This window comes from Fringilla coelebs, assembly GCF_963513975.1.
Source record: "Fringilla coelebs genome assembly, chromosome: 12".
Lineage (NCBI taxonomy): Eukaryota > Metazoa > Chordata > Aves > Passeriformes > Fringillidae > Fringilla > Fringilla coelebs.
The window spans coordinates 15,716,774-15,780,831 of record NC_140038.1 but is presented as its reverse complement, the minus strand read 5'-3'; the positions used below and the strand labels follow the sequence as shown (position 1 = coordinate 15,780,831).

The window sequence follows — 64,058 nt, the reverse complement described above, 5'->3', positions numbered from 1 at the left end:
TCCCTGGAGGATGTCTGTTACTGTATGATTCACTTTTTTGGAATGAAGCCTCTCCTCCCACACTGCTTCCTCCTTCTTTCACCTTTAGGAAGGTAAGGACTTGTTTTTATCTCTTTAGCCTTTTATTTTTCCCATCTCAGGTTTTCTTTGGAAAGCCTTGGCATAGATTCTCAGAGTCAGATTCCTGCTCTGATCCCTGAAGGTTGTCTAGCATCATCTGCTAGAGCATTGTCCCGGCTTGACAACCCCAAAACCTTTCCTCTTCCTGGCCTTAAAATTGCATTTGCTCCAGTTCCATGCCTGGCATCCATCCTGCAGTTGTTGAAAGTGTATTATTTCTTCAGCCCAGCCTGCTGCTAGTTCCCAGAGCCAGTCCCTAGATCCCATTTGGAGCACCCAAACCCTGTTTTGCATGGGGCTCCTGGGACTCAGAGTAGGTTGAAAAACATCTCTTTGAAGCCCGTGTTGTTGGAGGAGAAGAGGATCCTGTGAGGGCTCTTAGAGCTGCTTGTGCTGGTGTTTCTTGGAGGGCAGAAATCAGATTTGATTTTCTTGGGCTTTTCTTGGCCTGGTCTTTGCCACTGCCCAAAGGAGGGGTTTCAGTGTCCAGGGAAAGTGAGAGTGTGGGCTCAGGCAAGTAGAGAAGTGGCCAGTATTAGCTGGGGGTGCCGGAATACCCCAGCTGTAGCAAAGGCTGGGGGTGTGTGGGCTTGGCCTTAGATTCTTTTCAATGAAGTGATCATCTCAACATGTAAATTGATGTCAGTTTGATGCCATAAAGCACTTTAAATGGAACTGGTCTTGCCCCTTTTAATTATGGTTATTTGGAGACAATCAGTTTTGTCATTGCTTCCCCCTCTCTATCCCCAGCAAAATCAGAGCTTCAAGTAGGTGCGTTCCTGGTTTGGTTTGGCTTTTCCCCGAGAGGGGAGGAAGGGTCAAGCTTTTTGTATTGTTTTTAGACCAAAGTGGGTGTGAATCTGTCTACTCTACAGTCCCACTGCAGATAGGTTAAGTGGCAGGACAAGAGAACTGGCTTCTGTTTGCTCAGGTACATCCCCCAGGAGAGCCCATGTCAGCTTCACCATCACCTTCCTCACGGCAGGTAGGGAAGCAGCCCCCCCAGTGTTTTTCCCTCCATCTCCTTTTCCTTGGAGAAACTCAGAGTGAAGGAGATGTGAGGGGATGCATCCAAATAAGTGAGGCCCTTTCCATGCACCGAGGTATTTACTGTCCAGGCCACTGTTCACCTCCCAGTGCCCTCCTTGGGACAGGAGCTGTCATCCCCACTGAGGGCAGGCTCTTCCCTCTGGAGGTGTGGCAGCACAGTAATGCCAGCAGCTTGTGTGGATTTGCATCCAGAGAGTTCAATCATTTTTGCACCTTCCTTGAGTCACTAGGAGACATCACAGCTGTTGCTGAAACACCCAGTTCCAGTCCTTCCACATGCCACCTAGTCAGAAGAGGTTCTTAAGGTGCCAAATCCCAAGGAAGCTGTCTAGGATATCTATGGCATGGAGCAAGGGAGGACTGGGCAGGGGACACAGGAGAGTATCTGCTAAAATCCCACAAAACATTCCTTGTTAGCCAGAACTCTGGAAATTATTGTGCCTGCTGGCCAGGTTTGGGAATTTATCATGATTTAAGGCACCCCTTTAAATAAAAAACCTCCCCTGCTGCTCTTAACTCTTGCTTCATTTGTCAGAAGGGGCAGCAATCCACAATTCTTCATCGGTGGTACAGCTAATTTTTAAATATAGGCGAGCTGAACTGGCCAAATGTCCTACACCTTGTGCTCTTCAGTCATGAGAAGTGTAACACCACCTCCCTTCACACCTGCATTTCCAGGGCTCTGTGCCCTTTCTTTCCACATGCATTTCACTGACACTGATGCTTTGCCCAAATATAGCTCAGCTTCCATTGCTAGGGGGGAGGGGGGGAACAGGATAACACTCACTGCTTTGCATACAGCTATGAGCTTTGTATGTATTTAAGCTGTCTATAGGTATCCATCCTTTCCATGCTGTAAAGTAATGCTTCTATTTTCTTTATCGCTATTAAACACTGACTCAAGAAAAAATGAAATAAAAATCTGTGTCCGGTTCAGTTCGCCTATGGTTAAAGTTTAGCCTGGTGTTTATTTTGTACTAATATGGAATGCACTTGAGTAATTCCCAGAACATTGAGGTGTATTGTAATAACTGATATACCTCTGTTTTTGGTTTGTTTCTTATTAAAAAAAAAAAAAAAAAGAAAAGAAAAAAAAAAAGCTTTGCCTTTTCATGTTGAACCCATAAAGAAAAAAGGTTGGGAAAAAAGGATTTTTAAAGAAGAGGGTAAAACCTAATTGCTGTATGTTAATTTGTAATTATGTAAAAAGTGAGCAAGTTTGTCTGTAAAATTCTTCCGTTTTTCTGTAACTTGCCAGAATCCACTTGGTTTTGTAACAAGCTTTTATTTATCTTCCTTTTTAGTTATCAGTATCAACCTCTTGTAAAGTCATTCTTCCTCTAAATAAATTTGATTTTTATTCTGAGTATTTTGCCTGATTTATTCCCACACCTCTGGTATTTTTGCCGGTGACTTGTTTGCACCAAGGCTGAATGAAGAGCCCTAACCTCAGCCTGTAATCAAATGTTTGCATTGCCTTTGTCCTCCTCATTCCACTTTGAACCCACTGGACTCTTTAAACTTATTTTCCTCCTCTTAAAAGATATGCATTTTACTGAAGGCCTGATGGCCATGTGATATTCCTTGGGTTTTCCTTCCCCACACACACAGGGCTTTTCATCCCTGTACAAGAAGGGGAAGTGGCACGGAGTTCCTGTAAGCCCCCAGCACAGCTCAGTGTCTTTAACAAATCCTAGACACAGAGGGTCTTGGTTCTTTTGGCTTAGAGAACCAGAGATGCTGCATCTCATCACAGGACAGGGTCCACGATGCCGTGTGGTTTTGGTGTTCCCTCCACTCCTGCAAAAAAAGACTCGTCAGAAATGCTGTGCCCAGCATCCAGGTGTCCCCTGGGGAGGTGTTGTAAGGAAGAAAAGTCTTCCCTGTGAGGGTGATGAGGCACTGGAACAGTTGCCCAGAGAAGCTGTGGGTGCCCCATCCCTGGAAGTGTTCAAGGCCAGGTCAGACATGCCTTGGAGCAACCTGGTCTAGTGGAAAATTCCTTGCCTGTGGCAGGGGTGGTGGAAAAAGGATCTTTAAGTTCCCTTCCAACCCAAACTATTCTGTGATTCCATGATAAGGTACATGGTGTTCCCAGTGCCTGCAGGCATCAGTCCAGGCAGGAGAGGGTGCCAGAAGTACAGAGCCGTGAGGATGAGGAGTCATGGAGGACCTCAGTGGCTGGGGTTTCCCCACAACCATTTTCTGCTGGATCATGGAAGTGATCACTGCTGACCCTGTCCTGCCAGTCCTGCACAGGACGCCAGCATCCTCTCCCCAGGCAGGAGAAGCAGGACACCTGCACCCTTCACCCCCATGTATTGATTTTGAGGCTGAGGAATTGTTTCATTTCCATTTGTAACTCCACTTGTCTTCAGGGGTATGATCGGGAAGGGGAAAGTATCGCTTGAGGAGAATGAGAAATGAATTCATAGAATCAGAATAACCTGAGTTGGAAGGGACCCACAAAGAACATCAAGTCCAGCTCCTGACCAGGCACAAGACAGCCCCAGGTATCAAATATTGATCAAAGCTCTGGGCTGCCAGCTGCTCGGGGTGTTGTGCTGCTCCTCAGCAGGCGTCAGGGAACGCCACCCCCGTTAGGCAGCAGTGCACTCGCTCCCTGCCTGGTATTTTTCCCCTCCTCTCAGCTGTGTTGCACATGCTGTTCTGAAAGCCAGAGTCAGGTCAGTGTACCTGAACCTACACCCTGTCACGCAGCACTTGCTCCAAGACAGCAACCCCTGGGTGTGAGACAGGAGATGAAAGGGCTCGTTTATCTCCACGGCTGCTCAGCAGTCCTGGTTTTATTTGCATTCCCAGGCGTCCCAGCTCACCTATTTACTGAAGTTGAATAAAAGCCTTCGCCCAAACTGTCGGCTCCTGGGTATGGCTTTTAAAAGGCACGTTTTCCCGTGGCCCCTCTTGGCTCTGCAGCCTGGATGCCTGACAAAAGCCCCCCTTGGGGCACCCCCAGCCTTTGCATTGCTGCAGTCGAACAACAGCTGCTGCAGCTGCTGGGAATGGGAGACGCTGCTCTGACGGAACAGGCATTGGTCACGGGAGATGGGACAGCACGTTTACTGATCACAAACCACATGGAGAAAATCAAATCCTTTCTGAATCCTTCCTGCCAGGGAAAGGCTGGGTTGCAGAGCTCCCCAGGCACCATGCACAGTGCATTCCAAACCCCCCTGTTTCCACTGGCCAGGGAGAAATCTGGGCAGGCAATACAAATTGCCTTTGGCAGAGGAGGGAGCAAAGGGCCCTGCTGCCCCAGGACACCTTCGTATATTAATTTGACTGTCCTTAACCAGCTTTCCACAATTTCATATGCTCAAAATTTCCATGCTCTGAGCCATTACAGCTAAGACAATGAAATGGATATTCTCTCCAGACCACAGGGATCAATCAATTTAGATAGTCCCAAGAAAGAGTCATGAGTTTCTGAGCATCCCAGCTTTCTTGCCCAGCCTTTCCTTGGCACCCAAAGTTAGAGCAAAATATCTCTGTGGCTTTGTTGGATGTGGTTGGATTTTCACTGGCACATTGACCTAAAAGAGATCTTACAGGATCCAGAATGAGATGAGCCTCTAAAAGGAGCATTGACAGGCACAAGAAAGTCTCTTTGGAAATATGGTTTAGTGATACCCTAAACATTTGTATTATCTGCATTTCCCCTTCCCTGCCCTTGCTGGGTTCAGTCCTGGCACTGCCTTTAGGGAGAGAAACCGGAGGTCTGGGAGGACACAGGTGCAAGTTGGGCTGGGGCTTGCAGACAGGCCACTCATTCATGAAGGGTTTATTAAGAGAAGGAAAGGCAAAACCCTAATTAGTGCAGTGAGTGAGTGAGATGCCTTGTGATCAGATACAAGGTGAATGGTAATGACTTACCTTTGCCATTGAAGGCACCTGGGGCTTGTTAATTTGCTACAGGAATGTTAAATATGGTAAATGTCTTGATTTTTAGGAGGTTGAACCGTGTAAAAATTAAGTAGAAAGTAATATTTTATATTAGCAACTGATATGAGCACCGCCAGCTCTCTCAGGGATGGGCAGACAGTGGGTATCTTTTGTGGCACCCCTAAAGCTGCCTTCACACTCTTGAATCACCCCCAAACCAGGCTTTTCTCTCCTGCCTCTGTTCCAAGGATGCCCAAGGGTTCCCAAGGATGCCCGAGGGTTCCCAAGGATGCCCAAGGGTGCGGGTTCAGGACGGGCTCCCCAGCCCCACTCTCCCTGCACTCTGGAGCTTCTCTGTATGCCAGTACAGAGGGCACTTGTTTCCAGTCCCATCCCTTGCACAGATGTAGCTCAGCTGACAATTCCCAATCCCCCCTGCCCTCTCACCACAGCCTGGCGTTTCTCCCTCCGGCGTCTCCAGATGCTCTTTCTTTCCCCTCTCCTTTCACCAACGGGCTGCTTCTCACCAGCCACATCTTCCCAGTGAGCCTAATTAGACAGGAGCCTAATTAGAGCCGAGCAGGAGCGGTGAGTCATTAGCAAAGCCCTGTGGGAAGGCCGGGAGCAGCCGTGATCCCGGCGGGGCGGCAGCGTGGGCAGAGGGGCCGGAGGCAGCGGGAGCTCCGCTGGGTGCTGGGAAGCAGCCATGGGGAAGCAGCTCCTGTTTGTGTGTGCGTGTGTAATTCCTCCAGACATGACCCAGAAATGGAGTGAAGGCTGTTTACCCTCCTCCCTGCACCTGCCAGGGAGCTGAGCCGGCCCCAGTGCTGCTGGGCTGGCCTCAGGGCAAGGGGATGGCCGTCCATCCCACCCAGCCAGGGAAGACAGAAACCAAAAGGGCTTTTCCTGGTGGCCCTTAGGTTTTTTCTCCTTGTTTGGTTTCTACTCATCCCTTTTAACAACCAGCTATGCCCCACGATGGAGCGCAGCCAGCATCCTGGGGACTGGCTGCCTGCTGGGGCTGGAGGGAGAAGGAGCCTTGCTGTGGTGGAGCAGAAGAGTGATGGCAGCAGAAAAAGGCAGAATTAAAATGTTTGCTTGGGATAAACCCACAGGACTGGGGATAGGTATGATGCCAGGAGTGAGAGACAGGTCTTTCTATCAGTCATTAAATCACATTCTGGCTGTAAGTGCTGCTTCACAAGCACAGGTTGTGCCATCCTGGCCTGGACATGGACTGTGGTCCCCAGCCTCTGCTGGGAAAGGAGAGCTTCCCAGGAGAGCAGAACTGAAAACCCACAAAACACTTGATTCCTGAGCTCTGTAGTCCTCAGAGACTGTCAGGAAGAATGAAAGGACAGGTTGAATAGCCAGGATCTTCTTGAGCCCTTCCCCCAAATTCATTTGGGGGGGAACACACAAACACAGAGGGGCCCCTGTCTGTGAGCCGCAGCCCTCAGGGGTGCAGCCTGTGCTGGGGAGAGGGAAGTGAGATGTCCAGGCACTGACAGCATGAAAGCCAGGCTTTTTCCACCTAATTGGATCTGTTATTCAGCTGAGAAACACTGAATGGATTGGGTGGGCTCCGAGCTCGCAATTCCAGCGAGGAAGTCGGGACGTTGTGGCAAAGTAGGTCACAGTGCTGCAAACCAGGGTGAAGGCTCTGCACAACAGCCCAGGATGTTAAATAAGGAGGTGGTGAAATGGAAAGAAAAGAGAGACTGTGAGGAAGGAAGAATAAATGAGCTCAGCCTGGGCTATTCATTCCCACCGGGAGTGCCTGCTGCTGGCTCCCACCTTGGGGCCCCCAGCACTGCTGCCGTGCCTGGAGGGCACAGGGATCCTGCTCTGCACTGGAGCAAGAGGGATTGGACCCCTTTTAAATTCCCAGTTGGTTGTGGGGAGCTGCAGGCAAGGGTTTCTCCTGCTCTTGCAAGCTTAACTCAAACACTGCTTACAGAGCAGAATTTCCACACATGGCATTTTCTGAGCCTGGACCATCTTCAGAGATTAAAACCTGTTTGGTTTACCCCAAGGGAAAGGGTGCAGGGGAAACAGGAAAACAATTCCACGTGGGATATATTGCAAGGACAATGTGCAATGCTGGGGCATTGATTAATGTGCAGGAGAAGGTGACAAGCCACAGACACGAGGAGTTAGTGCTCTGTATGGACATGGATACATTTGAAAACATGTTGGATAGCTGGGAAAAAGTGCTCCTCTTCTCCAATTATGTGTTTAAATACCAGAGTCAGCCTCTGGATGGATGTGGGGCTCCCTCAGACACCAGAGCTATTAAATCACCAGCTACTCTGCTTTTAATTGACTCTCATGACAAAGGGAGTGGGCTCAGATGATAATTCCCTGCAGGGCTTCATTGCAAAGCAGTATTATTTCAAGGGCAGCTGGGGTCAGGCTGGGAAAATGCATATTTAAAACCCAATAAGGCACTATGAGTTTCATTTAAAGAAGACACAGGAGTATCAGCCTTTTACATCCAGGGACGTCCTGCATGCTCAGGCCCTGGGGAAGGAGCTCTGGTCATGCCAGCTGCTTGCCCGGTTCCACCTCCCACCCTGCCCTCTCCTCCCAAGTGTTTTTTGGAGTGAGAAGCACCCTGTTACTGAGCTGGGAGCTCAGGTGGAGAGAGCTCATGGCAGGCTCCAGCCAGGGCCAGAGTGGGTGGAAGGAGCTGTATGCTGCCCCAGTCCTCCCATAGGATTGGGCCCTGCAAAACAAAGGAGCTGTGGGATGAGCCCCCCTGCTCCTGCAGGGATCTCCATGCCGGGCTCCTGGCACCCCATGGGGAAGATGTCTGAGCTCCTGACACCCCACAGCGAGGGCTGGCTACAGAGTGTGGGCTTGTTTCCCGGGAGCCTGGGAACACACAACTCCAGCACCACCACCAGACAGGACTCTTTCCTAAGTGCTCACTCCCAGACAAAGCTGAGCCTGACCTGCTGAGATGGCAAAAAAGCCCTTTTAAAAAGGAAAACAAATCACATTTACATTTCTACCCCTGCACCTCCCATTTAAATGCCAGCCCGGCTCTGGCTGTAGCTTTTTTCTGTTACATCACTTCTATCTCCTGCTCCCCTCTTATTCTGTTGCTGCTAACCAAGAAACCTTTGTATTTCTCATTACTTCTAATTCCATAGCAACAGGTCGCTGCTGTCACAGCAGCTGCTGATTGCTTTTGAATTGTCTCTCAGGCAAGCTCCAGAATAAATACAAAAGAGCAGGTCTCTGCATGGCTCATATCAAAGCAAGCCTATTGCAAAGCCTCCCCAGCTGCTATTTAAAGTCCCAGAGTCGCATATGAAACCGGAATCAACAAAACTATAGGGGATTTCATTCACCTCTCCCCCTCCTCTTTTCCCCCTCTCCTGCTCATCAAACAGTAATTTCTACCCTGAATTGGTTTCCCAAAGGGGTCTTTAATGAGCTTTTTCTATGCAGGCTTACACTCATATCTACCCAGCTCACGTCAGCTAATGCTGCTGCCCACCCAGCTCCTGCAGGCAAGGGGACAGGTTCCCTGTCTCCTTTGCAGCTCAGAAATTCAGGCTCCAAATCCCTTTGAGACCCTGTATAACACCCATAGGAAGTTTTGCTTCCCAAGCCCAACAGCCCCTGCTACAAGAGGAGGAGGCCAATACAAATTTGCCTGGTGCCGATTTGCTGCTCTGAGCAATGCTCCCACAATCCCAGCCCTGAGCACAGCTGGACCTGCTAGTCTTGTAGGGAGGGAAAACCCTCCCAGAGTGTTCCTAGAGCAGGGCTGGATCTCGCTGTGCCTCTGTGTGCTCCTCTGGGATGGGGAGAGATGCACATGAAGAGGAGCGTGGAAAGGAGCTCCAGCTGGAAAGCGCATCTCTCCTGTCTAAAGGCCCCTTTCTTGGGAGCTGCAGCAGCCAAGAGAAGGCAAATAAGGAAAACAGAAGCATGAATTCTTCTTGTCTTCCTTAGAAATTACTGGCTTTCCCTGCAGGAGTATGGCTGTGTCTGTGCTGGGCCCCTCAACCTATTTGGCAGGTGTTATTAGCACTGCAGACTTGCAAGTTCTCCTGAAACCGTGGTATGGACGGGCTGAGTGAGAGCAGCTGTAGAACAGAGAGCCACATGATGTCCTCGGGACATGAGGAGCCCTGGATTTAATTCCCAGATCTACCATTAACCTTGGACAAGACGCTTGACATTGTGCCTCAGTTTCCCAAGGACTGAAGCAATAATAATTACAGCTGGGCTGGTGCTTTAGAGGCTGTTTGTGAACCACCCCATGGAGTGCCAACCCTGTTATTAGTCCCCGGCCCTGTTATTAGACCTAAATCCAACTTCTGAATGAAGACTCCTGTGAAAAACACACAAACAGTTTCCCAGATCATCATTTTTATTAAAGTTCACAAACAGCTGAAGGAAAAAAAAAAAAAAAAGCCTAGAAGATGTAAATAAACGTCATGCAGCTCATCGCAGACTGGCGGTGCGGAACGTGTGTTCTTCCCGGCAGCGACGGCACCCGCTGCTCCGAAAAGACCTCTGCTGTTTGAAGCTGTGTCAAGGCTTTTCATGGCATTGCATCATTCAGCTGGCCAGGCTACAGCCCAGCCTCATCCAGGGGCGAGAGGAGAGCCTGGAGAATCTGGAGATCTGCTGTGCAGGGAAGCAGGATGCTGGGGCAGCGCAGGACCAGTCCTTGGCAGTGGCCGGTCAGGAGCTGCATCCCGGTACTGACAGCCTGAAATCCACGTGCCTTCCTCCACAGCAAAATGAGGAATGGCTCGAGCTGACAGCTCTTGGATGCATAATCCCAAACACAGTTGGCAGCCAGTGTGCGTGGATAACCTGGGGCAGCCTCAGCCCAACGGCAGGCAGGCAGCACGCCGTCAGAAATGCTCACATCTCTCCAAGGGGAAGCCGGGGTGTGGGGTGCAGCAGGAAGGAGGGGGATCCCTCTCCAGCCCACCCTGCAATGCTACCCTAATCCTCTTGCTCTCCCTCTGAAGCCTTGCTGGAGCCAAGGTGCCCCTTCCCAAGCCAGGTTCCCCACTGCACCCCTTCTTCTGCTCCTTTGCCAATGAGTCTCACCCACGCGCAGGGAAGCTCAGCACACCAGCTCTGAGCACGCAGTGGGCTTTATCTGGGGAATATCTCAGCCTTGGCACACTAACAGAGCCCTGTGCTCTTCCCAGCAGCTGTGTGTGGGGAGCTACCCGGCCTCTGACCAAATCACAGCAGTGAGGAAAGGGGGGGGAATTTAAAAGGCCCAAAGTACAAACCAAAAGGCATCTGCCCTGTTTTGTCAAGTACAAACCAAAAGGCATCTGTCCTGTGTTGTCACAGTACATGGTGATGCTGGCAGCCACCCCAAGCTCCCATGTTTTAATATTTTAATATTTCATAGAGCCATTGCCTCTATGAAATGGCCACAGGATGCAGAGAGACAAATGCTCTCACCTTGTTCCCTTTAACAAACACTTCCAAGTCACCCAAGCAGCAAGCACTGCCAACGGCGAGTTCACTGCCTTAGAGAAAAACATATTAATATCTCTTAAGCCCCCCAACTGAGTAACAAAAAGGGCTACCCAGCCACCCAGTTTGCTGATGGATGCAGCCTCCATCTCCCCATCTCCATTGGTCCATGGGAGCCCACAAGCCATCCCTGTGCCCCCTGTGCCCAGCCTGGCAAGGCAGCGCTCTCGGCTCCATCCCTGCACAGTGGCCAGTGACCAGTGGTGGGGCTGGGTAGCCCTTGGTGACCCCCTGGTGTGATGCAGGCAGTGGGGCCTCAGCTGTGCCTCCCATCCTGGTGTCAGGAAGGGAAGTGGAAGTTGCCTCGGAGCCCTGTGCGGGAGGACAGGAGGCTCTCGGTCACTGTGCTGGCTCCAGCCGCAAGAGAGGGGACACGGACGTGACTCTGGCATCTGGGGAAGGAAAGAGAAAGCTCATTAACTGGAGTGATGCTCAGCTCAGCCCACTCACTGGGGTCACCCCGACTCCCTGAGGTGGAAAGCAGCTGGTTTCTTTAGGAGCTGGGGTGTCCTTGGCGTGTGCAGGACAGGAGAGGGGGCTTCCACTGGACAGGGCTCAGAGCCAGGTAGCAAACTTCAGTGGGCATGAGAATGGAATGAAAAATTGAGAGAAAAGTTTTCACTCTCTTTTTTTTTAGGGCAAGGAGGAGAGCCCAAAAACTGGAACAGACAAAACAAAAAGACCCTTTTTCTCTTTTTCCACAGGTTTCTCCAAAAACATCCCTATTGCTGACATTTCCAAGGGTTGATTAATACAGTCTGGGGCCAAGCTCAGACTGCACATGTTTCCATCTGCCCAGGGTTAGGAAAAGCCTGATTTTCATCGACTTTCCTCCCCAGGCCAGCCACTCCCTTCCAACACTGCCTGATAAACTGGCTTCAGAGACAACCAGCCACTTGGAAAGAGCAGCAGTGGCAGAAAAACTGCAATCCCTGTTTATCCGGCCTCCCTATTATACACATGCAAATGGGTTTCCCTAGGAGCCACAGGGAGAAACCAGCTGTGACTCTGTTCCAGGAATTCCAGCAGGTTGCAAGCAACCACCCACCCCAGCAGCATGCAGGTGAGCAGCAGCCTCTAGGAGCCAGGAGATATCCTGAGTTTTTTTGGGCTGCTCTTTGCTGGTACACAGGGCTTGGCATGGGAAGGTGCCTTTCTGTGAGCAGGACTCTGGATGGAGCTGGGAATGATGCACGCTGCAAGGTGAAAGCATGTGGAAGGGAGTCACACAAGGCAGCTGTAAAAGTGTCTTTGCAAAAAAAAAAGGCTTGTTATCTAAGCTGTAATACAATAACCAGGAAAAGCCACGGAACTGACCCAATTCCTAGTGTGAGCGTGGTACTGGAATACAGCTCAGGGCCTGGCACACGGCCTAAATCTTTGCAGGAGCTCTGGGGCCAAAGTTCAGATTTCAGGTGCCAGAACAGCCTCAAAAGCCTTCAGTCACTCGGTGCCCAGCCAAAGGCAGGCACCAGCTGCTGGTGCCACCCTCAGCCCTCAGGGGAGCGAAGCACACACCAAAGGGCTCCAGTGGAAGCCACAAAATCAACTCTGAGCTTCTGGATGTGCCCCAGGAATCGGTGCCAGAGCAGTGCCCACCCACCAGCCTCTGCTCCCTGCAGTGAAGACTGTGAGGAGGCTCCTGTAGGAGCTAAAAAGCACCTGATTAGGAACCTGTGGGCAGGGAACCCCTGTCTCCTTGATGCTACAGAGTTTGGGTTGTCCCGTTTGTTTGGAGATGGGACAGGAGGCAGCACAGAGGGATGCAGTGACTCCTCTTTCAAATTCACCTTCCCCTGGCTGGACCATGAAAACTGAAGTGACCATCCCACCACCCATCTGTGACTCTTTCCTGTGAAAATCAGTGTGATGCAGGAGAGATACTCCGGAGAAGCCACTTTAATGTGGAGACAGGCAGCTTGGAGAACCTGCTCCTGGCGCTGCCTGGAGTCACCTCTAAGGGGTTGAGTTGTCCCCATCAACTGTCTCTGCACAGGACTGTGACAAACCACCCACCACCCTCCCCCAGTCTGGGCTGTGCTTGTCCTTATCAACATAGAGTCTTGATTAGCCCAGTGCTCATTTGTCATGTTTTGCCTCCCCTATGGCTCCACCACCTCGGGTGGGAGGGGATGAGGCTTTCACATTTCGTACTGCTAATCACACTTGATCCCTGGAATTAACTGTGGGTAATAAGCACTAAATTAATGTCACACGGCCTCCCTGGCAGCAGTGCTGGGACCTCTGCTGAATCGTGTGCCTGCTCTGTCTGCGAAGGGCGAAGGCCATGCCCTCCAGGAAGCATTTCCAGCTGATCAGTTTTATGCTTCATAGGAAAAGCAGGCTGGGTGCTTTATGACCAACATTCGTCAAGGACAGACTATTTGGTTTTCACGGACCAGTTTATGGGCAGGAGGTGTTTCTTTCCCATGAGTACAAAGTATTGTCTCCTGTCCTGTGATTGCCCAGGCCTTTTTGCACCAGCCCACCTTGCTCTGCTCTGAGGGGTGGTTGGTTGACTTTTTCCAGGTGAGGACAGGCAGTTCCATAGGAAACGGGGCAGGTGCTGGCCAGCCTGCATTCTGGGCATCCCTACTTGAAGAAGGATCTCTTAAGGACCAAATCAGGTGTTTGAGCAGAGACCTTCCACAGTGGGAGCTGCAAACCAGAAAACCCCTCGGCCAGACCTGCAACAGGACAATGGGGAGAACCATAGGATCCCACAGCCAGTTACCCCAGTTCCTAAGCCCAGTTTTTGCACAGCCAAGGCAGGCACATGGGATGTGGCTGCTGCAGTCTGGGCAGCATGTGCACATCAGGGACATTCACTCACTAAATGAAATAAAGCTTACTGAAAAAAAAAAAAACCCACTCTAGAAAAATCACGTGGACAGACATTCTTTCTGGCAAGAGCTTGCATGTATTTTAAATAGTTCTTTTAACCGAAGACTGGAGGCAGAGCCAAAAAAGCACATAAAACCCTCACACAGTGACTTTTCACCAGTTTTATTTGCAGTTTCTAGTTTTCTGTGCTTGTGTCAGGCTCCCAATTACAGGGGGGAAAGAAGTATCAATACAACCCCCACAAAGCTATTTATTAGGTCTGAACAACCCAAAAACAGTAGGGAGGAAAAAAGGTAGGAGAGGAAAATAACATCACTGTAACTTGGAAGACTTTTTTATTTAGTGGCTGAAGAATCAACTCCCATCTCAAACTACCCCCTATCCCTACTCCCAGCCATGTGGCTGGTGTTGAGCTTTAATATTCAGACGCATCTGCTACCAGAGAAAATTAACTGTCAGCTCTAGGATGGCTCTTAGAGGGAGGCCCCATTGACCTGAGCTGAAAATGATGGAGTCCTCACAGTCTTTGCTGCAATATTTAATAGCCGAGTGACAGTTAATTAGATTACTGAGCCACTGTGACAGATGCTAGGCAACGCCTGAGGAGGAGAATTTGGAAAGGCCATTATCTTACAGTGCTGGGCACACTTTAAGGTCTCATTTTAACCCTTTCCACTCTTGCCCTGCCCTCATGGTGGTCCAACTCATGTTAAAACCAGGTGTTTCACAAAGGCCAGCGTAATGCCCTGGGTGATTTTTTTCCCACCTGAGAAAAGCAGGTGGTCACGTTGGGTGAGGTGCCAGGAACTCCTCCTTGGTTTCCATCTGGCATCAAAAAAGACGATCACTGGGAGGTGCCAGCAATTTCACCCGCTGGGCGATTCCCAGGCGCACCAACCACAGCAAGTGGAAAGCAGGGAAGTGAGAGGGTGTTAGAGGGTTTGGGCAGCATTCCTTCTTCCCTGTATTAAGTGAAGTGGATTTTGATGAGTCTGTGGAAGAATTTCCCTCCTTGCAGTCCCCGCTTTCCAAATAAAACTGTAAGTGAAGCTTGTCAATCCCACACCCATAGTGAGGGTTTCCCAGCTCCTTCAGCTGGCTGGGATGTAGGCTGCAACCACCAGAGCAGGGCTGTGTGTGCTGCTGGCACTGAGAAACCTGCACACTGAGCTAGCAGACATGTTACTGACTTCCTGGGAAGGTGATGCTATCTAAGTGCTGCCTGTATCACTATCTGCTTTCACAATGCAAGTTGAGAAGAGTCTTCGGGCTTTGCCAGGCCAGCTGCGTCTCAACACAGGTTGGTGAGGACATGCAAAGCTCTGTGGAGCCACACTGACAACCAGAACAGCAACCAAATACCCCACTGGGGAGGAGAGAGGAGGAACCAGAAACCCTGTCCCAGGGGCACTGGAGGATCACCCCTGAGCAAGAGAAAATCAGACTGCCAGAATGAGACACAACATCATGGGTTTCCACCAACTTTCTTATTCTCACACAACCCAAAACACTGATAAACACATTCTTCTTCTGGTTACAAAACCCCTTCCCTCCCACTCAGGTCTGACACAGAAGTCTCAGAAGTTCTGATTTAACAAGCAACTGTTTGGATGATAAATAAACACCAAGACCATCAAATGCACCATGGCTTCTGTGCTTTTGCTTCTGCTGCCCACTGAAATGTAAATAGAGAGCATAAAAAGAGAACCAGGATTTGCTGGCATTCCAAGGGTCACTTGCCTACATATTAATCGGTTCTAAATACATCACCCAGAAAAATCAGCAAAAATATCAAACTACTGAGACATTCCAAAGCACTTGTTGCCCTGCAATCTCCCAGGAGTCACATACAAGTGTTTTTAAGAACCTTAGCTCCCTCAATTGCATGGGAACAGGACGTATTCCATGGGGAGAGCAGGTGTGGACTCATCTGCCCATCCACCCCCCCCAGAGAAGGGTGAGGCTGGTACATCCAGCTACCTTGGAGCAGAAGGAGAGGAGCCCCAACCATCTGTGTATATGTATCTCTTAAGATACTGTGAGGATCATCTGGAAATAAGAGAAACCTTGGAACTATCTAGACTTACACTAGAGCACTGCAGAGCTGGTTATTCTTTCCTGGCTCTGCATCCCACTTTTAAAAGTTCCTTTCCCATAAATTACTTCATGAGCACCTGTGGCTTCAGGGTGGTGTGTGGAGATACAACTGAGGCAAGACAGTAATTTTTAATTTAAGAGGAGACCCTTACCTTCATTGACCTCCTGGAAACAAGCCCCCAGGCCCTGCCCCTCATCACGAGGGCAAGTGCTTCCAGGTGCTGACAAAAGCTGTGGGGATGAGCGAGTAAGGCACCGTGGTGATACAGTTCCACGTGTCTGACATGGGGTCATAGCAGTCCAGCGTTTTGCACCTCTGAGTGCCAAAGTAGCCTCCTACCACATAGAGTTTGTTCCCCGAGGCCAGGGCGTGGCAGGACATGCGCTTGGCCGTCATGTCCCCGATGCGCGTCCACTGGTCCGTCTCGCAGTCGAAGCGGTAGGCAGAGGCCGCCGTGAACTCCGTGTCTCCTCCCATGATGAAAATCTGGCTGCCCAGGACAGCGGCCGCCGTGTAGCGCCAGGGCTGCGGGCACTCGGCTTTGATCATCCATCGGTTCTCGGCTGGATCGTAGCACTGCACTTTGGACACCATGTCTCGGTGGATGCTGGTCCCACCGAAGACAAAGAGCTTCAGCCTGGCGCTCACCACTGCGGCGTTGCTCACTCCGTCTCTCAGCGGAGCCACCATCATCCACTTGTTGGATATGGGGTCATATTTCTCTACTTGCTTCAAAGAAACAGAAGGAGAAGCGGGGAAGACTCCAGCTACGGCAGTGTGTCCACCGACCACATACAGGCAGTTTTCCAATTCGGCTGAGCCGTGCCCGAAGCGAGCAATTAACATTGGGGCAGCTTTGGACCATTCCTCATGCACGGTGTCATAAACCCAAACATCTTTGGAGACGCCGTTCTCTGAGCCCCTGCCTCCAGTGATGTACACTTTGCAGCCAATGGCACAGGCACTAAACTCCTTCCGTGGACTCGGCAGGTCTGCTTTGGGAATAATTTCCTTTGCTTTGTGATCCACTTGGTAGATCTTATCGCACATGAAGGTCTGTCCTCCCAAGATCAGCAAGGTGTGCCCAGCTTTGCGAGGCCTGGCACAGAGGCTGGTGACCACCCCATCGTTCTGGAGGATCTTCTTCTTGCACTGAATAGCTTCATCCAGGACAAGCTTGTTCCTTTCATCCACCATGATCAAGTCCTCGCAAGCCAAGGCTTCCTTGAGGCATTCTGAAGGAAGCAAAGCCAGACGAACATTCCTCAGAAGTTCTGGGAGATAAGCCTTCCGCTCATCCAGGTCATATTTCACCCACTGCATGACAGCCTTAAAGACCTTTTCTTCATCCTCGATTTCCAGCTCATCACTGGAGATGAGGTCCAGCAAAGTGTCCTTGGAAAGGTTGTTGAAGTCCTCACTCTTGTGAACGGTCTCAAAGTTGACCAGGCACATCCTCCAGGAGAGCTCATAGAGCCGCCGGCACTGATGAGCATCCGAGAGCAGCATCATGCCCAGGCAGTTGGAAGGGTAGAGGTTCTTCTCCAGGAACTCGGCCGCTGCATCTCGGACATCGTGGAACTGCAGCATGTCCCCAGCCTCCAGGAGGGACTCGGCATTCTCCTCGTTGATAATGATCCGAGAGGAGTAAGCGAAGTCCAGCAGCAGCTCCAGCACCTCTGGGTGGAGGCTGTCATGGAAGTTCACCTCGTCATCCAGGCTCTCCCGGAGGCCGTTGCTGAACATGGCCTCGAAGTACCTGCTGGAGGCAGCCAGCACTGCCCGATGGCACGGGAAGGACCTGTTCCCTGCCCAAAGGGTGACATCGGTGAACATGCAGTGCTTGCGCAGGGTGTTCAGGTGGGACAGCACGCAGTCCGGGTGGGAGGCCTTGTGGAAAAGCAAGATGTTCATGGAGCCGGTGCTGGTGCGGGATTTACGGTTCTCGTGCACGCTGACGGACATGGTGGTACAGCTCCTGCCTGCAGGGAGACAAACGGGGAAACCATCATTGCCTTGTCCTGACTGATATAAGGCATGGAGAACACATACATTAGTTATCCTGGGACACTGCCAGTGGATCTCAAAGCACCGCGTGACATCCCTGTGGCTCCTGCACTCTCGCATCCTCCAAAAAATCTAACTCAGGCTGAGCAGGGCAAGAAAGCAGAGTGGGGTGAAGGGGGAAATTCTGCTTTGGTTTCAACAAAGGAGCAACAAAGTGAGGCAATCAAACCCCAAACTTGGTGTAGATTGTTTCAACAGCCCCCAGAGGGTATTGGCAAACCGCAGAAGAGTTATTTTTCCTTAGAAAACAGCATAGAGAGAGCAGACTATCCAGGATAAAGGGCATTGGTCTGTTCTTGGCTCAGCAGAAATTAAGTTTGGCATCTGATTTTCATGTAGATTACTGCAGGTTTAGGAAAAGCAACTGCTACAGGTTTTATGTACAAAATATTTAATTACCAGCAGAAGCCAAAAGTTTGAACTGATTTTACCAAACCCATTTGTTGCACTTTTTGATTATAAAACTCACCAGACACCTCATGCGACTTAAACATTTTTCAGGACAGATTCTATTCAGAATAAGACAAAAGAAAGACATAAATTATGTTTTTTACCAGACAGGCAGAATCAAACACAAGGCTTTTATTAGCTACTATTTCATTTAAGTGCTACCTGATACCAATCCTTGCCTGTAGAAGAAAACCTCTTTGGACTAATCAAATTAATACTACCTAATGATAAAATCCAAGTCATTTACTCCAAAATACTTTAGCCAGCTGTATTTTGCTTCCCATGTAACTAAAGCAGACAGACAGATACACATGCACAGTCATCTCTTGCAGGAGAAAGTTAATACAGAACTCATCCCGAGGTTTGAAAAATGAACCTGGAAAAATCAAAATGGGGTCAACCTTCACTCCAGTCACTGAATTGTTTAGACAAGACAGTTGGGGAAGGCTTTTTAGATGGGTTCTTTTTCCTAATGTAGGTTGGATGTTTTTTTTTTTTTTAAACTTGCTCTTCACAGGCTGGGATTTCTCAAGGGTCTCTCCAGCCTGCAAACACAAGATCTGCAGATGAGCCCAGTTCTCCCCAGCCAGCACTGGGGTCTTGGAGGAAACCACAAAATGCTGAGAGAATGGCTGCTGTGCTCCCAGGCTGCTGGCAGGTCACAGCCTTGACCTGGCAGTGACCTGGAGCTGCTCAACCCTCCCACACTCCATGGGTGGATGACCTCAGGAGGAGGCAGATGGCCAGATAAGTCGCCTGACTCAGGCTCTGCTCATGAGCTTCCTGCCCCTGCTTCTCCAGCACCTCCAGAAGAGTCTGAATTAGACAAACAGTTGTGGGCATGTTGCTCCTTCCCCACCAGCTGTCAAGAGTTATTGAGGTTGGTCTTCTCAAGGCCTCACTCATTCCTCAGGGCTGTGTCACAGGCAGGGAAAAGTCTCTGCACTTCTCCATGCAGAACCAACAGCTTGCCCAAGCAGCCACAAGTCCTGCTCAGCCTCGGAGTGAGGGCAGGAACACTGATGTGGGTAGTTGGGTGGGATATGTCCATATCCATGGCCCAAACTCTGGCAGCCTGGGATAGAGGCTGACAAGCTCATTTCACTCGTGACTGGAGGCTGTGCAGAAGCAAGGCTCCAAAACAGGAAGGAAAATGCCATTATGGAACAGCACTTTGAAGTGCATCTGAAGGAAATGTTTCCAACATCTACACCAAGCACAGGAACAACACTAATTTAAGGGGTTATTTGGATTCCCATGTCAATGCTGAAGCGAGGAATACAAATGAAACATTTATGAGTCTGCTAAAAGCTATTGATTTAGGTTCCTATTCCTACAACCTCAGAAACCACCCTGCCACTGCTATGGCTTTCTTTTCTCACAGCTCAGGTCAACTATTCAGTGTTAACCTTTGATTTGCTTATGCACAAAAAAAGAAGCAATTTATATAGGACAGCTATGGAAACAAACACAGAGACTGCAGGAAGGCAGCAATGATTTTTCTGACACTAAGATTAAAAGCACCTACTCAGAGTGGAAGGAGCAGGTAATTTAGAAATTGAAATGTCTATATAAAAGCTGCAGCAAAGCCATTTTTTATATATACATACACAAAAGAACACATACATATATCACACATGTGCACACACACATACTTCAAACCTCAGGCTTCCAGCATCAAATATCTATCCCAGGGAACTTGGAGGCAAATAATATTTCTATCTTATATGTATTGAAAAATATCCAGGGAATAAATTTGCAGTCCAGTTCCCAGCACTGCTCTTTCTATCATGTTCACTACAGGTACCAACTGACCCCCAGCACAGCTGGAATTCTGAAAACTGAAGAGATCACAGTCACAGCCCCTTTACTTGGCCTCTCCTAGAGTGGGGTTTATGACACTGGATGTCACTGGTCACAGACAAGCAGGGCTAGACAGACCATTAAACTGAAACTAAAGCAGCCCCTGAACTCTGGGGTGCAGCCATCTCACCAGAAAGCCTTGCTTGTGATTTTCAGCAACACCCAAACAGCTTTTTCTGAGGGCTTCTTGGATCCTGCCATAGCTGGCCATAAGCAGAAAAGTGGCAGACACTAATCTTCCTCCTAACAACTCCCCTCACTGCACGCCTCAGTCTACCAGAGACCTTGGCATCATCTTACCCATATCAGACAAACAGAAACTGCAGGCAGCAGCTACTTCATCTGGCAAATTTCTTCCAAAATGTAGCAGCTGACAAACCTCAGAAGCCTGTAGGAAAAGTGTCTTCTACAATTTCACAATGTGCACAGAAGTGCTTTGATTTAAGCCCTGTTTAACTGCAGCCATGGACAGGCTGGACCTGTGACACGTGCACTTCTCTGGAGGAGATGCATGCAGAGCACAATTTGGTCCCTACCACACTCCTTGCTCCCTTACCCAACTACTGAGCTAAAGAGAAAAAGCAGAACCACTCTGAATGAGGAGTACTTTACATAACGCAACCTGTCGGTGGCCCTTGCCAAGCTCCCACCTGCTCTGTGAGAGCCCAGGGGTTATCAGAGCTCCCAGCTGCATCCTCCATCATGCAGGAAGCTGTTGTGGAACAGCCATGTCAATGGGAACAGCAGAAGGCATGACCTGAACAAACCGGGGCTTGAATTTCTCCACGCTGAATTAATTTCTTTTCCTTCGAAAAGCAGTTATTGAAAAAATAAATATCTACTGCATAACCTTTAAAGGGATCTTACTGCACACAGAGGCAGATAATAATCCTTCTTCCATATGGATGAGGGCAGAGGGGCATCAGCTTTTTGACAGCTATCCAATGCTGTCTGCTGGCTGAAGTATTCCCCTGGCTGTCTGCAGCCTTTGTGCAGCCAGGATGGGAAAGACAGGTTTTTTCCAGCAGAGCAAGATAAGGTTGCTTTGAAAATCCTTCCACTCATCCAGACAGGGCAGACAGCAATCCTGAAAGAGGGAAGGAGTTGGCTCAAGAAAAAAAGACCCCTCCAATCTCAGCTCATGAAGAAAACGCCCCAGCAGTCTCTCTGGACAGGACAAAGCTTGCAAAGAGAACAAGGGAAAAACAAAAGCAGAGAGCTGGCCAAACTCCCCACATGAAGAACCACAGCTCTCCTGTCCCAGTGCCTTTTGATTCCTACAAACCACACCCCAGGAGAGGACTTTCCATCCCAGGCTGATGGGTCACCCTTCCAGAGCCCTGCTGGAATGGTCCTTCAGGAGAACCTCAGGAGAAACTCTACCACCTCTTGATAAACCGAAGTGCTTCTTAGACAGATACTCTGAAGCTGTATCAGGTGCTGTCCCCAATGACAAAAGAACTGCATATGAGAGAACAGCTCAGAAAAGCTATTGATACGTGAACTATAATTAGCCAGGCTTGGGGCTCCCCCTCCATCTCAAACCAATGGGCTCTCCACAAATCTCCAATTTCATTCACTACCTGCAGGGAATCACCAGCTGAGACCCTGCTTTCTTTCAAGAGGACAAGATTTGAGAGTGATTAATATGCTCCCCAGTGGGACTTCAGGGGATCAAGAATCATTTCTACTCAGAAGAGCAAAACTACAGGGTTCATAAATGTTCTCCCAAGATCATAAAGGCTGGCTAAACACCAACACAGACCCCAAGTCCCATGATCCAAAACTGGCACTTTCTCGCCCATGAGAGAAGCAGCAAGCAGAACACGTTTCTTTTTGCCCCACTCAACCATGAACTATTCAAAACTGTAAATAAGTAAATAAATAAGCAGTAAGGTTCCTTGCTGGCTCTGCTCAGAAGACCTGGATGAAGTTGGTCTAACTGCAGCAGAAGCCATATGGACCCTCTATGCATGGGCTGTACTACAACATACAGACACTCCTTCCAAATCAGAGCAGACCCACCTGGAATGGCCAGTGACAGCAGGCGTAAGTTTCATCTTTATTTTCTCTCCATTTCACCCTATCAACTCTGTTGGGTGAAACTCTGTCTTGAACTCAAAGTTTAACTTCTCCCTGTAAATGGTGGGATCAATTCTCTTTTAATTAGTAATGTGCCTGCTCTCTCATCCCAAATATCTGTACCTTTCCAAAGTTCTCATGACTCCACCACTTGGTGCTTAGGCCAGCAGCATTATCCCAGGCCAAAATTACTGCTATTGAACCAATTTCTCCCTTTTTACTGTAGCAAAATAGAAATACAAAAGTCACCTACTGTGCTGTCTTCACAGGGAAGAGCTCCTTGCAAAACTGCTTAGGAAAAGAGCAGTGAGGCAACATGCTGTCAAACACAGAGCCAGATACAGCTGTGTTTCAGATGCAATTTCCCAGCACTGGAGACCATCAAAAGGTTTGAGAAAGGTGATCTGTTACATGCAGGCATTCATGTACTCAGAGGCAGCTTGAGCTTCAAAAGCAGAAAAAAACCAACAGAAAACAGGAAAGGATGGTGGGGGAGAAACATAAAAAAACAAGAAAGGGGAAGGAACAAATGTGAAGATGTTTTCTGATGATTTTCCTGTCCTTGCATAACACAGCAGACCGTCAGGTACACAGCTTGGAGCTGCTTGAAATGCTCAACACTAATAACGCTCTTCTGTCAAGAGTGCTTGAGATGAAAGGAATTAAAATTGCACCTGGCATTTAGTGCAGCACCATACTTGAGTGTGGAGCCTGGGCTGCTGCCAGGTGGGCAGCACGGGACCTTCACTACATCATCTCCCAGGCATGCCCTCTGCTCTGTCCACACTGTGTGCCTGCATGCAGACTTTGCTCTTTCAGGTTGTGCTCATCTCCAGCCATTCCAGTGAATTTAGTGGTTTGCCTGTGTCAGCCAAATTTGTTCCTGTTCTCTTCAGGATGACTAACACAGCAAAGATGCAACTGGGATTTTACAGGCTGGAATTCAGACAACGTAACTGCTGTGAATCAGAGGGTATCACTCTGGATTGGCCCCTCCTGACAAACTCTGGATGTTTCACCAGATTTGCAAATAGGCAAACAAAGGAAAGGCAGCTGACTCCATCCCCCCAGTGCAGAATTTCTGATCCTGTCCCAACCTTTGAGAATGGGAGGCATCCTTATCATTTCTTCTCATTTTCTCACTTCCTAGTCTAGCCTGTACATCCTAGACAGAAAACAGAGAGACCATGTGAAAGGCTCCTTCTGTTGGCTCAGACAGAAACTGGGAGGTTTTCCAAGCCCAATTCTGTAGGCTCCAGGAATCAGATTGTCTGGAGAAGATCCGGGTACATATCTGAACATTTTGAAACTCAGTCTGAGTTTCATATCCCACTCATATTCTCATATCCCATCCCAGCCATACCCACCATTCCTCCCTTTAAACCCATGCCCCACTCTGAGCCTACAGCCACCACAAGAATCTACTAAATGCCACTTACTTGACAGAAAATCAGAACATTATTGCCAAGCTGAACCAATTAGTGAGATTCTTGTGTTGTCTCACAAAAGCAGTGGTAAAAGGAGCTGTAGTGCCTCAAATCTATGACATGCACTCATCTGAGTCAAAAGCAACCATGCACCAACCACAGTAAAAATACATGTAGGAAATCTTCTTTGCATGCAATCCATGCAGTTCTATTTGCAAATCAGGTATTGGACTTGCTACTCTGCAGTTGAGATACTCCAAAATGAGATACCTGTGACAATCAAATAAAGTTTATGTTCACCACTAAACACACTGGCTTTGCTGTTCCTGGGAATACCACGCCCTCCTACAACCACTACCCAAACTGGGATAAATAATGCTTTTAGCCACAGTCCAGGCTCCAGACAATAGCTTTTCACTGCTATGCCTTAACCCCAGCGGATCTTTTCAGAGCCTGTGATTCATTTCAGAGGCTGTGGTGGGGTTTTGTCCTTCCCGCTGCCCTCCAGCTCTGCTTGTGAATACACCCCATTCTGCCAGATCAATCACAGGCGCTTTGCAAAATGAATGGGGGGCTGCAGAGGAGGCAAGGAGTTCACAATCCCCTCTTCCAAATTATCCCCCAAAAGGCTCCAGAATGGGAACAGTCTACTTGACTGCAGTACCTACCCCAGCCCCATCTGGGCAGGGTAAAGTCCTTTTCAAGCAAGCCAAACTTGCTAATGTGCTGCAAAGGCAAAAGGCCTTTGGTACTTCAAACACAGAGGAACCACATGCCACTTCCCAGGGAGAGTTTAGGAGATGAGATGTGGTATACATCAAATTAATGCCAGAATAACCACAGCAGCTGCTGACTCCAGAGATCTTATTCAGATCCTCCCACTCTCCCAGCTCTGAGGCTGGCAGAGCTGAGTGCTCTGGTGGCCAGGCTGACCAAAAGCCCTGTCACAGATGCTCACACCAAACAGGTCTGTCTGCCTGCCTGCTGTCAGGGCAGGATTTCAATTTTGGGCCTGGCCAGTTAAGCTGGGGTTTTGTTTTGCCTTCCCCACTCCCCTGCCAGGCAGGAGATCATGGTACAACTGCCAGGTTTGGTTTGCTCATTTGCAATTCTGGCTGGAGTTCAGAGCCATGGAGATGGGAGGCCCTCACGCCTCCTGAGCACCTCATGCTGCTTGCTGGGCACAGGGGACCTCCATTCCCAACTGGACTGTAAAGCACTGACAGATACTGAAGGGTCTGGGGCTGCAAGACAGGCTGTTGCTTATTGCCCTCTGGCTTTGGAGAGAAGGAACAAAAAACCTCTGATTTTCCCATTTTGGTGCTCACACAGCATCAAACCACGCACTCAGCTAGCAAGTTCTGTGGCATCCCTGCAGCAGCCCAGGCTGCCCTGGGCATCCTGCACACACTGCAGGCAAAGCAGAGTGATTGCCAGTGTGGTACAGTAATAAATTTACCTCACCACAATATGACAGGCCATCATATAAAACTGGTAGTCTTTGCAAAGACTAATGGTCAGCAAGCAGAGAGGAGTTATGGGACATGCAGCATTCCCAGGCTCAAGCAATGGGGGAAAAGACAGAACTGTCTGTTCTGGCTGGAGTGACACTAATAGTCACTGCGGGGATATAAAACTGATAAGCAAAGACAGAGTGATGTGATGGTGGGTAAAGGTCAGGCCAGGGGGCTTGGGGTAGCTTGTTACAGCTAAATGCTTCCCAGCCAGCATCCCTGCAGTCACTGTTTACAGCAATGCCAGCTACTCACTGCAGTTCAACTACACCTGTGAAAGAGGGGTAAATCTGGCCCTCAAGTGCTGACAGGGCTCCAGACCTGCCCCTTGCACAGTCCCTGAGCACAGCGTGGCTGCCACCAACACCCTGGGCCAGCTCTGCCTGTCCTGCCCCACCTACTCGGGGCCAAGCCAAGGCACTGCTCAACACTCTTTTGTAATGCTGCCACTTCCATCCGCACCTCCAACTCTGCCTGTCCTCTCCCACCTCCACAGATGGCCACATCCTGCCCTTCCTGTTTCACTCATCCACCTCCTAAACATTGCCTAAAACATCCCCTGACTGCTAAGAAGGACCTGAACTTCTGCAGGCTTTGGGAATCACCACCACAGGGACAAAAATGCTATCATAATTCACATGTGCCTATGTACACCCAGATATGCATGCGCACATTCCTTATCTCCACAGCAGACCATGTCCAGCACTCCCTTCAGAGCCAGAAGAGCCATCTTATGGATCAGACTTATGCTCATTTTCACACACTTGGAATATATGTTATGCAATACCTTGTCATCTGTCCCCAAGCTGCCGCCTTCACAAATTTATTTTGCCTCGTTCCTTCAGTCAAACCATTTTCAACTGGCCTGAACTCCTCTGCAAAAGCACATCTGAGACACCAACCTCCCTGCTTGAGTTACTTGAGCCTGCCCCAAACACAGCACGAGAGGATACCACACTCTGCACACATGCTGAGGCAGGAGGACTTCAGATAACAATCCTCAAATACTTTAGAAAATGAACAAGAAGGGAATGGGAAATTTAAGTTCTTCAGTGCTGAAGCTGCTCACAGTCTCCCATCTCCACATTATGAAGCAATTCTGCAGCAATTTTCACTCTGCTTTTAATTCTGAGAATCTTGTGCCACCCCATACCTTCCTGTTGCAGAGCAGACTTCCACCTATGCCTCCTCCCCAAGTGCTTTACTTGGGCTTATCACAAAGATAAGCCAGAGCAGATGGCTGGGGTTAAAGACACAAAAGAGACAAAATATGCTTTCAGATAAAATTTGATTTGCAGCAGAAAACAGGACCAGGAAAACAGAGAGGCCCCAGAAAGGATCCTATAGCATTAAGGAGTCACTCTTTGAGAGATGCAGAGAGAGCAGAACATACAGGAGAGCTCAGGAAAAGAGACAAGAAAGTAGAAAGAGGAAAGCTCAGAACTCTGGATGGAGACTGTCACCAGGGCAGCTGAGCCAACAGCAGCAGCTGGCCACCAGCAGAACACATGGGCTGTGTTACACATCTCGGGTTGCTCCTAAGGTAACTTCAATAAAAACAAGTGTCACAAGATGCAGGAAGGAAGAAGGAAAAACAAGGGAAGTTGTCAAAGTATAAAGGTTGCAGAGCTGCTTGTTTTTTCCTTGTGGTTCTGGATCTGTCCTGGAGAGGAAGAGGTATGTTTGGAGGAAGGCTGCAAAACCCCACAGCACCCTGGCTGAGGAAATCACTCCAGCAGATCACAAGAGAACCCAGGCAGAGATTGCCAGGAAAGGAAAACAGAGCAGTCATGACACTTGGACTCTCCACTGGAATAGTATGAAATATTCAGCTGCCTGCTTATGCAAGGCTGAGGGCAGATTTTCCAAGCACAGGTCCGGCTGGTCTAAGCCCCCCACCCGAACAATCACAAGTAGAGAGATTAAGAAAATAAAGACAAAAAAAATTTAGACAACCCAACTACCAAACAGGCTCTTAACTTTTTTAAATGCGAAGGGGCCTGTGAGGACAGGAGGAGGAGGAGGAAGAACTATTTTTCTCCTCTGTCAGCTCAGCTCAGTCACTCACACAAACCTGCTCACTTCTCTAGACAGGCTTGTTCAAACTGATTTAATACTGATTTCATCAGAGGCCGTGGAAGTTGTGTCCCTCGGAGCACAGTTCCGAGATATATCTATATATAGGGACGAAAGATGAGAAAAAAAAAAAAAAAGCAAAGCAAAAAGCAATGCCACCTGACTTTCTCATTAATGAAATTAATAGCTGGGGTTTAATAATTTTTTTTTTTTCTTTAGAAGTGAAAAGACCTTCCCCTCCCTAAACCTTTTGCTGCCGCTTCCTGCCTATGGAACACGATGCTCCAAAGCCCCAGCGAGTCCCGGGCCGGTACCGGGGGCAGCACTCTTGGTCCCTCCTGCCGGGGGCCGGCACATCCCCGCCGCCGCGGCTCCGAACCCCAGCAAGCCCCGTGCTCGGAGGGGGTCTGCCGGCAGCGCGCGAACCCAGATCTGGGGGGAGAACACTCACCGTCGCTTGGCCCAGCCGAAATCTCCGTGAGGCGCGACGGCCCCCGCGCGGGGTGGCAGGGACGAGGAGATGGGAGCTGCGGGGCTGTGGAGCTGCGGGGCTGGAGCGCGGAGCGAGCGCGGAGCGGGCCCGGCGCGGCCCCGCGCACAATGTACCCGCCGGGCGGGCCCGGCCGCGCGTGGGACCGCGGGGGCGGGGCCGCTCGCCGCCCTCGTCACCAATCAGCGAGCGCCACTCTCGTGACGTATTGTTCTGTCACGCCCCCTGCTTTGGAAGCAACCAATAGGAGGGCGGGAGGACGGTTTGTGAGCGAGGGGGCGGTTTGTGGGCGGGGCGAGCCGAGCCGTCGGTCCCGGCGCTGACGGCCGCCTTCCGCTGGGCTGGCCCGGCCGTGCTGAGCCGCGGCCGTTCGGGCCGGGCCCTGCGCCGGTTGCTGCGGGGTTTCCCGGGGGAACGGCCCGCGCTGCGCTTCGGCCCCCTGTGGAGGCAGCTGCGGCACGAACCCGTCCTCCTGTGCCCCAGCTTTTGCCCTCGCAGTCAGCGCGCAGTGGGGTCGGGCCCGGCCCCCGCGCGTCCCGCAGGATGGGCACCCCGCGGAGCGATGTCCCTGCGTGCCGCTCACTCACTCGCTTGCTCGCTCACCCACCCACCGCACTCCCGCGCTTGTGGCGGCACAGGGAAAGTCAGCAAAACCCGGCTAAAATTCAGGCAGATGTGTGCAATGGCCGGGCTCAGCAGAATTTCGGTGCGTGGGGGATGTGAAGGTCAGCAGGCCCACCCGCGGGGCCCGCAGGGAGCCTGGGATCGGCCCGAGAGCGGCCGGGGCCGTGCCCCTGCGTGGGGACCACCCTCGGGACGGTGCTGTCATCTGGAAGGAGCTGGAGGGGGGAAGTGGCAGCTCTGCCTTCAGCAACAGTGTGGGCTGAAGCTGGACAAAATCCCCGCTCATTTAGAAACAAGAACATTTTTCAAAGCAATAACATTTTCGTATAACACAAGAGCAGCTGGAAGCAGCAGTGCCTCTGATCCCACCCATGTTTTCCAAGCCCTGCTCTGGAGTGAGGCACAGCAGGTAACTGCAGACCTGCCCTGTGGAATAATTTCACTGTGAGTGGCTGTGCCTTCCCTGGGGTTTGTGGAACGCTTCATCTACCAGAAAAAAAAAAAAATAAAGGCAGCTGGAAGCTTTCTTTGGTTTCACAAATTTTAAATACACAGAAGAGGCAGGGAAGAGCTGTTCACTATCTTCTCCCACGACCCTATTTCTCCAGGGTCCTACTCCCTATACACAGTCACAAATGTTCAGTAATAAGAGACAAGTGAAAAACTAACAGCTCTGCTAAGTGTATTTCCCCAGATAATGGCTGGATGAGAATATCCAAAGTGAACTGAAATTCCCATACACTCAGGGATGCACTGTTTGAGGGCTGCTCCTTCCAAGCCAGTAAAGGAAATCTCCCCAGTTTGCCTGCTGAAGTTACTACCACTGCTTGTCCCAATGCCAACCGGTGGTGGCTCCCCTGAAGTGCTGCCTGCATCACCAATTTTACACGGTGTGGGCATGGGAGGAGGTTGGAAGGTTGCTGCTATGGGGATATATTGAACCAGAAGCTCCCATAAGTACAAAATACAGTCCTTTCTTCACAGCTTGAGACAGAAGGTCAGCTACAGCTGGCACAGGCTGTGCATGGTAAACAACAAAGTACACTGAAGATGTTGAACTGTATCGAATTCCTGTGTTTTTTTGATCTGTGCTGTTCCAGGTCATTGCAGTTTAACTCTTAGGGTGCTGCTGCCTTCCCAGCCACAATCCCAGCTACTCTTGAGGAGGCTGAAAGTTGTCTGGGAGCCTGCTAATGACTTTAATGAGCTGCTCATGAAGACAACAGGGATTTGTGCAATAGGTGGGTGTGGTGGCATCCCGAATACATCTGTAAAACAACAAAAACATAAAAGACAAAATTGATTTTCCCTATTCCTGCTGCGTTCCACCCAGCTGTTCCTGAATATGAATGAGCTGGGAAGAAAAGCAAGGTCACATTTCTTAATTCCAAAGCACTTTCAGAGTGTTTCTACAAAAGCCAATTGCTGTCCTAGCAAGCTGTGTGTGAACCCAGACTGTCCTCTGCAACCTGGCAGGCAGAATTCTGGCAGCTGCCTGTCCTGGGGCCACACAAAGCTCAGGAGAGCTCCCTGCAAAACTCTGCCTGAAAAGACACTTCAAAACCATGATGTCTATCCCTAATCTCCACCCACCAGCTTCTGAGCTGGAGCTCTCTGTACTACTCTGTATGGGGCAGAGCTAAACAGAGGGCAGTCCCAGGAAACTCTGCAGGAAACATCCTGTGCTGTAGCAGTGCACACATCTGGTGTTAAGATGCTCAGGCTGATGGGATTAGGATATTTGCTTTTGTTCCAAGGCAGCAGCAGAAGGCCAGATATGAATGGCAGTGATGGGCACACCAGACACAGACTGGCAACCTGCTCCTCGTGTGGAGGAGATGCAGAGCCAGACATCTGAAAAGGCAGGGGCAGCACAATAGGAATGCTTAACAGAAAAGGAAAAAAAAAAAAAACTGGCAGACATTTAAAAATGTTTTAAAATCTCTTCTTAAAGAGGATTTAAGAATGAGGCGTATTGAGGGGAAAGAAGCTTAATTTATGATGAATGTTAATACCAGCTCCTTACATATGGTACTGGCCTTAAGCATCCCTGAGGGTTTTTGAAGAACTAGTGCTGTGGTTATGATTTCAGTGTATAGGGGAAACTCTCTTGCATTATTAAACAAATCATGCCCTGCATTGGCCTATGGTTTGATGTAAGTGATGCATAGTTGATGTCAGCCAGCTGGGGAGGCAGGATTCTGTAACTTGTCGGCATTTTGAGAAGAAGTTGGAAAACTGCTGACTGGGATCCCTTACTTCATCATGAACCATCAGAGTTAAAATTCTTTAAATTTGGGGAAAAAAACCCCAAACCCAAAGTTTTAAATAATAGCATTTACCCTTTGGCTAAATTTGTTTAGCATAACATTCATTATGATGGAAAATGTAAACATTTGCAAAGTTAAACATTTGATTTGACTACAGAAAACTATTCTATTTGTTATAGAAATCAGCACTAATTGCCTGGTTCCCATTAAATCCTCAGTTTCCCAAAAATGGAGAGTCAAAAGATTTACCCTAGCCAGAATTCACTAGCTGGCCTTACCCATTTATATCACGGAGCTGGATCTCCTGATGTACCTGACTAAGTAGGTGATGTTCATCAAAGTAGGAGGGATAAAATCTGACCCACAAACCACACTGACTTCCTTGCATCTATTTCTGTTTTTGTCTGAACATTCCCATCCTATAACATCCTTCTCTCCACTGGGTTAAATAATAAAATTAGTGTTTTTTCCTCTAGGTCACTGTTTCCAGTCCATCACAGGTCATGCCACAACCAGCTAATGGCTGCTAAGTGGTCTGTGTGAAATTAGTTTAGTGGGTCTCCAGCCAGAAGCCAGTTGACAGATGCCCAAAAGTCAGTTCTCCAGTTGGCTTCCTCATTGGCAGTCATGGCAGGTTGGTCAAGGCCATGCAAATTCAGCATTTCCCTGGGGCTAGGAACAGAGACAAGGTTGGTTGCAAACACTTTCCTCTCTTGTGAGTGCCAAAAGTCTCTAGAGAAGGTCACAGCACAATGCTGAGTGCCAGTGCCTGAGGACCTTGCTGTCAGCCCCAGTTCAGCTCTCCAGGGAACTGGCAGTAGCAAAGGCAGGAGAAGCTGCTGAAGACTCCCTGCAGAGGCAACCCTGACATCAAGGAGAGGGGGCAAAGTGTCTGTGGGAGTCTTGATGGAAGGTTTCACCCTTTGGCTTGTCCTGCACAGAGGGCAAGCTGCAGAGCTGCCAGTCAGACTAAACCAATTTATCATTCCCTGCAGTACAATATAAATCCAATCTCCCTCCCTCTCCGCCTTTTCCTCCTGATGCCAAATTTAAACAACCTCACTTTTTTTGGCAGCAGGAAACTTCACAATTAAATATAGAAGCAGAGCACACTTTGGGATGGAACTTCCAGCCAGGGAACAACAGATGGCATTGTTTGCTGGGCTGGAAAAGCTGCATCTGCTCCTAGAAGAAATGCTAATCGGGGCTTAATTAGGCATTCAGAGGGAACCGTGTCCCATCCCCAGGACAATGGCCATGTGTACATGATCCTGAAAAATACAGGGAAGAAGTTACAAAATCATCAAAAATCCTCACTGGTCCAAGTCCAAATTTGGCACATAATGTGACAGGGTATCCCAGAGACTTTCCCTGTGCTGAAATCCATCCAAGCCACTCAAAATAAAAATGTAGTTGTCAAAGACTTGTTTTATTTTGTCTGCAAATGGTCAGTGATTTTGTTTTCAGTTTCAAAGCAAATCATTCCAGCCTAACACTGGAATCAGATCTGGCAGCTCTCTGACTCACTGAGGTGTAGCAAGATTAAAGGGTAGCTGAGATCTTATAGCAAGTACTGCAAATGGGGATAGAAGGGTTAGAAAAATCAAAAGCAGGATAACTGATCCCTCTGTAGAAACATGAAGTAAAGAGGAAGAGGTTGGAAAATGTCCCCCAGTTCATTCCAACTGGGTGTTCAAGCACAAAATGAGGCCCATGATGTGCAGTGCCTGTGCATGTAAGGACATTGTCCCTCCTCCCCTGCCTCAGCCCTCCCAGCTTCCTCCAGAGGTGCAGGCAGCCAGGCAGAGCTCTGTGTGCTTGTTTCAGCCTCTTCTCCTTGGAGTATCAAAGCACCCCCTCAATCTGGAGCCAGCAGAGCTGTTTGTGAAATGAGACTGCCAAGAATTTCACCAAGAGACTGGCCCTAGCTGCCAATTGTGCCAGCACTGCAGAGATCCCCATTGTGCTGAGGCTTTGCTTTCAAGCCCCCATCTTGTTTTGATGTCCTCTTTCTCCCCTGCTTGGTTCAAAGCAGCTCATCTGACCAGCCTGGTCTAGTGGAAGATGTCCCTGCTCATGGCAGGGTGTGCTGGACTGGGTGATTTTTAAAGGTCTCTTCCAACCCAAGCTATTCCATGATTCCTTGTCCTAGCTTAGTTCCTGGGGCTGCTCTGGGCACTCCATATTCCCCCCAGCTGCCTGGGACAATGTGCACCTCATGGGCAGTGCCAACAGGGACCCCTGTTTTGCTGGTTGCATGGCCTACTTCCAATAGCTCTGGAAAGATTCCATATGGGTTAAACAACACTCGTATCCCTTACACCTAAAAAATGTTAATTAACAGGGATCATTGCTGGTTCCAAACAATGCTCTCCAAACATTGCCAAAAAATCACTGGAGATTAAAGGAATTTTAGAACAAGTGACTTAGAGATGCAGTAAAGGGAAGTTTTCTTGGCACTGAGGCAACCTTCAGCAACTCCAGAGTGGTGAAGAGAAACATAAGAGTATCCTAAACCACTTCTGCCTTCAGCACCATCCTGCTTCAAAGGGATGTCAGTCCTGATCCAGCACAAACTTTTGGGCAACTAGAAGTGAAAATGGTTCTCCTGACCGAGGATGTAGCTGCAGATGATGAAGCTGTATGCCCTGATTACTCATTCCAGGGATTGCTGTGCCTCACTCACCCCCACCACAGTTTTGATCCCCAGGCTTGGCTGTCTGGCTCTGAATTTGCTCCCATTTGCTGTGAGTGTGCTCTGTATCCCATTAAACATCATGACCCCCATGATGTCTCTCTGAGAGAAACCTTGGAGATTTGCTGACTGTCTGCAGCTCACTGACAGCAGATTTATTTCCACTTTTCCAGTGCTGCAAGTGGTTGGCTGTGCCCTTGTACATGGTGACCTGCAGCTTGTGTTCTCCCAAGCACTGCATCTTCATGGTGTGTGGTGGGGAAGGCACTGGCAGCAGGTTTTGGAGAAAGGCACCCGTTGTCCACAGTGACAGAAATCAGGGTAGGCCAAGTGCAGAGGTGTTGCTCTCTCCTGGAGATGGCACAAACCAAGCTCTTAGCAGTGAGCTGCATTAATCAGGTCTTCCTGTGCACTGCAGGTGGATGGATGGGTGTCCCTGTTTTCTTTAGAGGTGGTCCAAGGAAGCATTCTCCAGCATTACCTTCCTGTGGTGAAGGATGAAATGTCTAAGGTGCCAGAGCTGCCATCCATTCTCCTGCTGTTCTTTGCCCTGTGGACTGGTAGGACTGGGAGGCCCAGCAGCCTGGTTGAAGGAGAGATGTCCTCACACCATGAGATTGAGATAAATAGGGCCATGCTGCCAGCACAAGCCTTGGACTCGGCTGACTCCGGAGTGCCGAAGCTCAAGGACATGACAAATGGTGAATGTGACAAGGTCTCAGCTTTCTAAGGACTGCTGGAGAGCTGCTCCCATCTCATCCTCATGTATCAGCACATGGGGCTCCAAGCAGGGCTGCTGCTGACCCACTGTGAAGCTTCCCAGTGTTCATGAGAAGAGACAGATTTTGGCTGGCTGCCTGGAGTTTAAATGTCTGTGTTTTAGACCCAGACTTCCTTCTGAGAGGTTTCAGAGGGAAAAGAAAAAGGCCAGAAGTGCTTCTAAAACTCTCATTTATCCATCAATGGCCAGTTTTCTGCAATGCCATGAATCTGAGAAAGGCAGAGAGGAAGTGTGACCGGGGAGCACAAGGAGTCTTTTGGCTGCCCTCTTTGCCTTGGGGGTATTGAGGGGAGCCAAGGGACTCCAGAGGAAGCAGCAAGCAGCTCCAGCTGGGAAGGGTCCTGACAGCATCGAGTTCGGAGGAGAGAGAGGACAGACAGCCTTGCTGTGACTCTGCTCCAGCACTGTGTCACTGCCTCCTGCTCATTCCTAGGGTCTGAAGTCTGTGTCCCTGGGCTGTCCACCTCCCTGAGCCCAAACTCCTTTGTTTTGGCAAGGGTGAGTGAAGGAAATGAAAAGTTGATCCCAGGAGGCCCCTAGCACGCCCCTGCAGGATAGCATGTGAATTGTTTTCTTGAAAATAGGATCATTTATTCTCCATGTGAAACAGGGCAAGAAGTTCAGTCACTTCAAACTGGCCTTGTCTGAGAACTTGTTTCAAAATCTGGGGCACCTGGGGCTTCTGGAGCAGGATTTCTTGTCTTCAGAGAAAGGATTACCAGAGGGAGCATGAAGTGAAAAGAAAAAAAAAAGGGGGGGGGGTGGGGAAAAGGGAAAAAAAAGACAATTAGCTATTGCTGTAGAGTCCTCTAGTGGTGAACATTAATTTCACAAACGGCCCAAGTGTGCACCCAAATGAACTCAATCTCCCATTTCTGTTTATTTTCTATTTACATAAAACCGTGTATACAAAAAAAAATGTCAGTAGCCAAATTCCAATCTATTTTCACCATTTATGAAACATGTCAAAGACAATGATCCAAAATTTAAAAAAAATTCTTCTCCATTCCGAGTAGCATCTCCCATCCAAGGCTGGATATTCCTCCAGATGGGTGGTTTGAAACACTGTAGCCTTAAAAATTCCACATCTTGACCACTACGTTTTTTTTCCTAGCCTGCTTCTGGTTTTGCTGCTGCTGAGAGAAATGACTGAGTAGAGAGAACCTGCAGAATTGAATTATTGCCACATGCATACCAAAACCCTTGCCATTTTAAAATCCAGGTAAAAACTGGATGATGGTGCAGCATGATTGTGCTGAATAGCACAGGCCAGCTCAGTCTCCAGCAGCCACAGCAGTGGGTTGAGGTGAGAAGCTGAGTTTAGTTGTAATTTCAAAGCCAAGTAATTTAAAGTATCCCTCACATTATCCTTTTCTTTCCACGTTGCCCCAAGCCTGCTTTATTTCTGTTCCTGGGCTCTATTAGTCAAAGGACATGGCCTTATGCAAAATCCTGAGTCAAATGGTGTTTGCAGCAATTTGAATATGTGATATAGGAGGAAAAAAAAGCCATTGCCTGCTGTGAGTGTGAACCTTGGCAGGAATTCCCCTTCCTCATGAGTATGTCCACTCTCTGCTCTCCTCTTCAGACCTGGGTCTTTTCAAATGTGTTCCAATCTCTGCTTCATAACCAAAGAAGAAAACTTAAAAAGATTTAAGACTTTATTACAAAATATAGTCTCACGCGCTGCAACCAAATAATTGGACACTGTTTCTTTCCTAAGAGTCTTTTTTCTTCTCCCTGTGAATAATCACCTGCCAAGGCTGCTCTTTGAGCTCCAGCTTCTGCATTGGAATAGCTGTATTAACACCTGCTGAAGACAACCTGCTAGTCACTGACAGGCTGTGTAATTTAAGAAGCATCAAAAATACCAAGAAAAAAAGGATCATAAAATTATAAGCAGACTGGAGGATGCTGCCGCCTAAAATGCTGCTTCACCCATGTTAACATGTAATTCAGAGCACAAAAGCTTTAAGAATTTTAAAAAAATAATTAAAACCAAATATATTTTCCCTGTATTTGAGCCAGCACATACAAATAATATGGTCCTAAAGTCAGGTAATAATTTGGGCTGGAGCAGATCACAGGTACTCAGCCAAACCCAGCTAGACCAGCTTGCTCAGGGGCTTGTTGAGCTGAGCTTTGAATGTTTCTCGGGCTGAAGATTCCTCCACCTTTCTGGCCCTTCTATGTGATACATATTCAAATAAGCCATGTAATGTTTCATCTTTCTGTGCAGCCAGACTCTGTGCTGTAGTTGTGAAGATTTTCTAGCTGAAAGCTGCAGTACTTGGTATGTGTTTGAATTTACAGGTCCCTTCCCACTGATTTACTTTAATTATTTTTCTTCAGGCCTGACATTCCCCCAGTAAGCACAGACACCTTCTTGAACACTTCTGCTGAGAAGTAAAGCTCTAAGCTTATCTCTGCCAAACCCTCAGCAGGGTCCAGATGCTTGCTGGTGTCACTGTTAATTAGGCTGATTTCAGAAGTGCTCACTGCAAACTTAAACTGAGCTGCCAGCCCCATACCAGTCCTGCCTGCCTCCATTAGTTCTTATATCCCCTCATGTCCAAATCAATAGTATTATGTACTAGTAAATACTAAGGGTTTCATAAGTCTGAAGTAACAGAGATTTAGAGTGTTGTTTCAGCTACAGAAATGAGCCCCTGGGGTCTGTTGTTTAGCTGTTGATTTTTCCGTGTCCCAAAGGAGAGTTTCAAAGCACTTTCAAAGTGCTTTTCACAAGGGCATTAGCAAACAGACCATTGCCAAGGCCCTGGGAGGGCAGATATTGTTGCATCCAAGTGAGAAAGTTTCCTTTTGTTCTCCCTGTTTTCTCCATGCCAGTGAAAATCAAGAAGGAAAAAAGTACCATATTCATGCAAATCTTTACCTTCTACTGAATTCCAGTGACAACCAGAAAGACCATTTTCAGCTACTGACTCCAATTTTTTTTTCCTATAGTTAACATTCCAGTCTTTTAAATTAGAAGAGAAACAAAAAGTGTATTTTAATGTGTATTTATTTTAGTGTATTTACATTTTTTCACTGTAAAACCGTTTTCTATTCAAAAATTATTCACTGTAATATTCTAACTAGAATAGTTTCTTTTTCTTTACTTCTATAAAGATTAAGTTTCAGGAAAGAAACTGACTCAGATACCAGGTAATTGACATGCCAGTACAATTATACTTGATGAGAAGCTCTGGGATAACACATTTTTTTAGAAAAGCGAGGTGGTAATTCTAAATTCCAGGGAGAAATCAAAGTATTGACACCCAGAGCAAATCCCTTCCACACACCCCAGGGACAGAGAGACTGAAACCTGTTTCTCTGAGTGCTGGATGTAAGGTGAACAGTATTGGTTATTCCCACAAGCTTCAGGCTTCCCTTCTTCTCCCACAAGAGACCAGAAAAGCTTTAATGTGAATTAAAACCCATTTCACGCACAAAGGGGAGAGAGATGTTCTGTGTCCTTTTTAATGAGGTTTTAGAGGCAGCTGGAAAATGCCTGGCTTTTAGACCAGGGTCCAAGCACCTTCCTTCAGAGGTATCCTAACACTGATTCTTGCTGCCTGTTTAATTGTGACTCTCTAGATATTGTTCAAACCACCAAATTAAGGACTTCTCCAAATGCAAGGCATCCACTACAACCCACAAAAGTTTTACATAAGCAAAAACCAAGGATTAGATCATTAAAATGGAAGTGGAGAGGGGGCCTTATTATGTAGTGGCTACCTGGATGGTGTCTTTAAATTAGGGTGATTTGCTCCCAATATCTCTGTGATCCCAGGGATTATGCAATTATATAACAGGCCTTGCTCAGGGGGCCCTTATTCCAGGTGACTTATTAAATGCTTTCATATTAAATCGGACAAGCAATGAAACCAAAGCAATCAGAAGAGGGGTTTGGTGGCTCAGAGGGAGCATTGTGCCTTCTCCTCTACATCTACAGATCTTCTCACCTATTCTTAACTCCCTGAAAGCACTGTGGTGTGGAGGTGCTTTGCCAGAAAAAGCAAAAACGGAAGCTTTGTTATCAATTGCAGCCTGTTATCAATTTACAGCCAAAAATTTATTGGTGGAAACACCAATAAACATCTGCAATTCCTATAGACCATAAAACCAGTTTGTTTCTGATGCCTTATTGTAATTGCAACCCCCCTGATTTTCATCAGGAGATGCTAAAGTGGCTCCTGGAGGAGGGGAGAGAAGGTGTGTGGGGTGTTAATCAGAAATACCCAGGTGTGGGGGGATGCAGTATGGGTCAATGAAGGTGATATAGAAGGTAATCTATAAGTGGTATAAAAGAGTGATTTGGTGGGATCTGGAGTAAGAGGAGTCAGATTACTGCTGTAAGGACCAGGAACAGTCAGTGCATAGAGGAGCTGCTTGTGAGAAACATCAAGGAGCTATGAAGCTCTGGTGATGCAAAATCCTTGCACTATAATGATGTTAGAACTCATGCTAATACAACAGCCAGGCCCTGGCCTCCCAGACACTGGGGAAAGGGGAATTGTGGGGGACAGCTCTGGAGGCAGCTGGAGAGAAAGCCCAGGTCCTTGTCCCCAAATTGCTGTGCACTGGGGGTACCCAGGGAGCTGTGGAGGTGTTCAGAGGATGCTGCATGGAGTATGGAGCTGCTGCATCCCACATGTGTGATCCAAGGTGCTGATCAGAGGGTTAGAAGCTCAGGCACCTCCAGATTTTGCTCCATATTAATTAACTGCCATGTACATCTCGTGTAATTAAAAGCAAGAGCAACTCTTCTCCTCAGTGCCCAGGCTCCACTCCACTGTTGTAAACACACTTGAGATTGGAGCTGGGCCTTTTGCTGGCTGAACTTCCTGCTTTTATTTCATGTTTAATGCTGCTTATAGATACTACCTGTGCTGTGCAGCAGCCAGGGGGCTTATATTAATTAAATGTTGCTATGGAAACAGCACATCAAGCAGAGGATGGTGTTTCTAGGGGAGGGAGGGAAGGAGCTGCTTGTAGCAGAGAGGTGTGTGGCTGATTTGAAGGGACAAGGATTTGCAGAATTGTGTTTTTATAAAGTTACCAGAGCCTGGGAAAGTCTCCTGTGTTCCTGTGTCCTTTTCCTTCCTATGGCTGATAATTCCTGGCTGCATCAATCCTCCCCTCTGAGCCCTGTGAGAAACACAGTTCTTTAGCAGATCAAATAATCTTGTCTTCTCCTTGAAACGTTCCCTAATTCACAGCCCAAACAGTCTAGAATCAGCTCTGAACGAGTAAAATCAGGGTATTACAGCTGAACACTGAGAAGTCAGAAACTAGAGCTCTGTCCCTGGTGAAAAATGGGAGGCTTGACCCTTTGCAAGGGAGCATAGTCAGACTAATCTGTGTATATCCCTGAAGTCCTGCCTTGGTTATGCAAAGAGCTGGTTTAAGCCATTTTTATATGTGTTGCTTTTCCTCCTTCTCTGATTGCAGCAGTAGATAAGACACCTGGCTTTGTCAGCACAGAAATAATAGTAACTGCAAAACATTTGATGTAACTGAAGAATCACTTTACAGGGCAATTTTGAGGAAATATATAGGTCTTGATGGTTTATTTGGGATAAGCCCCTGAACCAATCTGTGTTTTGTCAAAGTGGAGCTATGAAACAGAGGAGCAGTCATCCAAAGTACATGTAGATGAAACCAGACTTTTTCCAGGTTGCCTTCCTTATATATAAGCTGGGATGTTTCAGGGTCATCAAATATTTCAATAATTTTTAGATTGAGTCCTGTCTTAGAGGATTTCATGGAGGAAGGGAACTATCTGCACAGCCACTTTGAACCTGCCATCTAGAAATGTATTTCCCTTCCACACAGCAAGCCTTAAATCTGCTGCCTCCACTCATGCTCAGAGTAAAAAAATCCCAAAAACTAGAGTGCATTTGGGATTGAAGCACAGCATGAAGTTCCCTTTCATGCAGCCCAGGAGTAAATGGGGGATTTCTCTACAGAGAGCAGGTGGATAATTGGTCATTGCACACATGAGCCTGCTCTGACTTTGCAATCCATCCAGATGTTTTTGAGTACGTGTGATACCCCAAGTGAGATCAGAGCTGCATGCATAGTAAGGAATGTTTCCTTCTCTGAAGGATATGTTGTATGAAGGGGCCCAAAAGATAAAGGGGAAGAGGAAAAAGTATTATGGTGAAATTTTCCCTGTTTCACAGATGAAACTGCTCAGAATTGATTTTTAACTGGGTTCTGTATAATGGCTCTGAGCCAGCACCTCAGGTTAGGAATGAAATCTTCCAGCCAACTTTAATTTTTTTTTATTTTGTCAGTAGAATTGTCTCCCAAGTAGTTCCCCAAACCTATACCCCTCATTTTCATCCAGCTCCAGTAGAGATCCTCAGGTCTGCTCAGGTCAGGGATCTGAGTAGCTGCTGCTGAGAGAAGCAATATCAAACCAGGGTGTATCATTAAGAGATGAAAAATCTCATAAACCTATCATCCATTTTTCTGTCCATCCATCCACTTTTATCTCTCCTCCTTGAATCTGGATGCAGATCAGCCATGCCACCTGCTTATCAATTAAGGAAGAACAGATTCATGGTCTGATAAATTCAGCTAGTACCATGTAAGCTCTAATTGGTGGGCATGATCCACTCGCTTTGCATTAATTCCAAAAGGTTCTGCTGATCTTATCACACATTGTGTGCTCTTTGTGTTTTAATCACCCCCATCCCCATTGCATTGAAATTTTTTTGCTGTGACAAGCCCAGCTCTGAAGCAAGCACGTCACTGCTTTCATTGACACTGAAAAATCCTGTCTTGTTAATAGTATAAATGGACTAGGGGCTTTGCCTTCCAGCTTAATTCAAGAGTGCTATCGGCATGAGTGGGTTATAAAAGCTCTTTCTTCAGGATAAAAGACAGTTCCTCACCAGAATAAAAAAAAAAAGAGCTCAAACATCTTTATGATATCCCAGTGCAAAAAACAATTGAAAAGGATTGTCATAAAAGCAAGCATGTCAGTTGTGAACTTTACTGAATTGAGTCTAATGCAAAATTCATGCCGAGGTGTCACAAGTGAAAGGCAGTTTATTAATCCAACTTATCTGGAGCTGGTAGGCAGCAGTCATGGTAAATTAAGATCGTATGAATATTCCCTGGGCTCATTTGGGTCCCTATTCAGGACCCCTTTTGTGAGTGCACTGGGGGCAAAAGGGTCTTTTGGACCCAAAGCAGCCTTCTCTTCCTCTCCCTCCAACACATCTTTTCATACTTGTCACACAGTGGGTGCTTTGGGGCTAAGTGAAGCATGATGTCTTTGCTGTCTGGCTGATCAGGATGCAACACCCAGCTAACTGTGTCATGCTGCTTTATTCCAGTCATGCATTAGAAAGCATTTTATTTCTCCATTACGTTTGGTGCGTTCCCAGGATAACTTTCCCTACTGGGAAGAAGCTGTAGGGAGGATGGGGTTCTTAGACTCCTTTCTCACATGCTGTCCTGATTTTGCAAAGTCTTATTTTCACCACAGAGAATGGCAAACTGGCTCAGAGCTGGTGAATGGAAGAATTGCTCCAGTGAATGTCTGTCTGCTGGGAAAACAGCAGAGCACCTATAGAAAGAATATAGTGGGCTTGTTCAGCACAACAGCCTTTCAGAGGAAACCTCAAACACCCTAAATCAGCAGTGGCGTGGGACCAATGCCTTCCAAAAGGATGAGGATAAGGAGTACCTCAGCTTATTGAAACTGAAGTGGACCTGAAAGAAAGAACAGGCCTCTGGAGCTGGCACCCTGGTATAAGTGTTGCCAGAAGATGACCTGCATCTATTAAAAAGATGTTAAAGTTGATCCCTTTCTGTCATGTTTATGGATGTTACCCAGAGTGGCCTTTATCAGATGTGCATTTGGCTCAGCACTGAAGGATAATTGCAGCTAAATAGTCTATGAAATGAGATCTACAAATGCTATAGAGTGTGAGCTGGCCAAATTCTGTCCCCATTTACATCCATGAGGTTTCTCTGATATCTGTGATGGCAGAATTTGTTTGAGATGTTATGGAGGATAGACAGGAACACCCTGCATAATTATGACAGTGACCTGCATTTTGTCAGCTGTTCCAGTGACTCATTTCATGATTTTTGGAATGTCATTTAACTTTTCTGTGCTTTGATTTACTCAGCTCTGCTTATTCATGTTGACCTGTCTTACATGAGGAAATTGCTCTAAGAATTCCTTGGGCACCATGCATGAGGGTTTTGCAAAGCGCAGAGCACAGACAATTGCAGCTGGGAGCAAAAATGAGCAAAATGTACTTGAAATGTGCCACTAAATGATTTCTCTCACCTTTACTTGCTGAAGCCACTGAAGTGTGACAGCCAATAGAAAAGAAAAATAATAGCAGGTTGGTCTTCCTTGGCCCCAGTCATGCAAAGATTTAGAATTTACTTCTCTGTGTGTAAATCTAAAATATGAATGCACTTTGGTTTTTTGGTTTTTTTTTGTGGGGATGGAGATTTTACACTCCAGATTAAGGACTGTCTTGAAACGTGCTGGCATGAGACCTTGCTATAGGCTGAAGGCATAGCTGATGATGCCGTGTGCCCACATTTTCTGGGAGGTGATAAAAGACACACAACACCCTCACCTGCCTGAACTCCGAGTGGGCTGTGGCTCGTCTGGTTCAATCCCTGCGCTCTGGGGAGCTGCCGGAGCGGCAGAAAGACGCGGCTCAGCCTCTGAGATGCGGAATTTGGCGGCTGGTGCCGGAGCGCTCCCGGCGCTCGCAGCATCCCGCGGCGCTCGCAGCATCCCAGGCTGCTCGGGCTGTCCGTGTCCCCTTGTCCCCGCTCCGTGGCTCTGTCCCCACAAGATGGCACTCGCCGCCAGCGCATCCCTGTGTCCTGGCACGGCTCGGCTCCCGGGAATCGCAGCGCGCCCCCAGCTCGGAGGGACGCACGGGAACAGCCAAAATCCCACCAAATGCCCACAGCGTTGTCCAAATACACCTTGAGCTCTGTCACTGCCCGGGGCAGCCCGTTCCGGTGCTCGCCACCCTCTGGGTGGAGAATCTTTTTCCAATACCCATCCTAAGCCTCTCCAGACCCGGCTCCAGCATTCCCTTGGGCGCTGTCGCTGGTCACAAAGAGCAGAGATGGGAGCTGCCCCTCCCGAGGAAATTGCAGCTCTGCCCTCACTCTCCTCCTCTCCAGTACCCTCAGCTACTTCCCCTCTAGATCCTCCACCATCCTCATAACCCATCCTTTGGCACTCTCTAACAGCTTTAATACCTCCTTATCCCGTGGCACCCAAAAGGAGCCAGGAGGATGGAAAGGCAGTTTGCCATAGGGAGTCTCCTGGGGAGCTTCCCCACATTTTCAACACGCTCCTACCTCTAATACCTGCATTTTTCCCTGAAATAGAGAAGACACTGGGGCCTCCCTGTGGAGAAGGGGATTTCTCTCCCCTTCTCAGTGTGCATATTTTAACTCCTAGGACAATTGTTCCAAATGAAGGGAACTGAAGTAGGTATCTCTGCTCACTCCAGCTGTCAGACTGGCCCCTCCTGGCAAGGGTGCCCTGAACCACTGCAGTTACCTTAATCTGCAATGCTCCTCTCTCCTTTGGGAACCCCTGGTTGGGTTGAAGAGCATTAAAGCATTTCTGAGATAGAGCATTTTAGATCTAGTAGTGCAGAAATTGTGATTTCAGCATTTCTCTGTAGACTGTGATTTTAGAATCACTTTCCATTGGAAGAATTGGCCACATAAATAAGAAAAACACATGATAATTTAGGTGGCAAGCTTAATTACATGATTATTTTCATTCTCATAAATGTGTATAACCTACTGTAGAATATTCAATAAAATTATAGCTTGGGCACTGAAGAGATTTCCTTATCACTAAAAATATGCTCTAACTGTTCTTAAAGAAAGGTTTAGTAAATTGGCTCTAAAGTACAGGAAATTGGTTTAGCTCCTTCTGTGGAATATTTGTCTTAAGAAGCACATCACGGGAAGCAGGGCTAAAAAGAGTCACTAAGGTCTGAAACACATGAACTACTGCAGCAGCAGTATTACCAACCCCTCTAAGAGAACTTATGGGACTTAATTTTCCTACAGATTCTCTGGAAGATTAGCAAGAAATTGATTTATGAGTTGAAATACCCATGCTATTATAATTTGTTGCTGCAACACAGGATTGTAGTCACTTGTGGTACTGCAAATCAGAATCTCTGTTCCATCTCTAGTATTTTTTCAGTGTCTACAATAAAATACTCTGAAGAAGAGATACAGACCAGGATAAATTTTGCTAGTTGCCCAGTGCAATGGGGTGAGATGCTTCAGGGCATCAGTTCCAGAATGCAATAGCAGAAACATGTTATGAACTTGCTTTTTCTCTCATGATAATTGTGGCTTTACAGATGTCTCAGTGACTGAATTATTTAAAATGTTGTCAGAGAATTCGGGCTACTTATAGCCAAAATGGAAGCATCCAAAAATTATTTACTGTTTGGTGATCTATATGTAAATAATTTGGTCTCCCAGAATGGTTGTTTCCCTTGAGTTGGGCTACTTGTCCCCAGATCATCCATATTTGTATCCGCACACTTTTACCTTACTAAGCTGAATTGACAAGCCAACACCTGGTCAGATAATAGTAATTGTTATTAACAACAGCCAAAATAATTTCTTAGTCTTTTGGCTGGTGTATTTTGTGCCCCAATGCCTTTAGTCAGGCTGGAGGATAAAAGTGCCACGGGGACAAACACGTGTTTTTACCACAGAGGTGCAGGATAAGCAGAATTCTTGCATCCTTGGTTCCCTCCAGGAGCTTCCAGCACTAATTATACTCCCATGAAGAACTCAGAAAATCAGTCAGACTTGGTGTAGAAGAGTATCTGAGTTGGCACATCCCTCCCAGGTTATTAAATAAAAGCTACACTCTATTGTTTTTGCCTCCTGTTTGAGTTGCAGAAAAGATGAGGTAGTGCCTGAATGCTTCCTACAGGAGATATTTAGAGAGTCAGAGAACTTTTCTCATTGTACTTCTCTGCTTCCTTAATCGAACATCACATTCTAGTTAATGTGCAGTTTCCAAGGCAAACTCAGTTTTGATCAAGTTGTGCTAACTTTGAAAAGCTGACTGACTCCAGCTTAAAATGGATGCACTGAAAGGAGCATGAAAGGCCTTTTTTATCAGTGTTGAAGGAAGTAGTTCAAAAGCAGAGATGGTTTCTTTCTGAAGACAAAGAAGCTCTTTCTCACCCACCTCGTGCCATGAAAGAGATCCTTTGCAACTAACTGCCCATCAGAGAAGAATTTGATGAACTGGAGATGAAGTGATAGTGCATTGGGAATTTTATTACTATAGCTGGAGTAAAGGAAATTCATTGTAAGAAAATGCCCCCTCATGCCCCCCACGTGTCCTCTTGCTTCAGTCCTTTTTTGATTTGTGTTTTTCTTTCCCTCTTTGGCTGTCAATCAGTGTTTTCCTTTATGGCTGAACAGAGTGAACTTCTGGTGTTCTCCTTTCCATTTCCTACTGTGAATAACCCTGGACAGGGGAGGGAGAGAGAAGTATTGAGGCAGAAATTCTACCAGCTGCTGAGGCAACCAGGATTAGAACCTTAATTTGGAGGCACAAACTTTTTACATGGGTGAGGCAATTATTGGTGGAATAGAGCTTTTTAGAAAGCAGAATCCCCAGTGACTTGATTTCCATCAGTTCCTAAATGAATATTTAATTGTTGCCTATTAAGATGCTTGTTATCTATAAAGCAGACAAAACCACTGCTGCTGGGTTTGCCAGCTGGTGAAATTGGTGACACGTTAGATTAGAGCAATGGACCATGACTATGTTGGAGTGGCCTGGTAGATTATAAACATTCAGCAGAACAGTTTGGCTTTGCTAACATCCACAAGATACAGATCCTTAAACCAATGGGACCATAAGAGACTGATTTAAATTGCTGCTCTTCCTTCCAGGGAAAAATACCCTTAAAATTTACTAGCTTTTCCAGAATAGGCATTTAAAACAATTGAAGTTCTGAGGTTCCTCTCTGGGTTAGATTTCCCTTTCTACATTAAACTTGGGGAGATAATCTCTCTACCAGTGTCCTACCTAAGATTTTTTTGCTTAAATTACTTTAAAAATGGGAAGAGACAACACAGACACACAAATACACACAGAGCAGCACAAGACCATATGAAGTGTTCTCATACAAATTGTTAAAGGCAGTATCACACTAAAGTTAGTAGAAATGTTGCCTACATATGATTTGGTAATGAGGAAAATTAGCCACTGGAATGAACTAACAAGGGAATATGTAGTTTCTTCACCTGAAAATCTCTTCAGTTCCCAGACCAGATGCCTGGGCAGCTTTGACAGGAAAAAATTCTTATACTGAACAGAAATACCAGGGTTGAATTCGATGATCTGCAATCTGTGGGAGTTTACTGATACTTTCTGTTTTCAGTTAAGGCTCTTGGGAGCTTCCTCTTCCCTGGTTTTATATCTGACATAGATCAAATGGCACCTAAGAACCTGTTTAAAAGGAGCACACATGACCTTGAATAAGCGGGTGCAAGGGTTACTGGGATCAGAGCAAAGAGCAAATTCCCCCCTCACTTTGGGTGCTGGTCTAGGTCTGAAGGGCAGCAGGCTCTGAAATAAAAATAACAAAGCCCAATAGCAAAGGCAGGAAGGAGTAGGTACAACGTCCTTCCACTGTTCTTTCTAGCTAGAGGCAATGCAAGCAAAATCATCTCCTGCTACTTGATCTGAATTTGCATAATATCAGATTGTATCCAATAACCAGCTTGATATACTTCACCCCTCCAATACGTTTATTTAATGTATTTAATTCCTTTTGATGCATGAACAGTGAAAAAGCATCCTGATATGAGTTCTGAGTGCCATGTCAATTATTTAAAATTACGCCCAGGCTGCACTGTAATCAGCTTATCCCACCTTTCAGCAACAGCTTGTTATTAAAGATAACCATCACTCTGCTTCTCTTCAGGCCCCCTTCCTGCTCTTTAAAGAGCTGAGGAAGTCCAGGTGCTGTGTATAGTGCCTGAGGCATTTGTAGCCCTGGCAATTTTTGACCAAAGCCAGGAGGATTTTAAGGGATTTAGGATTCCCATGAAGAAGGGTCCTGAATATCCCATCCCTTTTTACAGAATTGAGGGATGACAAGCATCTGTGTCAGAGCCAGCTCTAGCTAAAACAAATTACCATGGGATGGAAAGTGTATTTCCAGAGGATGTGAAGGGGAGAAATGGAATCTGTGCCTCCTGTAAGTGTTCTCCTTCACCTCAGGCAGGTGAGGGACTGGCTCAGAGGGTGGAAAGCAGCAACCAGTGGGAGAATGCTTCTTCCCCCAGTTCCTGTCCATGTTCTGGCCATGCTCTGCAGGCTTTGGGAGCCTTCCAGTAGCTTATTTGTTCCCATGTATCAGCCAGCTGAAGCATCTTCCCATCCCCTTGAAATCCTGCCCACACCAGCCCTCCTACACACACCCTTTGATTCCAGCTGCAGATGGGAACGAGAGAGGAAAAGGGCAAAATCGTGGTGGTGAGGAGGTGGAGATCAGAGACACAGATGAAACAAAAGGTCTAATTATGTGTGCCCTGTGCTCTGGAGCTGCAGCCTGGGTTTTGTGATGCACATGGTTTTACGATGGCTTCCAAGTTTATAAAAGGAGCATATGCTCTCCCAGCCAGTGCTGGGGAAGAACTCTTGCCATCCTCTGACCTGATAAGATGGTTAATGGTAGCATCTGCTACGCTCACACACTTCTACTTATTAACTAAAAATACATAGGCTTCATTTTGAAGTTAAAGTGACACATTTAATAGTATCTTTCAGAGCTTGTTAAGGCTCAATGAGGACTTGATAGTCACAATAAGTTTGCATAATAAAAATTTTGGTCCTGATGTTAAAGTACTACATACTATGCAACATGCATACAGATGAGGAAACCTCTGAATAATCCCTTCCTCTGTCTTCCTAGAGCAGCAGCAGAGGCGTTAGTCGGGGGCACTTCATCTCCAATTTGTGTAAAGGCAGGAGCAGCATTTATTTCTGCCACGGGGTTAGATGTGCACCCAAGTACCTGCATTACTTGATAGGGAGGGCAAAAGTGTAGGGGAGATGAGAGCATGAATGTTCAGCTGTTTCTCTGGATGTGCTTTCATTACAACTCTGAAAAATCTTACATTAACTGCAAAAGCAAAAGGAGGCTTCTGAGGATTGGATTATGAAAGTGGGTTCCAGGGTTTGTGTGAATTTGGAAAGTTAGTTCTGATTTTGACAGGTTAGGAATTGCAATAATTTTTCAGTGGGATAAACTTAAAGTTAGTAAGGACTCCTCTTACCCCAAAATTACAATGTTTTCACACATTTACTATTCATTGCCAATGCCCAATGTGATGGGTAGACAAAGATATGTAGCTTCAATTAATGATAATTTTCAATGTTAAGGGAACCAAAATAATTTTAAACTGTTTTTTTTTCTTTTTTTCACCATATTTCTATACTTATGCACTTGTGTCAGCTCAGGCACTTGAGAAATCTGTTTCAGTTTCATGTCAGTTTTGGTATCTGCTCCTCATTGCTTTTGGCAATTGGTTCTCCAAACTAGATCTGAATTTTCTTCTATGGATATCGCGTATATCTGATTCCTCAAATTTAAAAGTTACAGCAGAATTTGTAAAGTGGGAGGTTTTCTATTTTTAATAACATGTCACTAGCTATTAAACTTTAAAAAAATCCAGGAATTTTTCATGTTTTTTATGGGTAATGTTGTGTTTTAAAACACTAAGTGATGGTTCTCCCTTGACAAAGAGCAAATAACATTTTGTATTAATGGAAAATCCTCCAAAGCATTTGTCTTTCCCATATATTTAGCAAATCTTAAACAAAATATAATCCCTGTAGTGAATTTCATGGCTTATTTTCACACTAAATACTGTTTTATTTTAGCTAAATGCTTTTGTGTCATTGCATGCTACTAAAAATAAAATTAAAGAGAAGAACTGTGCTACATAGTACAGGCTCCTTTGTTCTCAGTGCTGTGAGGTTTGATGTCTGCACTAAAGATGAATTCACCATGCTTAGAAAAGAAAAAAAAGTTTTCACTTTAGGAGAAAAGATGCATTTCGAAAAGTCTTGTGTTGACCTCTACTTTGAAGAGCAGGGCAGCTTTTCATCTATTCTCCTGTCCAAGGCCAAATTTCTCCTCTCTGAGCTGTAGATTTCACCTAGAAGGGTTTTTTCCCCATGTGTGGCTCCCTGAGGGATATCTGCTGACACAGAGCAAACCCACCAAAGGTCTGTGGCTCCCCTGCTGGTGCTGGAGGACATCACCTGTGGGAGCATCCTTGTGCTGATGCAGCTTCTGCCCCATGTAACTTGGCTGGAGCCTTTTGTGGCTGTGATCCCCCATTCCAGCCCAGGTCTAGGAAGGAAGATCCAACATTAAGCAATAATTTTCTCTGTTGTGTCTGAGCTACACCACTTCCACTGGGGAAGGCTGAGAAATGCATTGATCAGCAGCTTGATTTTTCATTGTGTAAAACAGAGCCAAACCTTACCTGGGACCTATTGAAACAGGTATTTTATAGTACCCATGTTCTTGCACACACACTCATGTTGAGGCAGCCTCCCCTGACTCTAAAAATGACCTTTGAGCAGTGAACAGAGCTCTGCTCCACCCTCAGCAAGGTGATGCCTTGGAGGAGTCAGGGTATGGACATGGGGGAGCTGGCAAAGCTTCACTGTCATCCAGATTGCTGCCAGCAAATTTATGCTCTTGTGTTTGTTGGATGGAAAAAACTATGTCAGAGTTCCCCCAGCAGTGCAGGGCAGGCTCAGACACACCTGCCCTGCAAAGCTTAACAAGATGCTGACTTGCACTGAGGTGATGGGGCTGAATCAGTTCCCTGACTTACCAGCAGCCCTGGACTTTTTATCCTCTCATACAATAAGATTTTATCTCAGGGTACTCCAGGGTGGGTTGTTTTTTGTGTTGTTGAAGGTTTTGAATTTCTGAGTGAATGAGTAGGGATGGAAGGATAAACCTGAGATCAGAACACCTGATCAGGAGTGTTCTGATCAGAAAGGGAGGTCTGAGGGACCTCCATGGGGACAAAGGTGTGCCTGAGGGGCAGTGTGGGCACTGGTAGGGTGTTTTAGGAGTGCAGAGTCAAAGTGATGAGTTTTACATTCAGTCCTAAGTGACATGAGGCTAGATAGCATCATTTTTTAATAGACAGCTCACAGGAGTGAATGAACAAGGTCTTTACCAGCCAGTGATCTACAGCAGTGCCTCCCCACCTCTGATTTCACAGCCTCCAAGAGTGCTTTCTTTGGGTGGAAGCAGAAGGAGAGTTGTTCTGAGAAAACAGTCTACTTTTTAAGGTACAGATAGAATAGGTTTGAGACTGCAAAAGTTGCATTCAGATTGCTGGGGGCATAGTCAGACTGAGGCCTGGGGCTCCTTTGAAGCAGCTGAGAAGTTCATCTCACAGAGCAGCTTGGTGGGGGATCACAGAGAGCCTGCCCAAAACACCAGGAATATGTCAGATAAACACAGTTCAGGGCAAAGTGAAGGAAAAGGGAAAAAAACCACTACAGATCATCATGCAACAAACTCAGTAGGATACAGCTGGAAGGAGACACTCTAAGCAAATAAGAATAGGGTGATAGGAGAGCTGTCTCTGCTGAAGAGATAGGGAACATTTAATTGATGAAGCCACTGAGGTGAGGGAAGAATGAGAGGAAAGCTGGTGCTTGGATTTCTTCATTCCAGGTCAATAATCTGAGACTAAATATCCCCTTGCACCTTGTACACCAGAAGCTCTCCAGCATGTCAAAATGGAAATTTAAGGATATTAAACTCAGCTCCTAGTGCAATTAATATGCAGATGGTGGAAAATAAGTGTTGGCAGATTTAGTGTGGGTGCTTGGTGAAGCTTGTGTCTATTGAAGAGGCAATGGGCAAACACTAAAAGGGAAATTTCAATTTCTTCACAGCTCTGGAAGACCTGAGATAATCAAAATATCCATAGGGACTGTTTAGATTCTTTTTTTAGGGAAAAAGAACTCTAAGCTGCTAGTTCCTGTGTGTTTTGCTGTCATGTACAGGTTATCTGTACAGGGCAGATTGTGGACTGGGGAGTTACTTGTTAATTCAGAGTGTGATGTGGAAAGCAGAGGCTGTGCCAGCCCTGGGTCAGCCCAGCACACAGCTCTGACCCACAGAACCAACGACCCAGAGCTCTGAAACCCCACCACAGCTGATGCCACCTCAGTCCCCTCATCTGGTGGGTGTCTGGGTGTCTGCTATCCTGTGCTGACACTCCTGAGTCCCACACTCCTCTTGACCAGCCCAGTTGTTCTACCATAAAGAGTTGCTGACAGACTAAGCTAATCCTATTAGGCAAAATCAGCATTTAGAACCCAGGTTTGAGACCAGATATGCAGGAGCCCAGAGCTCCAGGTACCCTGCAGCTGCCAAAGGCATCCCAAGGGGAGCACAAAACTGCCACAACATGCCTACCTCCATGGCTTTTTCCTTGCAAGCAGCCCTATCCTTGAGTTTTGAAACTTTAAAGAGAAGACAAATGTTAGAAGTAAAAAGTTTTCATTTTTCATTTTTTTTTAAGATCTGACAGCCAACTAAATATTAATCTAAATGTTTTTCTAGACTCAGGTCAAATCCATCATCTTTAATCCTTGGGGATCTTCATCCTCTGATTTTTTCACTCAGCTTCGAAATCTTTTTACTTAACAGAATTTAAACATTTCTTCAAAGTCGTTAAAGAACTTTTTTTCATTTTTTTTTTCTTCTTCTTCTTCTATCAGGACTTGCCAGCAAGGAGGACCCCTGTTTCTTCTGCTTTACCTATTTGTTGGAAATAGTAGCATTCTTTCAGATGTTTGTAGGCAGGATGAGACTTTAATGGTTTTGATCATTCAAATCAATTTAAAAGATTTTTTGTGGACTTAGTGTAAAGTTCAAAATATTCTTCAGCTACACAATGGATAAATATTGAAGAAATGGATATCCCCTGTTTGCTTACCTTTTCCTACCCAATAGAAACAATTCAAAAGTAAGCTGCATTTTGAAAACAAGCCATATCTTCACCCTCTTCTAGTCAAGGAAAAGATCTGCTGCTGTCACTCCTGCTGTGAGTTCGAGAAGTCAATCCATGGCCTGTACAACAAATCCAGAGCAAAATTATGGAGTTGGTTTTCCAGCATCAGAGCTAAATTAAGCCCTGCATTCCTCTATCTCCAAAGCTGACCTCGTCCCGTTTAGGTTTGGGCCAGAACCCTGGGGAAAGGTTAATTTTCAGAACTCTGAGGTGTTCAGAACTGAGGTTCCAAGCTCTGGTTCTTCTCTGATGAGAAACAGTTTGTGCATCTCTTCACACACCAAGGGAATATTGCTCAGCTTGACCCCCCTCCAACTTTATGATTGGAAGGAGTATGATACACAGGAAGCAAAAACTCCAGACTGAAGCACTGCCAGAAAATTCCCCGACTGAGTGTAAAAATGAGAGACAAAATTGGATCTCAACCAATTTAAAGTTTCAGGAAAAGAACAGACTGTGGCCTAGCTTATCAGTGCAACATTATCCCACTGATTCACTCTAGCAGCTTGACCAGGCTGCTCTCATTAGCTCCAGCACAACCATAGAAAAATCTGAATATTATCTCCAAGGCAAAAAAAAGAAATCAATGGAGGGGAACAACTGTGTTTCCAAGAGGTACTGACTGGTCTATAAAGTCATCACTGAGTGATGGATGGGTGCCACAACCCTTTCTTACTCCTGAGGTGACCTTTCTTGAGACAGCAGTGCTATAACAATGTGTGTGTGGGTGAGATTGTCCCACCCCTGCCCATCCTGTGGGCAGTGCAGCTGCTGGCCATGGCTTTGCCATGCTGTCACTCATACCTTCTTTTCCACTCTGGGTTGGCACCAGTTTCTCTTTCCTTTTGGGATGCTTGAATCCCTCCTGACTGGGGTGCTTTAAGCAGTTCCACCCCTGATCAGTGAAAGCAGAGTCCTATTCTCAGGACTTGTCTGCCTCTCAGTTTACCTAAGGACTGCAAAATGCCTGGGCATATTGTATACAGCACCCAAGAGCATTTTAAATAGCCTGAGTGTGGGTCCCTCCTGCAGAGCTCTGAGCCCCTCTCTGCTTCAGAGGAAGCCTGCTTCTCTGAATCATGCCTGCATTGAGTTGCCACTGTGGTTTTGTCTGAGAGATTAAGCAGAGATTTATTTCTTCACTTCAAGTGTTGGGTTGTTTTTTTTTTTTTTTATGCTGCCACCAAGCTTGGATTTCAAACTTGAGCTTGATTGGACCTTAATGGATTTTCTACACAGCATAACCACTGAGCACCTCATGTGTACTTCTGGAGTGACTCTGCTGCACAGGGATATAAAGTGCTTAAATGGTAGATGGTGCTGTTACTCAATTAGCTACCCAGGTCTGCTTCTAAACCACGCCACAAAATTCATCCAGCACAGCTTCCCTGATAGTACAGCTTGCAGGAGCCAGCATCCATCTTTACAGCTCAGGTTAATCAGCACAAGAAAACGTTGTAGTTTAGAAAGTATTTATTCATTTGTTACAGGGTTGAAGCAGGGAGGAGTGCAGACTGTCAGTCTGCGAACCAAGAGTGCCTGCTTTGGACAGGGAATAAGCAGAAACAAAAACTTTGCTTTAATTTGTATCTGGGGCTGTCTGTCATGAATGTGTTTGGTATCTGGGAGCAGCTTTATGGGGTTTATGGCTCAGCTCTGTGGTAATTTCCTTCAGAAGGGAGCACAAAGGACCTGGAGTCTGGTCCTGGCTTTGTCCTGCAGAAATCCCCTGTGTTGTCACCCTTTCACTTCTTGAAGGACACAGACTGGCTTTTCTTCTCCAGGCAGAAATTTCCCTTATTTGCCTTCATTCTTTATCCTGGGAAATCTTTCTGTGTGCTTGGGTTTCTCTTCTCTTGGCTACATGGGGAAAGCTGTGTGTGTAGCCCTGCCCCTAATTTGTAGCTTATATTGGATTAGCAAGCAAACCAGGGGAATAGAAGTGCAAGAATGGTTTGTAGCAGGTTGTGCAGGGGCACTTCTGTCCTACATGAAGTTTGGGAGTTTTATTTCTGCCTAGACCTAATCTGGTCCCATGGACTGAATATCTCCATCATACATGGGATACAAACCTGTCTGGAGGATCAGACATCAATTTGGTCATTATGTCTTGTGTCTGCCTCAGGGTTTGGATCACATTTGCTGCACATTCTCATTGGAGCTTCTTGTTTAATTTTTTTTTGAAAGGAATCTACTTCATGGGCATCAAAACAGCTCTGCAAATAGAGCTAATGCATGGTAAATTCATGACTGGGAGATTTACTTCAAAATCCCACTCCTGTTCTGAAGCAAAATGCTAATGTAGAGGCAGCCTTATGGGATGTGTGGAAACAATTCATTTGGTCCTTCCAAATGTAACTTGATTTGTTTTTCTGAAAATATTTCCCACGGATGAGATTTCTTTTTCCTAAAGAGCTCTGTCAACCCATGAGGCTGAGAGCAGGAGCTGATGGGGGAGTTATTTCAGCATCCCAAGGAGGGAGAGCAGAACACACACAGTGGGTGAGATTTAGCAGCACTTTGTAATGGATGCTGTTCCTCCTGTGCTGTTGCATTAGTGGCCATTTTTTCACCTTCTCTGTGGGTAAGATTGATCAGCAAGCTGGGTCTGAAAAAGGCAGCTTGATTTTCTCCCTGTCTCCTTCAGCTGGATGTTGTGCTCCTCCCAGTGATTATCTGTTTTTTAAGACTATCTGAGTCTGTTTGAATCCTTACAAACTGTTTGACTTGTTGACCTGCTGCAATAGCTAATTCCACAGGGTGTCTGCAGTGTGCTAAAAAAAAAACCAGCTTTCTTCTCATGACTTCCAAATTATGTGCCTTTTTAGTTTAACAAAAAATCTTCCATCACTGTAGGAGGAGGGGAGAAGAGGAGCATTAGGTCAGGATTCACCACAGAGTTAATTTTCTTTCTTAACTGCCAAGCTCTCAGCTTACAGTCTTTTAAATTCTTTAAAATTAAAGATAAAGGACATAGTTACTGCAATTATGGCAGGTTCGTGTTTTTCTATGTTTTTATATGTGTCCTTTCTAGGTTAAAATCACTCCCAGCCTTTGTGATCTCTTCACAAATAGAAACTTCTGCTCCCAGAGGAACTGCCACAAAAATCTGGCTGCAATCTGTGCACATGCTGCAGGGCCTGTGTTCTGGAGATGCTCTCAGTGCACTGCCCACCCAGAAAACATCTCCCATTTCTCTGTTGCTCTTCTTGCCCCCTGGACTCGCGCTCAGAATTCATTTGGTTACCTCTGGTGACTCCTGTGCCTGTGCTAGGGAGGGATGGGAGGTGACTCTTGGCTGCTGGAATCTGTGTTTGAGTGAAGGGAGGGCAGTGCAGAGCTCAAAGCTGTCACTCAGGGGGTGGGTACAGGATGGTCACCAGCCCCAGGAGGGTTCCCACGTGTGGAGCTGCCAAAGGCTCCACTGGCCATCCCTGACTGACTGGGAGGGGCTCACTTGTCCCTATCTGGGCCTAAATCTGAAATAATTCCAGTAAATAACAGTGCCTGTGCCCATGACCTGAGGACTGTGTGCAATTAATGAGCTTTCCTGTGAACAAGAAGGAAATTGCTTCTCTGATCTATTTTGTTCTGCAGCTCCTTGCAATGGAGATTCTCTCTCTGCACTGCCTTAGGTGACTGCTTTTGGTGCTGTAAGGTACAGTAAAAATTGAAGGTTCACAGTATAGATTATCTGTGGAAAGAAATTTAAATATTCACAGGAATATTAACTGTGGCATTCAGAGCTGGTTTGCTAGCATCAGTTTTGAGTCCAAGATCTCTGAGAGGGACAGAGAGAAAAAGCAGGAGAGAGAATTGCAGTCTCCTTAAAACAGTGAATCGTGTTCTGGTCTGGATTGTAAACTGGTTTGTGGGAAATGCATCATGGCTGATGCACTGTGCTGCCTGAAGCAGAGGCATCCTAGCACCCCCATATGCCTGTGCATGTATCCAGCCCAGCACTGGGGTTCCCAGCACCATATGCCTGCCTTGGCCAGGAATAGTCCTCTTTAAAAAGCAGACATGAATTTGGGAATCCCACTGACACAGATATGCTGCCTCTCATTTCAGAAGCACAGGGAAGCCCTGAGATTCCAGTCACTGGATCAGATATGGATTACAGTTCTTGTGCCATCAAAACTCTTCAAAGGGGGTTGTTTTATTTTCCTCCAGCATGGAATGAGAATTTGTAGTTCTAGGAATTTTTCTGTAAGATTAGAAAGAGTTTTCCTGTTCCTGATTTTTGTGGTCTTCCATCTCACAGTGTGATTATAACATTGCACTGGTGCTGAGTTGGAATCTGTTTTTTGGAGCAGCAAAACATAACAGTGTCAGGATGGCTTTGTTCTGGGCAGGCTCCAAGTCCTGGGCCCTGCTTGCAGCACTGAAACTGAGTAATGTGTGAAAAGCAGGAGGATGATGGGATCTTGTTGGCACTTTTGGGAGGTGGGGTGTGTGAAAAGCTGTGTTTACATAAGGCCTTGCTGTAGTCCTAAACTCCTGTGGGGAGAGACTGCTGTTGAATGTGCTTTGTGAATCCTCTGTTCCTAGAAAGGGACATCTGAATCTGGTTTGTGTCACAAAGCAGTTTATAAACATAGAATTGTAGAATTTGGGTTGGAAGGAACTTTCAGGATCATCTGGTCCAATCCCCCTGTTGTGGCTCAAGGTCAGGTTGGATGGGATTTTGAGGAATCTCATCTCATTAAGGTGTCCTGGCCCATGGCAGGAGATTGGAAGTCAATCATCTCTGAGGTCCCTTCCAACCCAAACCATTCTCTGATTTTATGATTCTTAGTGCAGGGAAACCTTCCACTATCCCAGGCTGCTCCAAGCCCCATCCAAGCCTGGACTTGGACACTTCCAGGGATGGGGAACCCCCAGCCTCTCTGGGGACCCTGTGCCAGTGCCTCACAGGGAAGAATTTCTTCCTAATATCTAACCTACACCTGTGCTCAGGAGCTGCATTCATGTGGTTGCTGTCATCAGCTATGTGGGAAGCAGTCACCAGGATTGTTTTGCCAGAGGTCTGCTGAAAGGTTTGGAGCCAGGTCTTGTACCTGTATTTCAGGTATGGTCTGAGACCGCCACGTGCATTTCTGAAATCTCAGACTTCAGTAAGCAAGGTGGAAATTTGCTGTTCCTTAAACCACAAAGTCCCCATCATTCAATCTTTCCTTGTCATGGCAAGGTTTGCCACAAGGTTTTCATGAGCTGAGAGAATTGGGACCAATTCAGTCACTTCTTCACACCAGAAGGGCTGTGTCATTATTAATCCCAACACCACATATCTCTCTCAGACACCTGCATAGCATGAAATAAATCTTTCTTTTTTATGTAGACTTTCCTGTTTTTATAAGTTTCTTTGTCAGATCAAAAATCCTGGGACACAGCTGTGATGGTTTGAGGTCTGTGTGACACTCCAGGTTTCAGTGGGTCTATTCTAGTGGGGCATCCTTTTTTTCCAGATATTTCTTCTAGTTCTCCTATACTCATCCAATAATTATGGAGGTTTTTTACTCCAAGGAGTTTGAAAAATATGTAAATTGCAATGTTCTGATAACCTGCATTCTATTAGGAAAGAAATAATAAATTTATATCCTTTTACAAGCTAGGTGCTTGAGAATGCTTTTAAAATGACACAAACCCCTAAAGTGTTTCTTTAATGTCTTTTAAACTGTGAGCAACAGGAAATTGTTGGAAAATTAATATCTCCAAAATCAGTCACTTAGAAGCATCACCTGTAGTTAAATAAAAGGTTATTATATGTCAAGTTAAAGAGATTTTGGAATAAAGGCTTTATATATAGTAGAAGAAAAACTGGGTTTGATTTCTTATACTCTGAAATACTGGTTATCTATATGTTGTGTGCTATTTATTTATTCTTCATGTGCTGTCTCTTCTCCCCACTTAATTAGAAGATTTGGGATTAGGCATCAAGTTCAGAAATGACACACATAATAACTAATGCATTACAGAATTCCCCTTTAATCTTGTGTAAATGTCCCTTTCTGGCCCTCTCCATCCCCTTGTGGTGCCAATCTGGTGTTAATCTCACTTTCACTCATGGCAGAACTTGCCAGAAATGCATCTGTATGTCATAAACTCTCATTGCATGTGCCCTCAACTACTAAAACTAGTTTTGGGGTGTGTGCACCAATGCATTGCACCAAAATGACAGCCTGTGTCATGTTATGTCAAGCTGATAAACTGAGATATAATGGCCTCTCCTGTTTGGCAGCTAGATGATGTAATTGTCCTGTCTGCCCTAATAATTGATCAGACAATGGAATGCACATTTTAGCTGCTTAAAAATGCTGGCCATCAGCAGTGTTTGGTGTACTTGATTTTCATAACTTATTACTTTGGATATTTGAGGTAGATGAGATCACATGGCACAAGCTGGTTCCTACACTGGATGGACCCAACTCCTTATGTCAGGTCTCTGGACTGAATAATGGCAAAGGATGACATGATGACTTGTCTAATAGTCTCCTTGAGGGGAGTATTGGATAATATTACTCTGCTGCATTCCTGTTGTAATTGCTTGCTGGAATATTCACGCAGAAGTGGCACTGCTGCAGTCAAAACAAATCCATTGTCAGGGTCAGACCTGGTATTTATAGATTATTTTGTCAGAAGGAGCGCAAGGTGCCACAGGAATTCAGCTGTGGATGTGCTGTGGTACATCATATGATAACCAACGCATGTTTCATGTGGCACGACAAGCATGAGAACTCAATTGGCATTGATGAATGGATGGCCCAGAATCTGTGGAATTTTTGGAGGCCCACCCGAGCTTGCAGAGATGTGCTACTCAACGTTTGGAAACATTTGACCCTGCTGGTGTTTTGTGTTTCTGCCTGCCACATTTGTGTGGGGAAGAATCCTGGGAATGATGAAGGTAATGGAGAGATGGCGATTGCATCTCCTGGAGGGTTTAGCTCTGGGCACAGGCCAGCTGGATGGAGGTCAGCAGGACCAGGCCTTATCTATACTTGAAATGTGCATTGGTTTTAAATGTCCCCCCAGCTGATTTAACTCTTTAGCTTGGCAGGCATCGAGCTGAGCTGTGTGGTGCTGGCAAATATCCAGTGCCTCTGTACTGACGTGGGATCAATTCAAGGCTACTGAAGATGGTAGAAAATGTTCTGTGAACTTCAAGAGATAATGCATCAAGTTTTCAAGGGAGCACTCAGTGATATTTCTCTTTCTTGGGCAGCCCTGGTGGAGAAATTTTCCAGCTTTAGGAGTGGGACATTGATATGAGGTTAGGGTGTGTGTGGGAGGAAGATCAGTGATCTTCTGCCATTGTCACACAGGGGCTGTGGAGAGGAGACAGACCCAGAGATGTGCCCAGCTCACATTTATGGCTCCTCCTCTGACTGTAAGCTACAGAGCTACAGGGCACATTTACAGAGAGAAAATGTTGTGTTCCCAAATTTTGTGCAGCACCCCAGATTGATGAAGCAGTCAGGCAGCAGGAGCATTTCCTGCTTCTGGGTGAGACACTGGGGATCTCCCACAGCAGAGTTATTCCCTTCTAGTCATGGACGATGGAGCAATCTCATCCAGAGCTCCCTAACTCTTGTGCAGCACCTGATTTTAAGTAGCTGCCAAGATTCCTCCCTTCTGCAAAGCTGAGAAGATATAATCCATGAAAGAAAAGGAGGGCTTAAATAAAATATATGTGTATATGACTGTATTTATATACATACAGTGAAAGAGAGGGAGGGAGGGAGGGGGCAGAGCGAAGGAACACGTGAATACCCGGAGCACTTCAGGATGAAAGGTGTTATAGAAATATATTATCACCATTACTTTTATCAATAGTACAATATTGCCAGCTCACTTACTTCATTATAGTCCCATTGCAACACTGATGTTGTTACCTTGCCTACTTTAAAATAGATTGGAGTTTAGTTTTATCTTTTGCTAGGTAAGAAACCACTCTGAGAACTCTAGCTAATGTGCTGCAGAGTGACAGAACAACTATGCTTTATGAAGCCAAATAAAAGTTTGCTTCATCAACTACTGCAGGGTATAAACAACCGTCAGCCATCTTGGAGAGTAGACATCCTTTTATTTAATTGCAAATTAAAAAACATAAACCACCTTAAACACAGAGCTACTGTCACATCAAATCAATACAATAATTGTGCTCAAGCAGTTGGAAGGCACACAATGCTCAGCTTCTTGCATACTAAAAATATATCAATCACTAGAGCAATAAGCAAGTTTTATAATATATGAGCAGATGATGGTGTATTAACAAGTTTTGTATTGTGTGACTGCTTTTCCCCATTTCCATTGAATAAAAAAGGGAAACTTTGTGATCTGAAAGTTGTTAGCAATTCCTTTTGTGCCGGCGAATTCCCGTTAATAAGAATATCTTCGATATGAGGCAGGAGAGTCTCAGGTCACAGGCAACTCCCAGAGCCAGACTTTGCTGCCTGAGTGTCAGCTGTTCTTCTTTATTACTTTTAGGCTGATGGATGTGAGGATTTTAAATTTTTTTCATTAAATGTAGTAATGAAGAAAGGTCTTAGAGACTGAGATCGTTGACCTGCCTGAATGGTTATCTGCTATTCTTGAAAAGAAAAAAGGTCTTAAAACAAATTCACAGACTCTTGCACTAATTTCATGAGTAACCCAAGGTTGGGTGGTGTTGGACGGACTTCATCAAGGTTTGATCTTGTCTTCACTTGCACACTGAACGTGTCTCATTGCATGGAGGGAGATGCTCCCCAGGCAGGAGGGACAGCTCCAGGGATCACTTTGCTGGAGTGCTGAGGGAAGCCCTTACAGGGATACAGAAGAAGGGAAGCAAAGATGCTGGATGCTCCAGGCTTCACAGCTCACCGGTGCCTCTTAAAAAGGGAGAAAATTTCTGCTTTCCCGTGACACTCAGACATCTCTCAGCTCTCTCTTCTTTGGAAACTGTAAATAAACCCCTTACTAACGAGGCTGGGAAAAGGCTAAAAAGCTCCTGTTAACGCTGGGAGCCACCGGCTTTCACAGCGGAGCCACTCTCTTATCACCACTCCAAAGACTGACTTTGATCCACAGCTTTTTTTTCCACGCTGCGTGTAAACAAAGCTTTGCAAGTGCTTAGCATTTGCAGGTCTGGTCTGCAGGTAGCTGCTGCCTCTGTCTTGCTCTCTGTCTTTAGCCCCTTGCCCTCCCACTGGCTAATCTCCCTCTTCAACCCCCGAGTGCCCCAACAAGTGCATTGGGGTAGCTCCAGGTTTACGGGTGCATGTTGCTGCTATATGGAGTGACCCAGAGGTTGGAGAGCTGTGGGCATTTTTGGCTTGCTCTTTGTCCACATTTCTCAGCACAGTTTTTGCTCTGAGCTCCAGCTTACAGTCGCCAGGCTGGAGAAAGCCAAGGGATCTGTCTCAGAAGAGCAGCTCCACCTCCCGCCCTGCCAGCCTCTGCAGCTAGGGAATTTGAAACTCATATAAAGGGTAATAAAAGGGAGATTATTGAGGTAGAGCTGGAGAAAAGCCCAAAGGAAGTTATTGTACCAGATGGAAGTCGATTCTTTCCTAGTGTTAACTACTGCTGCCTTTCTCTTTGCATCGGTACTTTATTACCCTGATCTGAGAAAGACAAAATATCTCCCCCTGATTTTAGTGAGTCCTTGCTGCTGTGCATTTCCCGTCCACAAAGCTTTCAAGTACTTTACAAAGATGGCTGCAAGCAGCTCCTGCTTGCAGGAGTAAAAACTGAGGCGTAAAAAGCTTATTTAAGTTCCCCTGAAAGCCAAGGCAAAACCAGGTGAAGAACCCAGGTTTTGAGCAGCTCCCATGTGTGCTGCTGCCTGTGCCACTGTCCCCTTGCTGGTCCTGCAAGCCTTTCACTTTCTGTTTGAAGGTTGCACCAGGGCTTCCAGCTGTAGGAACTGCCATGGCACTGCTCTAAAAAAAGCAAAAAAATACCAACCTGAAGACAGAGATTTATGGGGAGAGGATAAAAGTATTAGTGAGGAACCAAGATGCCTGAAGAACAAGCCCCAGAAGCATTTGGCAGCTGGCCCCATGTTCTCATCTTTAGCCTGTTACCCTGCTCACCTTTCTGGAGCCCCAGAGTGATAGAGCCAGTTTATCCAGATGATACTGGAGAGGTGATAAAAAGGAGTAACCAATTAGCTCCAGCTACAAGGGCTGTGCCATTCAGCCCTGTGGGGAGTTGTTTGCCTGAGAAAATACAGTGAGAGGTCAAGCACTGGCACTTCTGCCAGGCTCAGCAATGTCTGTGGCAAAGCCTTCTCTCCAAGGCATTAAACTGAACTCTCATCTGCCCTGTCAGCCCCTGAAGATGGGCTGAGAGGACTTGTCCTCGCAGCAGTGGCCAGTGTCCTCTTTGGAAAGGACCAAGATCTTCTTTCCACAGGGATTGAATTGCAGGTGGTTACGCCTGGGCTGGAACCTGAGCTGGAGTCACCCTAATTTGTAAAATTAGGCCACTCTGCTCTGTGCTGGGAAGGGTGCCCGGGGAGGGAGAAGGTGACAGGGGACACATTTTGATCCAGGAGGGCTGGGCAGACCCCAGCTATGTGCGCTGAATGATTCAAACCACTTTCAAGTCAACATCTTAATCTCCTGAGAATCAAAAGGCCGTGAAGCAGCAAGAGGAGCAAATTTCAGCTGGGTTGGCTTCGATTAACATCTTCTTTATGAGATGTGCTCCATGGCAGATGCCATTCATTAGCGTTATTTACGCATTAGGAGACCTATAATTGGAGACTAGCAAGTGTCCTCATCGGAGTTGACCTTATGTATGGAGAAGCTGACATCTGAATGTCAGATTTGCATCTGTGACTTTTCCTCCTCCCCATAACCACTCTAATATGCAAATACTGAGTTGCAAAAGAACGGAAATAAATAAATCCGCTATTTCAGTTATCTCCGGGAAGATTTGTGTTTGCTGGGGCTTTGGAGGCTGTGCTGAGATTAGACTCTGTCACTTAATCAGCAAGTAAGTGAGAGAAAAAGACATTTCAGATGCAGGGGTACCTGGAATGTGAATTGTAAATAGCCTGTAGTGCAATCTGTGAGAAGAAGCAGGTATAAAGTACATTACAGGGCCATTTGCAGTTCTTTGTTCAGGTATAACTGGTGCTTACAGTAATTTTGTTAAATATTCTGTTTATGTCCTTTTCCATCCTGAATAAGAAGTTATCCCAGTCCCCAGAGTGAAGAACACTCACAAAATACCTGCATTCATGTGCTCGAAGCAAGGCATTAATGGAGCCATGGAAGTAAAGGGGATGAGGCATCAGCAGGGAGACGATCAAGGGAACAAACCATTCCTTGTTGCAATGCTGATTCTCTCAGGAGATGAAACACCGTGAGGAGAGAAAAAAACCTCAGGGGCTTGCCACATTCTGTGTAGGAGACTTGGAGGGAAAGGCTGCTGGCTGTGAATTTGCTGGCTGAGTAATTTCACACTGGAAGAGGTCAGTGAGCCATGGTGAGTCAGAGACACCAATCCTACACCTCAGACAGGTTTGGGAGCACACGTCTGGGCAGAGGCTCCTGTGCCATCACAGAAACAGAGCCCATGGTCCAGTTGCTCTCCCATGGCTGAAGGTCTTGCTCTTTGCCACAACTCTACCTGTGGTCCCCAGGGATCAGGGAGATTCAGTTTGCTCTGCTCTAATTGCCCCAGGCTCCCCACAGAACCAGCGGTGACAGATAAGGCACTTCTGGAGTGTAATTTGTATCCTAGGCAGGCTGAAGTGCCCTTTCTCTTTTCCATGATTATCTGGACAGGTGATAAGACTTTGGTGGTATGAATTGCTCCCTCGGGGTTTGCAGTTACATCTCCAGGGACACATGATAATAAAACAAACAGCCCAGGATTTCCCAGGCACTCTGAGTAACTTTATGAGAAGAATACAAACCAATTCATCCCAGAAGGATAAGCTCTCTTTCCCTGGTCACTGTCTGTTTGGTCAGAGTCCTTCTGAGTCCTGAGTGTCTGCTTTGCAGATGTAGTTTCTTTATGTCACCACCTTTTATTTTTGCCC

The 64,058-nt window shown here is 46.7% G+C and overlaps 1 protein-coding gene across 1 annotated transcript; it reads right to left on the bottom strand.

The window, feature by feature from the left end:
• Window positions 1–9,197: 9,197 nt before the first annotated feature.
• Window positions 9,198–27,642, bottom strand: KLHL25 (kelch like family member 25). The gene is made up of 3 exons (XM_084213776.1): window positions 27,475–27,642; window positions 15,696–17,526; window positions 9,198–10,994 (listed from the first exon to the last, which is right to left on the bottom strand). Exon 2 carries the CDS (start codon window positions 17,507–17,509, stop codon window positions 15,740–15,742), a length of 1,770 nt encoding a protein of 589 aa, XP_084069902.1. The 5' UTR covers window positions 17,510–17,526; window positions 27,475–27,642; the 3' UTR covers window positions 9,198–10,994; window positions 15,696–15,739.
• Between the last annotated feature and the right edge of the window lie 36,416 nt (window positions 27,643–64,058).

Bases quoted from the DNA above. Each gene is read 5' to 3' on its own strand.
- KLHL25 (XM_084213776.1), bottom strand. From the start codon at position 17,509: ATGTCCGTCAGCGTGCACGAGAACCGTAAATCCCGCACCAGCACCGGC.